The sequence below is a fragment of the Budorcas taxicolor genome, chromosome 21, assembly GCF_023091745.1.
Source record: "Budorcas taxicolor isolate Tak-1 chromosome 21, Takin1.1, whole genome shotgun sequence".
Taxonomy (NCBI): domain Eukaryota; kingdom Metazoa; phylum Chordata; class Mammalia; order Artiodactyla; family Bovidae; genus Budorcas; species Budorcas taxicolor.
Window position 1 is genome coordinate 61860079 of NC_068930.1, and position 61275 is coordinate 61921353.

A 61275-nucleotide genomic window follows, 5' to 3' on the forward strand; every position below is an offset into this window, starting at 1 on the left:
AGAGTACATCCTGAGAAATGCTGGGCTGGAGGAAGCACAAGCTGGAATCAAGATTGCCGGGAGAAATATCAATAACCTCAGATATGCAGATGACACCACCCTTATGGCAGAAAGTGAAGAGGAACTAAAAAGCCTCTTGTTGAAAGTGAAAGTGGAGAGTGAAAAAGTTGGCTTAAAGCTCAACATTCAGAAAACGAAGATCATGGCATCTGGTCCCATCACTTCAGGGGAAATAGATGGGGAAACAGTGGAAACAATGTCAGACTTTATTTTTTGGGGCTCCAAAATCACTGCAGATGGTGATTGTAGCCATGAAATTAAAAGATTCTTACTCCTTGGAAGGAAAGTTATGAGCAACCTAGATAGCATATTCAAAAGCAGAGACATTACTTTGCCAACAAAGGTCCATCTAGTCAAGGCTATGGTTTCTCCAGTGGTCATGTATGGATGTGAGAGTTGGACTGTGAAGAAAGCTGAGTGCTGAAGAATTGATGCTTTTGAACTGTGGTGTTGGAGAAGACTCTTGAGAGTCCCCTGTACTGCAAGGAGATCCAAACAGTCCATTCTAAAGGAGATCAGTCCTGGGTGTTCATTGGAAGGACTGATGCTAAAGCTGAAACTGCAATACTTTGGCCACCTGATGTGACGAGATGACTCATTTGAAAAGACCCTGATGCTGGGAGGGATTGGGGGCAGGAGGAGAAGGGGATGACAAAGGATGAGATGGCTGGATGGCATCACTGACTCGATGGACATGAGTTTGAGTGAACTCCAGGAGTTGGTGATGGACAGGGAGGCCTGGCATGCTGCGATTCATGGGGTCGCAAAGAGTTGGACATGACTAAGTGACTGAACTGAACTGAACTGAATTGAAGACTGCATGAAAAGTTCCCCAAATTAAAATCAGGGTACTATAACCAAAAAACATTGGGAAGGTAAGGGAGGCTAAAACAAGTTACTTAAACCTGAGATGACAGAAGTAAAATTAAAGATAAACTAATACCACTGACCATGAGAAAATAACTTTTGTCTGTGCAGGAACCAACGTAAAATGACATGACAAAATAGAGTCTAGAAATAGAGCCATCAGTAGATAGATACTTGATTACACAATGATGTCACTGCATAGTAGAGGATTAAGGATAGTTTTTTTCCCAATAAATTGTATGGACAAGTGGATATCCTAATACAATGTGAATGCTATGTAAATAGTTACCAGTGCATGGCAAATTCAAGTTTTGCTTTCTGGAATTAAAAAAGACAGGTCAGTGGTTGGTTGAATCCTTTGATGTGGAACCTGTGGGTATATAGAGGGCTGATGTGATGAATCTTTAGTCCATTGTTTTTTATGGAGATTATAATGACAGTGATCCCATATCAAAAAGCTAAGGGAGTGATTTGTTTCCCTTGTAGCCACAGGAAGTCTCTAACTATTTCATTTTCTGCTTCATTTCCATCACATGTTTCAGCGGTTCTTTAATACACATCTTTCTTGGATCAGGATTGAGTGTTTTATTTAAAACACTCATTGCATGAATAGCCACCCAAATCTCTTGGAATATATTGAGAACTTTGTGTTCATACCACCTATTACTCATATCCTTGAAGAAATGAAGCATTGCATTTTGGCTACTCTTTCATCACCAATGATAGGCTACAAAGGGTTTGGGATAAATTAAACCTCAGGACTGATATATGCTATGGGGACAATTTTTAAGATTAGGAAAGTTATAAAAAATATTGTGACAATTCCTTTAAAAGTTGATTTTGACTTTAGATTCTTACATGCATATATATATATATATATATATATATATATATATACACACTAAGTAAATTTTTGATAGTTTTCCATTCTTTCAAGATCATCTTGTATAAAAAGTAAGAAGGTAATCACCCTAAAGGTAGGTAATTATTGCAACCACTGGGGCTGAGAAGGGCAGCCCTCATTTAGAAATGAGAAGGGCAAGTATGAGGCTTTTATAATGTTGACAATGTTTCTTGACCTAGATGATGATTATACATGTGTTTGCTTATATAACAGTTCATTAAGCTGCACATTTATGATTTACATACTTTTCTGTATGTGCATTTTTTCACAATATAAATGGCCTTAACATGGGAGAAAATAATTGTAGTTTATGTGTTTTGTATGTTATCTTCTTAAAGACTACAAAATGTTAGAATGGCCCTCTAGACCTTCAGCAAATTTGATTTATTAGAATCAGTTTCATGAAGGGTAAAGAGGTAGAATGGCTAATATTTTTGAAAACAGGTAGATAATAAGTAGCACAGCAGCTTGTGGTTAGCTGTCTACATAGGGGATAGCAGAGAAAGTCTTTGATCGTCCAGAGAATGAGGAGTGGAATCTATTGCGTATAATAGGATTCAGTAAATGTTTCTTAAATTAACCCAGGACTCAGTCATTAAGTGTGGCTCTTTTCAGAAGCCGTTCCTTCATTAATATTTTATTGAGAATAAAGGTTATAGTTCTTCATAATTAACATAGGAAATAGGATTCTCTTCTTTATCAAAGTGAGCCAAATGACATAGGCTTATTTTCAAAATTTTTGGCTGATGAGTAATTTAGAGATAAAGACATTAAAGCATTACTTAAGTATCCTTGCTACTTTTCTAAGTGAAATTATATTTCTGGAGCAGTTACCTGAAATTTATATATATATATATGTATACACACATGCACACACACACACGCTTCTAGGTAGACTGGATAAACCTTTAATTTTTGTATTTTCCTTAAAAATTTTTTTTATAGAAACAGTTTTTGAAAGTCATGTTTTTATTAGAAATTCAAGAATTCTTTCTTTCCTGGTTGTGTGATTGGCTATTTTTACCGTAGAAAATATTTATATTTTGGCTGTCCTTTTCCCAATCTTCTACTTCCTTTAAAATTTTTTAAAAGTTTGTTTGTGTATTTATTCATCTGCATGAGGTCTTTGTAACTTCCCTGGTGGCTCAGCTGGTAAACCATCTGCCTGCAGTGCAAGAGATCCGGATTTGATCCCTGGGTTGGGAAGTTTCCCTGGAGAAGGGAATGGCAACCCACTCCAATATTCTTGCCTGGAGAATTCCATGGACATAGGAACCTGGTGGTCTTTAGTCCATGGGATCACAAAGAGCTGGACACAACTGAGTGACTAACAATCACAGTCACATCGGTCTTAGTTGTGGCTTGAGGGATCTTTGTTGCTGTGTAGGGTATCCTTTTAGCTGCAACATTCAAGATCTTTAGTTGCAGCATGTGGGATGTAGTTTCCTGACCAGGGATTGAACCTGGGCTGCCCGGCTTGGGAGCATGAAGTCTTAGCCACTGGACCACCATGGAAGTAGTTGTTCTGTTTAAAGTCTCAGTCCTTGGTCCTCTACTATTCTCTATGCATGTTATTCCATTTACGGAGCTACTGTTGTCCCTTTACATCAACCATTACTTTTATGATGATAATTTCCAGGCTTTATGTTCTATTCAAACGCCAGTCTAATTTTGGTAGGTTCCTTTAAGATTTTTGAATGTTTCAACCATTACTTAAAGCTAAACATCTTCTGACAGAATTCTTAGAACCTATGACTAACTTCTCTTAAACTCACAGTTTCTACCAGTAGTTAGTGCTACTGTATTTTAAGGGGGGAAATTAGTGTTATTTGACTGTGAAATCTATTATCCCACTGATTGGCTGTGAAGTCTACTATCCCATTTATCATCAGGTTTGTTTTGCCTTACCTGGCTAAATGGTTATCTCCACTGAAGTTTCACACACATTGCAATAATAATAATAATGACACTTCACATAATTAAGTACTTGGTTACAAAAAAATACATTTTTATTGTCTTTTATATTCAGCTATGTAATTGCCTTTTCAATGTTCTTTTGGATTTGAGTCCTTTCATTTCATTCTCAAGGACTCTCTTTAATATTTCTTTTAGGGATGTCTGCTAGTAATAAATTCTCTAGGTTTTTATATATCTGTGAGTGCCTTAATTTTACCTTCATTTTGAAGATACCTCTTCTGGATGTAGAGTTCTTGATTGACAGTTGTTTTTTTTTTTTCTTTCAGCACTTTGAATATATCATCCTACTGTTTCTGATATCCATGGTTTCTGATGAAAAATCAGCTGTTAACCTTGCTGAGTTTCAAATGTAAGAGACAAGTGGCTTCTCTCTTGCTACTTTCTTTTTTTGGGGGGAGGGGATTTTATTTATTTACTTTTTAAAATTTAAATGTATTTGTTCTAATTGAAGGCTAATTACCAATACAGTATACTAATGCTACTTTCTTTATTTTTGGTGTTTAACAGCTCGATTGTGATGTGTCTAGGTGTGGATCTTTTTGAATTTATTCCACTAGCAACCCGTTGAACTTCTTGAATATGTAGATTAATACTTTGCATCCTATATGGGAAGTTTTCAGACATTATTTCTTTTATATTTTTGTACCTTTCTCTCCTCTTCTGTTTTAGACTTCCATTACGCATATGTTGATATGCTTAATGATGTCTCTGAGGCTCTGTTCACTTAAAAAGAATTTTTTTTTGGTTGCTCAGACTGGACACTCAATTAACCTGTCTGCAAGCTCACTGATGTCTTTCTTCTGTCTGCTTGAACCTTCTGTTTAAGATCATCTACTGAATTTTTCATTTCAGTTGTCATTTTCAGCTCTAAATTTCTCTTTGGTTCTTAAATTAAAAAAAAATCTTTTAATTGCTATTTTCTAAATAGTGAGACATAGCTCTTGTACTTTCCTTTATCCTTTAGATATGGGTTCCTTTAGTTCTTTGAACATATTTAAAATAGCTGATTTGTCTTTCTCAAATAAGGAAGGCTCTCTTACTTTCCTTTTTTCTGGCTTTCTCATAGCCAGTTTCTCTTGGTTGCTTTTCTCCCTGTGTGTGTGTGTTGTGCTTTCTTAGATCACAATTTTTGTTGAAAACTGGACATTTAATTTAATATAATGTGGTAAGTCTGGAAATCAGATGTTTTGTCCTTCACTAGGATTCATTGTTTTCATTTTAATAGTTTGCTTGTTTAGTGAGTTTTTTAAAAATTAATTATATAAAGTCTATTCTCTCTTGTGTGTGGCCACAGAAGTCTGTGCTTGATTAGCTTAGTGGTCAGCTAATTATTGGATGGAGATTTTCTTAACTGTCTAGAAAAAATAAGTCTTTTGTCTTTGCAGAGAATCTGTGTGTGTGTGTGTGTCTGTGTGTGTGTTGAGGGTATGTATACAGCTCTCAGCTGAGCAGCGGACAACTCTGTCTTGGCCTTCACTTCCTATAGAATGTCTTAAGATCAGCCAGAGGTGAGAGCTTAGGGCCTTCTTTTTTTTTTTTCTCTTGAGAATGTGTATACCTCAGGCATGTGCACAGTCCAATGTGTGTGAATGGACTTCTAGGTTACTAGGAATATGTTGGAGCTTTTCAAAGCCCCTGCAGTATCTAATTCTTCATCTTTTTCTTTTAAGCTTTTTGGTTAGTTTACTGTTTGTCCCAACTGTTTTCCACTTGCTCAGATAGCTGTGATGCCTGCAATTTTTTTTGACCAATGCCTCAGGAAAAGCCTTTGCAAACTTGTACATGGGCAAGCTCTCCATCAGGTCAAATACAGACAATCTTGTAAGTAGTATCTTGTAGGAAGTCATCTGAGAGATCAAATAATGATAATCCACTGAGAACAAAACTTTGAAGGAGCCCCAGCCTGGTTCTGTCACATTCAGTTGCTGCCAGCTGCTAATTTTCACTGCAAATATAGTCTGTTAGTTTTTAAGGCCGCTTCAGAGAATGAGAGTAGGGGATGGGACCAGGGCAAATTAAAATGCTACAAAGCTCTCTGACCTTATTAAGGGTTTTTTTTTTTTTTTTTTTTTTTTCAGTTAATGTTGTTTGGGTGGCTGCAAGGCTTTAGTTAATGTCCAGAGTTTAGAAAAAGTTGATCCTGGTAATTTTTGCCAGTTTTCTCTTGCTTTTATGGAGAAGAATTTTCAGCAGTCCTTACTCTCCCCTTTCATTGTTATCTCAGTAACTGTTAGGAGCTTAGCTTCTTTGTTTTACATAATGTGGGTATATAGAAGCATAAAATAGAATTTTTTTTTTTTGCCACAAGAATCTTGTGATGTGACCCTATCTACAGGATCAGGGTAGGCCAGTCAGATGGGATGTTGTTCTGGGCACAGGACTGAATGTAACCAGAAGGGTTATAAGTAAAGGCAACTTGAGGTAAGGCTTCCAGGGTAGAGGAGTAGCAACATTATTGGGAAGATCCAAAGCTGGAACCTGGGTGATAATATTGCACATAAATTTGAAAGGGCACATAAAATTTGCACATAAACTTGAAATGTGGGTAGAAATAGAATAATGTATAATTTGTTTGTTTTGGTCTCTAAGTTGTGTCATACTCTTTAGTGACTACATGGACTGTAGCCCACCAGGCTCTTCTGTCCATGGGATTTCCCAGGCAAGAATACTGGAATGGGTTTCCATTTCCTTCTCCAGGGGATCTTTCCCATCCAGGGATCAAACCTGCACCTCCTTCATTGGCAGGCAGATTTTTTTACCATTGAGCCACCAGGGAAACCCATAGAGTAATTAGTAGAGCCAAATCATGGAAGCAGGTCCAAGTGATTAGATTCAAGATTGAGATTATAAGTAGCAGACTGGATCAGAGCTCTATGTATTTAATATCCATTGCTGAGCACTTTATACATTTGTTTCGTTGATTCTTCACATCTGAGATTTTGAGACCGTCATCACTAACCCCATTTTATACAGATAAGATATGTAGCATTTTAGCTGGATCTTTTTGTTTCTATGGAATCAAAATTTACCACATGTAGTAGAGGGTTTATTGTGAGGGCCACCCAAACATTAACTGGAGTCTTTCTTTGCAATAAAGATTTGGTTAAATTGGTCAAATCTCGTTTATACAGCTTTTCTTTGATATCACTAGTTCCTCTGACATATTTTATCATGTTTCTCTTGATCTCTACTCCTGCATCTCTGATATTACCTTGGTTTTACCTCATATCACCTTGGGCACAAAGTCCAGACTCTTCTTTCCACAAAATACCACACTTGTACCAAGACTTATCATTTAGATAACTTTATTGAACATGTAAAAGAGATCAGAGAAGAGTCAGGTCAAACACTGGAATAACTTCTGTCATTTTCCTGTCTCTATCTTTTTCTTCTCTTTTCCCTCTATTTATCAGGATAATTCTCTTTATCCTTGACAAAATGGGTCACTCCATATATAAATTTATAGGACCTTCTTTTCCCAAACACTTGTGGGGAATTTACCAGAGCTATATAAATTACCTCCCAAGAGGAATTCTAGCTCCAGGTTTTGAAATAAAATATAATGACGTATTATGCCCTAATATATTAACAATAGTATAGTGGTTTTTTTTTAAATTACACTATATGAATTGTGGTGCTGGACAAGACTCTTGAGAGTCCCTTGGACTGCAAGGAGATCAAACCAGTCAGTCCTAAAGGAAATCTACTCTGAATATTCATTGGAACGGCTGATGCTGAAGCCGAAGCTCCAATAATTTGGTGACCTGATGTGAAGAGCCAACTCATTGGAAAAAAACCCTGATGCTGGGAAAGATTGAAGGCAAGAAGAGAAGGGGATGATAGAGGATGAAATGGTTGGATGACTTCACTGATTCAATGGACATGAGTTTGAGCAAATTCCGGAAGATGGTGAAAGACAGGGAAGCCTGGCATGCTGTAGTCCATGGGGTCACAAAATGTTAGACACGAATTAGCGACTAGTGTATATGTTATTATGTAGTGTAATTTAATATTCACACATTTACATATTTGAAGATGTCCAAGATGATTATACAGTGGAAATGATGAGTAGATTCAAGGGATTATATCTGATAGAATGCCTGAAGAACCATAGATATATATATACTATTGTATAGGAGGTGATGATCAAAACCATCCCCAAGAAAAGAAAGGCAAAAAGACAAAATGGTTGTCTGAGGAGGCCTGACAAATAGCTGAGGAAAGAGGAGAAGTGAAAGGCAAAGAAGAAAACCATAACTTTGACTCTACGGACCTATGTTGGCAAAGCAACGTCTCTGCTTTTAATATGTTGTCTATGTTGGTCATAGCTTTTCTTCCAAGGAGCAAGCTTCTTTTAATTTCATGTCTGCAGTCACCATCCGCAGTGATTTTGGAGCCAAAAAAAAAAAAATTAAGTCTGTCACTGTTTCCATTGTTTCCCCATCTATTTGCCATGAAGTGATGGGACCGGATGCCATGATCTTAGCTTTTTAAATGCTGAGTTTTAAGCCAGCTTTTTTCACTCTCCTATTTCACCTTCATCAAGAGGTTCTTTAGTTCCTCTTTGCTTTCTGCCATAAGGGTGGTGTCATCTCCATATCTGAGGTTATTGATATTTCTCCCAGAAATCTTGATTCTGGCTTTTGCTTCAAGCAGCCCAGCATTTTGCATGATGTCTACTGCATATAAGTTAAATAAGCAGAGTGACTGTAACAGCTTTGACATACTTCTTTCCCAATTTGGAACCAGTCTATTGTTTCATGTAAGGTTCTAACTGTTACTTCTTGACTTGCATACAGGTTTCTTAGGAGGCAGGTAAGGTGGTCTGATATTTTTTAAAAATCTCTTAAAAATTTTTTCACAGTCTGTTGTGATCCACACAATCAAAGGCTTTAGTGTAGTCAATGAAGCAGTAGTAGATGTTTTTCTGGAATTCTTCTGCTTTTTCTATGATCCAAGGGATGTTGGCAATTTAATCTCTGGTTCCTCTGCCTTTTCTAAATCCATCTTGAACATCTGGAAGTTCTCAGTTCACATACTTTTAAAGCCTAGCACGGAGAATTTTTAGCATTACTTTGCTAGCATGTGAATTTAGTAAAATTGTGCAGTAGTTTGAGCATTCTATGGCACTGTCTGTTTTTGGGATTGGAATAAAAACCAATATTTTCCAGTTCTGTGGCCACTGCTGAGTTTTCCAAATTTGCTGGCATATTGAGTGAAGCACTTCCACAGCATCACCTTTTAGGTTTGGAGAATAACTCAGCTGGAATTCCATCACCTCCACTAGCTTTGTTTGACCTGATGCCTTCTAAGGCTCACTTGACTTCACACTCCAAGATGTCTGGCTCTAGGTGAGTGATGACACCATCATGGTTATCTGGGTCATTAAGATCTTTTTTTTTGTATAGTCCTTCTGTGTATTCTTGTCACCTCTTCTTAATATCTTCTGCTTCTATTAGGTACATAATGTTTCTGTCCTCAGTGTGCCCATCTTTGCATGAAATGTTCCTCTGGTATCTCTAATTTTCTTGACGAGATCACTAGTCTTTCCCATTCTGTTGTTTCCCTCTATTCCTTAGCACTGTTCACTTAGGAAAGTTTTCTTATCTCTCCTTGCTATTCTTTGGAACTTTGCATTCAGATAGGTATATCTTTATACCTATACTCAATGGACAAGAGTTTGAGCAAGCTCCAGGATATGGTGATGGACAGGGAAGCCTGGGATTCTGCAGTCCATGGGGTTGTAAAGAGTTGGACATGACTGAGTGACTGAACAACAATAAACTGTTATATTAAATAAAGGAAATATTGTGTGTGTGTGTGTGTGTGTGTGTGTGTGTGTGTAGGAAACAGGAACATTAGTAAAGCAGTTATCTTTAACAGTTATCTTGGAAAAGCTGAATTAGTAGCCCTCAGAATGGAAACCATTCTGACGGGCTGAAATAGAACTTGGAGTGAGAAGGTCCTTCATAGTTCTTGGCAGTTTTAGGAACATTAGAGCCAAATTCTGTGAATAGCTGTGTGGTTGTCTATCACTGACGTAAGTCAGGTAACCCTCCTTTCCTATTTATGTTTCTTTTCTGTATTTTATTTTTAAGTGGCTGATTCTTCTACTTTCTTATTTACATTTCTGTGGGGGAGATCTTTTGCGGAGTAACTTCTTGCATTCTTTCAGCAGAGGCTATTTGGGGTCAGTTTACTGGAGAAGAAACTGTGAGGGTATTAGGCACAATGGTTGACAGCTTAAAAACTTAGAGAAATTTAGTATGCCCAAGGTCAAGCAGTGGCAGAATCTGGATTTGAATGACAATTTATCTCAAAGTTTATATTCTTTATACTGTTCTTGTGGGCAAGACTTTGTTTTAGGCTTGATATGGCTATGTAAATGACCCCTGTTCACAAAGAGCTGACAGTAAGTAGATAAATGTGGTATAAGTTAGCAGATAAGTGCCATATGAATGGTACAGGCAGAGCATCCTGGGAGTCAGATGAAGGAAAAATTACTCTGAATAAATGCTGAGGATTTATGGCTGAAGTAGCAACTGAGCAGAAGAAAGGTAGATTTTTATAGGAAAGAATGTAGAGAAATGAATTCCAGGCAGAGGAAATGACATAAGTAGAGACTTAATGATGAGGAAGTTAAAAGGAGAAGTTTAACTATAGGAGAGGGTACTGGAATCGATGGTACATTCTACTTTAGGATGATTAATATGGCATAGATTAGAGTGGAGTGAGATTAACGCTAGGGGAACTACTCAGGGAGGAGTTTTAGTAATTCAGATGTGAGATCAAGAAGAGATAAATTAGTGTTATAGCAAAAAGTATGGAAAGAAAGAATTGAGTTCAAGGACAGGTCTGAAAGAGAAATGTTAAAATTTGAAACCTATATTAGTTTACTACTGCTATCAGTTCTCAGTGGCTTAAACAACAGGAATTTATTTCTTATAGTTCTAGAGGCTGGTAAGTCTATGATTAAGGTGCTGGCAGATTCATTTCCTTGGTGAGGGCTCCCATCTTTGGCTGCCTTCTCACCGTGTCCTTACATGGGGGAGAGGAAGGGAGTGTGAGAGCAAGACCAAGAGTGAGAGAGAGTATGAGCTCTGGTCTCTCTTCTTGTTCCTATAAGGACACTAATAATGCCATTATGTGAGCCTCAGCCTCATGGTTTCATTTAATCCCTTTTACTTCCCAAAGGCCCCACTTCCCAATACCATTATATCGAAGTTAGGGTTTTCACATATGCATTTAAGGAGGGAGGGGGACACAACACAGTCTGCAGCAAAGCTTGATTAGATCATATGGATGAGAGAATCAGTTCAGTTCGGTTCAGTTCAGTCGCTCAGTCATGTCCGACTCTTTGCGACCCCATGAGTCACAGCACGCCAGGCCTCGCTGTCCATCACCAGCTCCCAGAGTTCACTCAGACTCATGTCCATTGAGTCGGTGATGCCATCCAGCCATCTCATCCTCTGTCGTCCCTTTCTCCTCCTGCCCTCAACCCCTCCCAGCATCAGGGTCTTTTCCAATGAGTCAACTCTTCGCATGAGGTGGCCAAAGTATTGGAGTTTCAGCTTTAGCATCAGTCCTTCCAATGAACACCCAGGAGTGATCTCCTTTAGGATGAACTGGTTGGATCTCTTTGCAGTCCAAGGAACTCTCAAGAGTCTTCTCCAACACCACAGTTCAAAAGCATCAGTTCTTCGGCGCTCAGCTTTCTTCACAGTCCAACTCTCACATCCATACATGACCACTGGAAAAACCACAGCCTTGACTAGCCGGACCTTTGTTGGCAAAGTAACATCTCTACTTTTCAATATGCTGTCTAGGTTGATCATAACTTTCCTTCCAAGGAGTAAGTGTCTTTTAATTTCATGGCTGCAATCACCATCTGCAGTGATTTTGGAGCCCCCCAAAATAAAGTCTGACACTGTTTCCACTGTTTCCCCATCTATTTGCTATGAAGTGATGGGACCAGATGCCATGATCTTTGTTTTCTGAATATTGAACTTTAAGCCAACTTTTTCATTCTCCTCTTTCACTTTCATCAAGAGGCTTTTTAGTTCCTCTTCACTTTCTGCCATAAGGGTAGTGTCATCTGCATATCTGAGGTTATTGATATTTCTCCTAGCAATCTTGATTCCAGCCTGTGCTTCTTCCAGCCCAGCATTTCTCATGATGTACTCTGCATATAAGTTAAATAAGCAGGGTGACAATATACAGCCTTGATGTACTCCTTTCCCTATTTGGAGCCAGTCTGTGGATGAGAGAATACTGAAGAGTAAAAACTACTGAGATTTCAAGTCTGGATAACAGTGAGACTAATGACCTCAGAAAGAGGTGTTGATTGATGTAGGAAAAGAATGCATGATTGATGTATATTGAGTTTAAGGTATTAATTGTACAGTCAAAATACTATGTATCAAACAGTTAAAAATAAGAGCTTGAATCTTGGTAGATGAGTTGGGACACAAAATTTAGAGTTGAGAATCTTCAACATGTAAGTTGTAGTTGAAGCATGGGAATATCTAAATGGGATAGTATATCTAAAGAAGAACGATTTAGAGGGAAGATAAGAATTCCAAGGCTGAAGCTTTGAGAAACAACTCATATTTTGGGGAAGTGATTCAGAAGATGAAAGAAGGGTCAAATGAAATAGACAGATACTACTCATTCAAGATGGTAACATGTACATGCATTCGGCCTAAACTCATAGTAATGATAGATAGGACATGGCTGCGTTCAAAACAAGATAAAACTCAATTTGTATTGGAAAGTGAGTAGAAATGCAAATTTGTGAGTAGGGTTGATGTTAGAAACATGCTCTACTCCAGGCTGGAAGTAAGTAATGGTATTTTGAATTCAGCTCCTGTAGGGTAGTGGGGGTTAAAATGTTCCCTGTAGGACAGGAACTAGAACCACACAGCATACTAAAAAGCAGAGACATCACTTTGCCGACAAACATCCGTATAGTCAAAGCTGTGGTTTTTCCAGTACTCATGCACGGGTGTGAGATTTGGACCTTAAAGAAAGCTAAGCATCGATGAATGATGCTTGGATGCTTGTTGTCCAAGAGTCCCTTGGACAGTAAGGAGATCAAACCACTCAATTGTAAAGGAAATCAATCCTGAATATTCATTGGAAGGACTGATGCTAAAGCTGAAGCTCCAATAATTTGGCCACCTGATGCGAAGAGCTGACTCACTGGAAAAGACCCTGATGCTGGGAGAGAATGGGGGCAGGAGGAGAAGGGGACGACAGAGGATGAGATGGCTGGATGGCATCACTGACTCGATGGACATGAGTCTGAGTGAACTTCGGGAGTTGGTGATGGACATGGAGGCCTGGCAAGCTGCGATTCATGGGGTCACAAAGAGTCAGACATGACTGTGCGACTGAAGTGAACTGAATATACCATTTATTTTGCTTATTTAATTTTGGGGAGGATTGTCTTCCCCACTATGATACTGGCTCCATGAAAGCTGTGATTTGTGTCATACATGTTCATGACATTATCTCCAGTGCCTACAACAGTGTTTGGCATATGATAGGTACTCAGTAAGTATCTGCTGAATCAATAAGTGAACAGTATAAAAATATGAATGTTTGATTGACCACAAATTAGGTTAAGTTTTATGGGGGTTTCTAGTGAATCTAAAAAATTTTATTAAAAATAAAATATTAGCATAAATATGACAAATTAAGATTTGATGGCAGTGAAAGTGAAAGTCGCTCAGTCGTGTTCGACTCTGTGACCCCCATGGACTTTACAGTCCATGGAATTCTCCAGGCCAGAATACTGGAGTGGGTCTCCTGCATTTCAGCTAAGCCATTGATGGCAGTTGCTGCTGCTGCTAAGTTGCTTCAGTCATGTCCGATCTGTGCAACCCCGTAGACGGCAGCCCACCAGGCTCCCCTGTCCCTGGGATTCTCTAGGCAAGAATACTGGAGAGGGTTGCCATTTCCTTCTCCAATGCATGAAAGTGAAAAGTGAAAATGAAGTTGCTCAGTCGTGTCCAACTCTTAGCGACCCCATAGACTGCAGCCTACTAGGCTCCTCCGTCCATGGGATTTTTCCAGGCAAGAGTACTGGAGTGGGGTGCCATTGCCTTTCCTTGCTGGCAGTGGGCAGAGGCAGAATTAGTGTTTATGGCACTAATTTTCTTTATATTTCTTTGCTGAGAATACTTCATTAAACAATACCAGCACCAAAAAGCTTGGAGAAGATTTTTCAGAACATTATAGCATTGAAATTAAGGGAAAAAAGAGTTTAAAAAATGAGTAGGGAGATATTTGATATGTGGAATTAGTCACCAAGAGATAAGATACTTTTAATTGACTATTAGGAAATTATTAGTGACTACTGAAAGAACCTGTTTCAGCAAGGAGATTGATAATGGATTGGATGCTGATAAAATGGAGGCAGTGGGTGGGAAAATGGAGATCACTTATTCAGTGATGAGAAGTACACCGTTTCCAGGATGTAAAATTTATTCATGTCTGTGAGCACAATGGAACAATCCATTGAAAAAATATAGACTTAAAATGCTGGAAAGAGAGGATGATTAATGGCAGCATTTATAATTAGAGGTATAGATTAAGAAGAAAAGTGCACTTCAACTGGCAGTGTAGTGGGGCACTACCTCTGAAATAGAAGAACAGAGAGAGAGAAAGGTTAATATTCATCAGTGGAGACAAGGAAATATGAAGGAGTTCATATTTGTTTCTTTGAAGCAGTAAGTCAGGCCATCTGACTAAGGGATATGGTTCAGTTTAGTGAATTAGCCCAATGGACATGTTAGAGGCTGAACCTGTAAAAGCCTAGATTGATAATTAGGGTATCAGTAACATGGGTGATTAACTGAAGCAACGATACTAAGACAAGGTGATAAGAATACACAGAAGAACTATACAAAAAAAGATCTTAATGATCCAGATAACCATGATGGTGAGATCACTCACCTAGAGCCAGACATCCTGGAGTCTGAAGTCAGGGGGCCTTAGGGAGCATCACTACAAACAAAGCTAGTGGACATCATAGAATTCCAGCTGAGCTATTTTCCAAACCAAAAAGATGATGCTGTGAATGTGCTGCATGCAATATGCCAGCAAATTTGGAAAACTCAGCAGTGGCCTCAGGACTGGAAAAGGTCAGTTTTATTCCAATACTAAAGAAAGACAATGCCAAAGAATGTTTAAGCTACCACACAATTGCACTCAGCTCACATGCTAGCAAAGTAATGCTCAAAAATGTCCAAGTGAGGCTTCAACAGTACATGAACTGAAAATTTCCAGATGTTCAAGCTGGATTTAGAAAAGTCAGAGGAACCAGAGATCAAATTGCCAACATCTGCTGGATCACAGAAAAAACAAGCGAGTTCCAGAACAAGATCTACTTCTGCTTTATTGACTGTTTTATTGACTATGAACCTTTGACTTCATGGATCACAACAAACAGTGGAAAATTCTTAAAGAGATGGGAATACCAGACCACCTGACCTGCCTCTTGAGAAATCTGTATGCAGGTCAAGAAACAACAGTTAGAACTGGACATGGAACAACAGACTGGTTCCAAATTGGGAAAGGAGTACATCAAGGCTGTATGTTGTCACCGTGCTTATTTAACTTATATGCAGAGTACACCATGAGAAATGCTGGGCTGGATGAAGCACAAGCTGGAATCAAGATTGTTGGGAGAAATATCAATAACCTCAGATATGCAGATGACACCACCCTTATGGCAAAACGTGAAGAAGAGCTAAAGAACCTCTTGATGAAAGTGAAAGAGGAGAGTGAAAAAGTTGGCTGAAAACTCAGCATTCAGAAAGCTAAGATCATGGCATCCAGTCCCATGTCTTCGTGGCAAATAGATGGGGAAACAATGGAAACAGTGACAAACTTTATTTTTTTGGGCTCCCAAATCAGTGTAGATGGTGACTGCAGCCATGAAATTAAAAGACACTTGCTCCTTGGAAGAAAAGTTATGACCAACCTAGATAGCATATTGAAAATCAGAGACATTACTTTGCTGACAAAGGTCCATCTAGTCAAGGCTGTGGTCTTTCCAGTCGTCATGTATAGATGTGAGAGCTGGACCATAAAGAAGGCTGAGCATGGAACAATTGATGCTTTTGAACTGTGGTGTCAAAGAAGAGTCTTTAGAGTCCCTTGGACTGCAAGGGGATCCAACTAGTCCATCCTAAAGGAAATCAGTCCTGAATATTCTTTGGCCATCTGATATGGAGCAGACTCACTGGAAAATACCCTGATTCTGGGAAAGACTGAAGGCAGGAGGAGAAGGGGACAACAGAGGATGAGATGGTTGGATGGTATCACCGACTTGATGGACATGAGTTTGAGCAAGCTCCAGGAATTGGTTATGGACAACGAAGCCTGGCATGCTACAGTCCATGGGGTTGCAGAGAGTTGGACATGACTGAGTGACTGAACTGACTAAACATGGATGATTTAAGGCTTTGAGGGGTCTGAAACAGTTGAAACTAACCTTAACGAAATGATACACTTGAGTGGCTTGGACAGTAATGCAAAAAAAAAGCAAACACTCATATGTGCCAGTGACTCTTCTAGATTATCCTATATCATTTTTTTTATCCTATATCATTTAACAACAGGGATTGTTCTAGATCCTTTGTTTCAAAAATTCTATTGAAGTGTAGGTGATTTACAGTGTTGTGTTTAATTTCTGCTATACAGTAAAGTGATTCAGTTATATATTCTTTTCCATTATGGTTTATCACAGGATATTGAATAGAATTCCCTGTGCTATACAGTAGTAGGACCTTATGGTTTATTCATCCTACATATAACAGTTTGCATCTGTTAATCCCAAACTCCCAGTCCTTCCTTCTCCCACCCTCTTCCCCTTAGCGATCACAAGTCTATTCTCTATATCTAAGTCTGCTTTTGTTTTATAGATGTGTTCATCTGTGTCATATAGTCAATTCCACACATAAGTGATATCGTATGAAATTGTCTCTTTCTGACTTACTTCACTTAGTGTGACAATCTCTAGGTGCATCTGTGTTGCTGCAAATGGCATTATTTCATCCTTTCTTATGACTGAGTAATATTCCATTTTGTATGTATATATACCGCATCTTCTTTATCCATTCATTTGTCAGTGGACATTTAGGTTGTTTCCATGACTTGATTATTGTAAATAGTGTTGCTATGAACATAGGGGTGCATATATCTTTTTGAATTATAGTTTTCTCTATTCTGTGCATTCATTTAGTCTAAATGACAACCTTTGATGTAGCTCTGTTATCATGTGCATTTTGCAGGTAAGGAAATTGAGATATGGGGAAGTAACTTGTTCAAGGTCACACCCAGGCAGAGCTGGAATTCAAAATCAGGCTGCCTGACTCAACCTGTTCCCCTTAACAATATTATACTTTCTCAATGGGGCAGTAGAAACTTTAATAAAGAGATGGGGAAACGAGATCACCTTACCTGTCTCTTGAGAAACCTGTTTGTGGGTCAAGAAGCAACACTTAGAACTGGACATGGAACAATGGACTGTTTCCAAATTGGGAAATGAGTACATCAAAGCTGTATATTGTCACCCTGCTTATTTAACTTCTATGCAGAGTTGGACTTCCCTGGTGGCTCAGACGGTAAAGCGTCTGTCTACAATGTGGCAGACCTGGGTTCGATCCCTGGGTTGGGAAGATTCCCTGGAGAAGGAAACGGCAACCCACTCCAGTACTCTTGCCTAGAAAAACCCACGGACAGAGGAGCCTGATGTCCATGGGGTTGCAAAGAGTTGGACACGACTGAGCGACTTCACTCACTCATGCAGAGTACATCATGTGAAATGCTGGGCTGGATGAAGCACAAGCTGGAGTCAAGATTGCAGGGAGAAATATCAATAACCTCAGATATGCAGATGATACCACTCTAATGGCAGACAGTGAAGAGGAACTAAAGAGCCTCTTGATGAGGGTGAAACAGGAGAGTGAAAAGCTGGCTTAAAACAACATTCAAAAAACTAATATCATGGTCTCCAGTCCTATCACTTCATGGCAAATAGAAGGGGGAAAATTGGAAGCAGTGATAGATTTTATTTTCCTGGGTTCCAAAATCACTGTGGAGAGTGACTGCAGCCATGAAATTAAAATGCTTGCTCCTCAGAAGGAAAGCTATGACCAACCTAGACAGTATATCAGAGAAGGCAATGGCACCCCATTCCAGTACTCTTGCCTCGAGAATCCCATGGACGGAGGAGCCTGGTAGGCTACAGTCCATGGGGTCGCTAAGAGTCGGGCACGACTGAGCGATTTCACTTTCACTTTTCACTTTCATGCATTGGAGAAGGAAATGGCAACCCACTCCACTATTCTTGCCTGGAGAATCCCAGGGACAGAGGAGTCTGTTGGGCGGCTATCTATGGGGTCGCACAGATTGGGCATGACTGATGCGACTTAACAGCAGCAGCAGCAGACAGTATATTAAAAAGCAGAGTCATCACTTTGCCTATAAAGGTTCCCACAGTCAAAGGTATGGGTTTGTTCTCCATTATTAAGACTTTGGCTTTTACTCTGAATGAGATGGGAAGCTGCTGCAGGGTTCTCTGCTGAGAAACAGGATGTTCTGTCTTAGATTTTAATTGGACTACTTAGGAAACTATTGAAAATCATGGATGGGGGACTAGGGAGGATTTTGTACAATGAGCCAGGTGAAAGATTATGTTGGCTTGGGTCAGACCAGGAGTATACTTCAGGCCACTTGTGATTTAAAAAGCTCTAAACACACAGTAGCATGTGCTGAGTGGACAGTATCGGACCAAGTGTGGAATTATCTGGGCTGGAGGTAAACATAGGGAACTGTTACCAGGAAGATTGTGTTCAAATCCCAAAATATGTTTACTGAATGACTTAAGGTTGTTGAGGGAAGAGCTTTTTATTGAAAAATAAATGTGAATGGTAAAAAGTTAGAGCTTTTCAAGAAATGAGAATTCTCAGCCTAGGCAGAGAATGTAGAACCCTTGGAATATCACCCAACCAGGACCCTAGCCTGAAGGTAGATATTGCAGAGAGACGTGGCTATGGGATGAATGTTTCTCTGCCCCTGCCCCCCACAAAGTCATATATTGAAATCCTAGTCCCTGAGAAGGACGTGCACTTTTGGGAAATGGATTGGGATTGGCCCACAGAGCTCCCTTGCCCCTTCTGCCATGTGAAGTCACATCAAAAAGGCACGGGTTGTGAACCAGGAAGTGGGTTCCTTACCAGACACCACATCTGCTGGTGCCATGATCTTTAGTTTCTCTTAACTGTCAAGATTTCTTTTGAATATTTTGTCCATATCATACATAATTTAACACTCTTTTACCTAACTAAGAATTTTTGAGGTGGAAAAACATTGATTTAGTCACCATAGTGATCAGTATTAAAAATAATTGGTCAATTCTCTCAGTTCTGTTCTCAAAGCTTTAGCTAAACCAACTCAGCTAACACCAGCTATTGAAATTATTTGAATTAAGAATCGTCATAATGATTGGCACTTGTACAGTACTTTCATTTTAAAGGGACTTAGACATCCATTATAACATTTGACCCACCCACTAACTCTTTCAGTGACTGTAGGTTTTATTGTTCCCATTTTACAGAAGCAGCAACTGAGGCTCAGTGAGATTAGGATTAGTCCTAGAATGAGTAAGTGGTAGGGCTGAGTCTTGAATCTGATTCTTCCTGACTCCAAGTCCAGGCTCAGAGTGTCTTTCTACACTGTCCTTAAGTATTTTCCTATTAATATGCTTAATGCGTGTTTCCATAGCCTTCTTTTTCTATTGGCTTCGTTTGGTTTCCCAGCAGAGGGTCTTCCTAAGAGGAAGAGGGTGCCTGTCTCCCTCCTGGGTGGTTGCATGGGCGCACAGCTGCTTCCTCCTGTTTCCGATCTTGCATTTCCCTTTTCTGTGGTCCTTTCAGCTTCACTCACCATCGGAGGAAATCTCCTCCTTCCCTAGACTTGACTTCTAAATCTTCTCACAGCCCCTTGGCATTGGGACCTCCCATCTTAATCACCCGCAGGAGAGCCCATCTGAGAGGGGAGACAGAGGGCACGGACCGCAGCACGCCGGGAAGCCATGCTGAGGGTTACTTCTGCATTTCCTTCCTTGCGGTCCTCAGGAGCATCCTCGCCACCCTCCGGCCCCGGCTCTCTCCAGCCCGCCCCGGATCCGCCTCCCTCTCCTTCCTCTAGGAGGCTGAGACCAAGCGTGGGACGCACCTGTGTCCCTCTCCGGTCACCCCATTGAGGCATCGGGGGCTACTCCCGAAGCAGGATTTACAGGCCCGGAAAACGCCAATGGGAGATCCAAATGGTCGGGGACTCCGGCACTTTAAGAGGCTTTTCTCTGGGAAACACCCGTCCCCTCCGTGCGCCTTATGAATGGAAATACTCCTCCCCCGGTCGAGCCCATTTTCCCCATTTCACCAGGAGCCGCAGCTTGCTCTCTTCTTTCGGTCTCCCCGCCCACATCAACGCGGGCAGCTCCAGGAGGGGACGGACAGGAAGCCTTTGGCCGCCTATTAAATCCCACCCATTTCTCCGGGGGCGATTTCCTAACCTTCCGGGACCGAATTCTGCAATTTGATGTGCGTTTTGTCCGAATGGTAGCGACACGGGCCTAAGGGAGGGGGAAAGCGAGGGGGTGGGGGGTGGGGGGTATGCGCTCTTTTCCTCGCAACATCGCTGGCGGAGCGAGGGAGCTCACACGACACAGATTTTGGGGCAAAGCCTTTCCATCTGGACAGCACCATGTCCACCAAAGCGGAGCAGTGTAAGTAGCAGCCGGCCCGGCGTTCCGGCCCGGCCTCCGGCTGGGAGCTATTGCAGTTGCGGCGTTTGCGGCTGCTGGGAGACCTTGGCATCGTGCTGGTGCGGGGGTGGGGGCTGAGGTTGGGGCGGGTGGGGGGGTGGGGGGGTAAAGAGAAGGTGGGGGAGGGCGGACGTTAATGGGGACGCGGCGCTGTCCCCGGTGCTGAAAAATTATGCGGGCTTCCTCGGCTGGTGGTGGGGTTTCGCGAGACTGAAAGACCCTGCGAAATGAAATTAAAATGGGGTCATTCTTGAGGAAAAGAGGCCTCGTATCTTTCAGATAAACATTTCAGTATCTGTTGTTGGAGTGGGGGAAGGGGGGCAGCGGCAAATCAGGGGCGGGGAACTGTCAGTGCAACCAAAGCCTGCCTGGCCTTCTGAGCATGCCCAGTTCTCGATGCTGGAGCCATAGGGGAGTTTGAGTCTGCAGTTTCCACTTTGGGTTGGAGAGGCTAAAAGGCAGAGAAGGGGGAGGGAAACAAGAGCCAGGCAGAATTCTGGATTCAGTGTGAGGAAAAAATCAACAATATCAGCACTAATGCTGCAACTAACCCCAACCATAGGTTAAAGCAAGAGTCAGTGCTGGCAAGAAAGTGAAAGGGGCTCTGGGAAAATGATCAAATTATTTTTCCAAAGAGGTTTCTTTTGTAGGGCAGCTCACACAAACTATAACAAATAGCAGGGAGATTTTAGTTGTCCCAGTCATGACTGGCTGTGTGTTTGTTGGAAACAACCTGCTAACTCCTTGTGGACAGAAGAAGTTTCTAATCTGTTTCCTATAGCCTCTCTTATTGCAGTGCATGTTAGTAGGCCTTTGGCATGTACTTGGTAGGTTGATTATCATGTAACCTTTTCCTGAGTGCACTTGAAGGATTCAGGAACTTAAACTTCTATAAATAAAAGGTTTTTTTACTAACCAATGCTTCTGAATTTATAACAAATATACCAAAACCTGTTCATGGAATTGACTCTTGTTTCTTTCAAAGCAGTACACAGTTATGTTGCTAATGCTGTTACTGCTTAAAAGTCTTTTAAATTCTTCTTTGGAATGACTGTAAAATCATTTTGTGAAATGCTGAAAACAGTAGTCTCAGTATTTTGGGGAAGTAGCTTGTGTTTGATAAAATGCAGTGTGTCACTTATTCACCAGGTAGATTAAATTAACTGAAGACTCAAAGAATTCCCAGATCAATGGTTCATTAGAGATCCTTTATGTTCACGTACCATCTAGTGTGTGTACCTTTATATATATTTTTGTTTGTTTATTTTTGGAATCTGGACTACCTGAGTTTGGATCCTCATTCTGCTGTTTACTATTTGACCTTGGGCAAAATAATTGACTTCTTTTAATTTTATTTCCTCATCTGTAAACCTGGGGTAATAATGCCAATGGGATTGTTGTGATTATAAATGAGAGAATATATGTAAATGTTGAGTGGTGAGTCAAGCATATAGCAAGTACTCAATAAATGATAGTTATGATACTGGCAGCTATTCCCCACTTATTAGTCCATTTCTTCTAAATCATTAGGAAGTTCTTTTGTGATTTTTTTGGCCTATTTTAACAAGTTAAATCTAAACGTCAAAGGTAAATTTTGCTTCTACAGAGGTTTTTGAAAAAATTGGATGCATTATATCTTGAGTAATGGTAACATAGTTGGAATTGGTGCAGAACTTCCCACATGAGAATATGACTCCCTTGAAAATTTTATTTTAGTACCTGTCATTTGCTTTTATAGTTACATATTATATAAGTAATATCAAGTGAAAGCCAGTGAGTATTACTGTCTTCTTTCTTGTTATATTTTGAGATGCACTGGATTCTTTGTCTTGTCTCTTCCCTGGGCAGTTAATGCCAAGATGAATATAATCTATATTTGACTTGGTTGTGTAGTGCATATAGTATATAGTTTAGGTAATTTTGAATTTTTATAAAATCAGATTTTATTTTCATCAGTAGATGATGGTAAGGATGCCATGTTTAAAGTTAGAACATGTGGATTTGAATTTTTCATGCTCTTCTGATTAACTATGAGACACAATTAACTGGGCAATTAACATAGTTTTGTGCCTCAAAGTTTCCATCTGTGAAGTAAGGAGTAGGAGTAGCATCCATCTTTGTTAGCTGTTAGCATTTTGGAGGGCAAAGGAGGTAACATGACAGTAGGCTGTGAAAAGGATACAGATGCTTTGGGTGTTTTTAGGTATCTTTATTCAGGGTGAAGGGAAGTTAAGAATCTCTTTTGTCTCTCTTTTACATGTACTAACATGGATGAGTTGACACTCTAGTGCACATTATATACCTGAAAATAGAGCAGACACATGAAAGGCTGTGTGGTTGCTGTTTGCAAAGGGTGACTACTTTTTAACAAAGAGAAGTTGCAAATCTGTGATATTTTATTCTTGGACTCAGTAGGAGTATAGCTAGGAGGAAGGGGAAAGAGCAGGGAGGGGGGCTATGAGATTTTTCTCTCTGTTGGAAATGGAGACCACTGGAACGAGAATAAGTTCATTTCTTTTCTGCATTCAGAAGCATGCACATTACCACTTGCCTAAGGACCAAGGGGGAATGGAGGCTTAATGCAGTGTCAAAATATTATTTCTGTTATTTTTCTTCCTGTGGCCTCTTGATGTAGGTAGAGGTTTCTTTGGTACAGGAAGTGGACATAGTTTGGTTGAGCTGTCAAGAGGAAGTACTTGCATTTCAACCAAACAAATTACGTGACTTACCTTTGAAATGTAATGTATCCCAGATGTGTGAAAGATGATTTTATTTTTATGTAGTAGCATTTTCTTTCATAAAATAAGTAAATTATCAAAGAAAGGCTAGGTATAGTTAAGATATAGTTTGGGGCCTGTTTGTATACATTTAATCAGTTTCCTATGCTTTGTGCAGATTATCATAACAGAAGGTGAAAGCTGCCTAGCAATTTCCAGGCGATTGCACAGAGTTACAACTTTTTTACTTCAATTGCCGTGTGTTTTTTTTTTGTTGTTGTTGCTGTTCTTTGTTTGTTTTAAAGTGAAACTTCACTGTAGTGAAAATGTTTATGTGGCTGATATAGAATGATAAAAATAAGAATTTGTAGTTCTTTTATTTGGGATTCTAAAGAGGAGAAAGAAGAATCCACTTCTCTCTCCCACTTTTTTGCTGTTTTGGGTTTAAATCCTAATTCTGCTTCTTACATTCTCTGTGACCTTGGATAAGTTAACTCAACCTCTCTAAACCTCAACTGCATTATTCATAAAATGGGGATAGTCATAGTTGTTGTGAAGATTAAATGAGGTGATCCATGAAAAGTACAGCACCGAATCTTGACACACAATAAATTAGTAAATATTCGTGTTCATCGTCAGTTGCTCAGTTGTGTCCGACTCTTTGCAACCCATGGACTGTAGACTCTTTGTCCATGAGACTTTTCAGGCAAGAATACTGGAGTGGTTTGCCATTTCTTCCTCCAGGAGATCTTCCCAACCATAATAAATATTAGCTATTATTATTATTATCATCAAGTATAAAACCTTGTGTTTACTGCTAAAATAAGGATAATTATAATGTTTGGCTCTAGCCCCCCAGAGTGCAGCAGAAAAAAAGAATAGCCATTGTTTAAATGGTATGTAGCCTATTAACGATTTTTTATTCTCCTTTCTTTGTCTCCAAGTCTCTTCTATAGCAATCAACCTAATCCATTTTGAATGGGAGGGAATCTCTGCATGACAATTCCTTAACTTGATATATCTAGCAGAGAACTAACTGATCATCTATACAGAACATTTCTAAGGCATGAATTGCCTATCCATCACCTTTTGTATTATGATGACAGTTGTAGCATCTGGTTACATAAATCACATACATAAATATCCATCAAAACATTTGTTAAATTTGGAAATTAACCTGCTGATACTTTGTGTATAAACTTACTATAATAATTACAGAAATATGAATGTGTGCCATTTTTAATGTGTTTACCCTATTCAATGTATTTATCCTGATAACTAAAAATCTTTTGATTACATCAAAACAAACATTTTAAGAGTATAGCTAATTAGCACTATGATTTGAAGCTGAACTTGCCCCATCCCTTACATATTTAAGGGTTATGCTTGGAGAAATCAAAAGAGAGTTTTATTTATTTTTATTACATTATTTGATAATATGACTAAAATGTTAAAAGCACTTCTTTGAATAGCACTGCAACCTATAGCCATTTAGAAGTCTTTGCACAACATTGCTAACTTCTTATAGAGGGAACTCTAGTTTTATTCACATGTGTAAAAATTAGAGTTTGGCTATTAACCATGTATGTGGTCGCAAAAAGAGCACCCGGTTTTCAGCTCTGATTTCTCTTCATGGTTTGACACTAGCTTTTCTATTCCCTATTTAATCTCTCCATTTCTTCTTTCTTTGCTGACTGTTTCTATTCAGATTTTTTTTCTTACGGCTACCTTTCTTCTCCTTATCTTTTTTAAAAAAATATTTATTTATTTAGACAAATGGGCTTTCTCTAGTTGTAGTGTGCTGGCTTCTCATTGCAGTGGCTTCTCTTGTTGCGGAACATGGGCTCTAGGCACGCGGCTTTAGTAGTGGTGGCTCGCAGGGTCTAGAGCAAGGTCTAGTAGTTGCGGTGTGCAGGCTTAGTTGCCTGGCAGCACGTGGGATCTTCTCTGCCAAGGGATCCAGTCTGTGTCGCCTGCACTGGTGGGTGGATTCTTATCCACTGGACCATCAGGGAAGTCCTCTTTTCCCTATCTTTAAAAACAGGGTTCTGTCATTATTCTTGTTTTTCTTTTTCAAATCCCATGGATTCTTTCTCTCCTTCACTCTTGAGGTACCAACTCTCACTTCTATGTGGATGACATTCAAATTCAGTTTTCTAGTCTAAACATGTTTCTTGGCCTCTGTCCATATTCAAGCATCCTACAGGCAACTCAAACCCATATGCATTGTCTTTGGTCCTAAACTTGTAATTCTTTTTTATAGTACTCATTTTGGCGAATGGCACTATGATCTACACATTCACCTAAGTCAAAAAATTGGGAGTCTTCCTAAACTTCCACTGTGTGTGTGTATGTGGTCAGTCCGACTGTTTGCAACTCTATGGAGTGTAGTCCGCCAGGCTCCTCTGTCCATGGGATTTTCCAGGCAGGATTCCTTCTCCAGGGGATCATCCTGACCCAGGGATCGAACCCAATGTCTCTTGCATCTCCTGCATTGACAGGTGGATTCTTTACCACTAGCACCATGTAGATGGTATTATGTTCATATCTGTGTCTTAAGCATGTAAATCGTTGTCTAGGGCACAGGGTTGCACAAAAACTGTTTCTTGAATAAGTAAAAATGGTTGAAGGTGAAGTAAGTGTCTTCTACAAAGAAGGATTACAGGGACTTCCCTGGTGGTCCAGTGGCTAAGACTCTGTACTCCCAATGCAGGGGATCTGGGTTTGATCCCTGGTCAGGGAACGAGATCCCACATGTAGCAATTAAGAGTTCACATACTGCAACTAAGACGCAGTGCAGCCAAATAAATAAATATATTTTTTTTAGAAAAAAGGATTGAATAATTACATTTCTGGATAGCATTCATTTGAAGATTTCATATTTTCATTAATATGAGGTTCTATATTATATACAATTTTCACATGATTTTCAAATGGATTTATAAGCAATTAAAAATATAGTTATCAAAAGTACTTAAAACATATTTGCTCAATCAAATTTTATAGTATTTCATAACAACTGATACTTCTGAATGTTCATTGTATTTTTGGTTCTTTCTCCTAGCTAAAGTTTTCTCTTAATATATTTAGCTTAATAATTACGATTCCTAATTGGTAGGCTATCCTATCACACAGCAGCTTTTTTTTAAAGATAAAGTGACAATACATCTGAAGTCAGGGACTCTTCATGTTGTAACTTGGATCCTTTGATAACATATCTGTTCAAGTTTTATGTGTTGATTACTCAATTAATAAAAAGGCTTTAAGTTGGGATTTTCATCTTACAGTATTATTATGTTGGAAACTCCTGTGTATTTTTCATATTCTGAAAAGATATTAATAGCTCAGCATAAATGAACACATATGTTGGCTTAGGAATGAAACGTTCATTGCATCCAAAGCTACCTTAAGCAAAAATGTATACTTATCAATAAGCTCATTTCCTGTAGTATGGAAAGCTCAACCATTTCATTTAGAATATTTAACTTTTTTTTTCAATCTATACATTCCATTTCTGTCTGGTTTTTCTCTCCTTTGAGACGTTTCTTGAAAGGACAACACTTCTAAACAGCATAGAATTTATCATGTGTGTCTCATTTCCTGTTTAATGTGGGATTAAAATTGGAGGGAAATCAGCCTTTTAGAGTTTATTTCTTCATCAGTCTCAGAAGCTTGATCTGACACGAGGATAAAACCTAAAGGATGTGTGTATATGTTTGTAGACATAGGTACTTATGTATGTGTGTGTGTGTATACCTACACATTTATATATATAATGCTATTTGCATTTTAAGAAGAAATGAGCTTAACAGGGAGGCCTGGCGTGCTGCGGTTCATGGGGTCACAAAGAGTTGGACACGACTGAGTGACTGAACTGAACTGAACTGAGCTTGCCTCAGGAGTGACAACAGGTAACTCCTAATCATATAACCAATTTGTCTTGTCAGAGTTACATGTATTTGAATCTTATGATCTCTAGAAAGGAGAGTTTAGATGTCTATTGTTTGTGCCTAGTATGTATTAAGCACTTTGACATATATTAGTGTAATTCATTCTCACAGTAGTTTTGAGAGTCAAATATTATTGTATTAGTGCTCTGGTTTTATGTCTTAAATATCCCTCAGATCCCTCATTTCCTGTTAATTCTTACTGTCGCCATCATAATTACGGAATTCATCATTTCTCTATTATTACAGCCTTTGAATTTATCTCCCCTTGTCTGCTTTTGTCCTGATCAAATCTGTCCTCACATAGTTCCCTTAGTAATTCATCTGAAATATGGAAGCTTCCATGTCATTCTCATCATTCTTTCCTCTAAAACCCTTCAGTAGCTTCCTGTCATGTTTTACCCATGTTAGAGCCCCACCTCACTGGGAGTTGGGTGAGCTCTTCCTGGATGTTAGACTGTATACTGTATATGTAGAATTTTGGTTGTTCAGTTGTTAAGTCATGTCTGACTCTTTGCAACCCCATGGACTGCAGCACACTAGGTTCTTCTGTCCTTCTCTGTCTCCTGGAGTTTTCTCAAACTCATGTCCGTTGAGTCAGTGATGTTATCCAGCCATCTCATCCTCTGCCACCCTCTTCTCCTTTTGCCTTCAATCTTTCCCAGCATCAGGGTCTTTTCCAATAAGTTGACTTTTTGCATCAAGTGGCCAAAGTATATGTAGAATGATTGCTCAATAAGATTGGGTGATAACATGACTTAAATTTGAGGCACTTGTTACATTACATTCTAGATGCTTCTTATTTCCTCCTTTAAACGTGACATCTGAAACAGACTCAATACCTTATATATACCTTCGCTAGCGCAGAGCTGTTGTTCAGTCACTCAGTCATGTTGGACTCCTTGCAGCCCTATGGACTGCTGTACCCCAGGCTTCCCTATTCTTCACCATCTCCTGGATTTTGCTCAAACTTATGTCCACTGAGTCAGTGAAGCCATCCAATGATTTATTCTCTGTCCTCCCCTTCTCTTCCTGCCTTCAATCTTTCCCAGCATCAGGGTCTTTTCCAATGAGTTGGTTCTTAGCATCAGGTGGCCAAAGTATTGGAGCTTCAGCTTCAGCATCAGTCTTTCCAATGAATATTCAGGGTTGATTTCCTTTAAGATTGACTGCTGATCTTCTTGCTGTCCAAGGGACTTTCGAGAGTCTTCTCCAGCACCACAGTTTGAAGGCATCAATTCTTTGGTGGTCAGCCTTTCTTATTGTCCAGCTTTTACATCCATACATGACTACTGAAAAAAATCATAGCTTTGAATGTATGGATCTTTGCTGGCAAAGTAATGTCTCTACTTTTTAATATACTGTCTAGGTTTGTCACTGCTTTTCTTCCAAGGGGCTAGATTTCAAAATGTAAGGATCTCTTTAGCTTTATGTATTATAATGTCGAGCCTCTGGTCTGCTGAAACTGCCAGATCTTTGCCATAAGAATACCTGTTAAGCCTGTTTTCCTTCATTCTCCATGTGCAGTAGGAAGATACAGAACTTGGCTTAACCCTGTATTAGTTTCCTAGGGCTACTATAACAAATTACCACACACTGGGTGGATTTAAATAAGGCTAATTTATTTTCTCACAGTTCTGGAGGCAGTTGCTAAATTGTGTCCAACTCTTTGTGACCCCATGGACTGCAGTACTCCAGGCTTCCCTGTCCTTCACTGTTTTCTAGAGTTTGCTCAAACTCAAGTCGGTTGAGTCAGTGATGCCATCCCACCATCTCATCCTCTGTCGTCCCCTTCTCCTCCTGCCTTCAATCTTTCTCAGTATCAGGGTCTTTTCCAATGAGTCAGCTCTTCGCATCAGGTGGCCAAAGCATTGCAGCTTCAGCACCAGTCCTTCCAATGAATATTCAGAGTTAATCTCCTTGAGGATCGACTGGTTTGAACTCCTTGCTGTCCAAGGGACTCGCCAGAGTCTTTGCCAGTTTGAAAGCATCAATTTGTTGGCACTCAGCCTTCTTTATGGTCCAACTCTCACATCTTTACATGATTACTGGGCTGAAAGTCCAAAGTAAAGGTGCTGGCAAAGCCGTGTTTCCTCTACTGGCCTTCCTTGCCTCTCTTCAACCTTCTGGTGATTGCTGGGGATCCTTGGTATTCCTTGGCTTGTGCTATATCACTCTAATCTCTGCCTCTGTCTTCACGTGGCCCTGTGATCTCTGTGTCTCTGTACCCAGTCTTCTTCTCTTTTCTCTTATATATGCCCCATTCATTTGATTTATTTCAGTTCGGTTCAGTCACTCAGTTGTGTTCAACTGTTTGAGACCCCATGTACTGCAGCACACCAGGCTTCCCTGTCCATCATCAAACCCCGGAACTTGCTCAAACTTATGTACATCGAGTGAGTGATGCCATTCAACCATTGCATCCTCTGTTATTGCCTTCTCCTACTGCCTTCAATCTTTCCCAGCATCAGGGTCTTTTCAAATGAGTCAGTTCTTCGCATCAGGTGGCCAAAGTATTGGAGTTTCATCTTCTACATCAGTCCTTCCAATGAATATTCAGGACTGATTTCCTTGAGGATGGACTGGTTGGATCTCCTTGCAGTCCAAGGGACTCTCAAGAGTCTTCTCCAATACCACAATTTAAAAGCATCAATTCTTTGGCACTCAGCTTTCTTTATGGTCCAATTCTCACATCCATACATGACTACTGAAAAACCCATAGCTTTGACTAGATAGACCTTTGTTGGCAAAGTAATGTCTCTACTTTTTAATATGCTGTCTAGATTTGTCATAGCTTTTCTTCCAAGGAGCAGGTGTCTTTTAATTTTGTGGCTGCAGTCACCATCTGCAGTGATTTTGGAGCGCCCCCCCCCCCCCAAATTGTCTGTCACTGTTTCCACTGTTCCCCATCTATTTGCCATGAAGTGATGGGACTGGATGCCATGATCTTACTTTTCTGAATGTTGAGTTTTAAGCCAACTTTTTCACTCTCCTCTTTCACTTTCATCAAGAGGCTCTTTACTTCTTCTTTGCTTTCTGCCATAAGGGTGGTGTCATCTGCATATCTGAGGCTATTGATGTTTCTCCCGGCAATCTTGATTCCAGCTTGTGCTTCATCCAGCCCGGCCTTTCTCATGATGTTCTCTGCATATAAGTTAAATAAGCAGGGTGACAATATACAGCCTTGATGTACTCCTTTCCCAATTTGGAACCAGTCTGTTGTTCCATGTACGGTTCTAATTGTTGCTTCCTGACCTGCATACAGATTTCTCAAGAGGCAGGTCAGGTGGTCTGGTATTCCCATCTCTTGAAGAAATTTCCACAGTTCATTGTGATCCACACAGTCAAAGGCTTTATGTGGTCTATGAATCAGAAGTAAATGTTGTTCTGGAACTCTCTTGCTTTTTCTATGTTCCAGTGGATGTTGGCAATTTGATCTCTGATTTCTCTGACTTTTCTAAATCCAGCTTGAACATCTGAAAGTTCTAACTTCACATATGTACTGTTGAAACCTTGCTTGGAGAACTCTGAGCATTACTTTGCTAGTGTGTGGGCTTCCCTTGTAGCTCAGATGGTAAAGAGTCTGCCCGCAGTGTGGGAGACCTGGGTTCGATCCCTGGGTGGTAAGATCCCCTGGAGAAGAAAACAGCTACCCACTCCAGTATTTTTGCCAGGAAAATCCATGGATAGAGGAGCCTGGCAGGCTACAGTCCATGGGATTGCAGAGAGTCAGACATGACTGAGCGACTTCACTTGCTAGTGTGTGAGATGAGTCCAACTGTGTGGTAGTTTGAACATTCTTTGGCATTGCCTTTTTGGGACTGAAACGAAAACTGACCTTTTCCAGTCCTGTGGCCACTGCTGAGTTTTCCAAATTTGCTGGCATGTTGAGTGCAGCACTTTAACAGCATCGTCTTTTAGGATTTCAGATAGCTCAACTGGAATTTCATCACCTCCACTAGCTTTGTTTGTAGTGATGCTTCCTAAGGCTCACTTGACCACATTCCAGGATGTCTGGCTGTAGGTGAGTGATCAAACAGTTGTGGTTATCTGGGTCATGAAGATCTTTTTCGTATAGTTCTTCTGTGTATTCTTACCACTTCTTCTTTATATCTTCTGTTCTTTTAGGTCCATACCATTTCTGTCCTTTATTGTGCCCATCTTTGCATGAAATGTTCCCTTGGTATCTCTAATTTTCTTGAAGAGATATCTAGTCTTTCCTGTTCTATTATTTCCCTCTATTTCTTTGCTTTGATTGCTGAAGAAGGCTTTCTTATCTCTCCCTGCTATTCTTTTGAACTCTACATTCAGATGGGTATCTTTCCATTTCTCCTTTGCCTTTAGCTGCTCTTCTTTTCTCAGCTATTTGTAAGGCCTCCTCAGACAATCATTTTGCTGCTTTGGATTTCTTTTTCTTTGCAATGGTCTTGATCACTGCCTCCTGTACAATGTCACGGTTTGGTTAGTTTTCTGTGATTGTGTTTTTTATTCTTTCTGCCCACTCATGGATAAGATGATTGGATTTAGGGCCCAGCTTAAACCAGTTTGACCTCATTTTAATCTGTTTACATCTACAAAGACCTTATTTTCAAATAAGTTTACAGTTATGGGTATCAGGGTTTAAGACTTGAACATAGTACTTTTGGGGACACAGTTCAACCCACTATTGAATTTCATCTTTTTAGTATCATCTCATTGGTGTGCCTGATTTTATCATTCAACACAATAACCATTCCTTCATTAGTTTTGCATCAGTTACCAAAGTGACATGCTTCCCTATATAAAATACCTCCCCCCCAATGTTGGTTGAGAGAAAAGAAGTAAAAAAAAATCATGTGATATATCATTAAATAGCTTAATTTGAGTTACTTTTGCACCCGTAATCAATATATCTTAAATAAGACAGTTTCATCAACTACAAATGCATTCTATTGTGGTACTACCCAATCATATTTCTTCAAGTTGTCCGTTTTCTCTCTCTTTCTCTCTTTTTTGGCAAGGCCTAGAGACATGAAGGATTTTAGTTCCATCCAGGGATAGAACTAGTACCCCTTGCACTGGGCACTTGGAGTTTTAACCACTGGACCACCAGGGAGGTCCCAGCTTGTCTATTCTCCTATTCAAAAAATATTTTTTGAGTGTCTGCAATGTGTCAGGCTCTGTACCAGGCTCTAGAGGAGCTTACAGTTTGAGTTCACTTTCAGTTCAGTTCAATAGCTCAGACATGTCTGACTCTTTGTGACCCTACAGCACGCCAGGCTCCCCTGTCCATCACCAACTCCTGGAGCTTGCTCAAACTCATGTTCATTGAGTCGGTGATGCCATCCAGCCATCTCATCCTCTGTCATCCCCTTTTCCTCCTGCCTTCAATCTTTCCCAGCATCAGGGTCTTTTCAAATGAGTCCATTCTTCACATCAGGTGGCCAAAGTATTGGAGTTTCAACTTGAGCAATCAGTCCTTCCAATGAATATTCAGGACTGATTTTTTTTTTTTTCTTTTAGGGTTGATTGGCTTGATCTCCTTGCAGTCCAAGGAACTCTCAAGAGTCTTCTTCAATACCATATTTCAAAAGCATCGATTCTTTGGTGTTCAGCTTTCTTTATAGTCCAACTCTCACATCCATATATGACTACTGGACAAACCATAGCTTTGACTAGATGGACCTTTATGGGCAAAGTGATGTCTCTGCTTTTTAATATGCTGTTTAGGTTGCTATAGCTTTTCTTCCAAGGAGCAAACATCTTTTAATTTCATAGCTGCAGTCACCATCTGCAGTGATTTTGGACCCCCAAAAAATTAAGTCTGTCACTGTTTCCCCATCTATTTGCCATGAGTGATGGGACTGGATGCCATGATCTTAGTTTTCTGGATGTTGAGTTTTAAGCCAACTTTTTCACTTTCTTCTTTCACTTTCATCAAGAGGCTCTTTAGTTCTTCTTTGCTTTCTGCCATAAGGGTGGTGTCATCTGCATATCTGAAGTTATTGATATTTCTTCCAGCAATCTTGATTCCAGCCCAATCGTATGCTTCCTCCATTCCAGAATTTCTGCATAGAAGCTAAATAAGCAGGGTGATAATATACAGCCTTGACATACTCATTTCCTAATTTGGAGCCAGTCCATTGTTCCATGTCCAGTTCTAACAGTTGCTTCTTGAGCTGCATACAGATTTCTCAGGAGGCAGATAGGTGGTCTGGTATTTCTGTCTCTTGAAGTATTTTCCACACTTTGTTGTGAACCACACAGTCAAAGGCTTTGGCATAGTCAGTGAAGTTGAAGTAGATGTTTTTCTGGAACTATCTTGTTTTTCTATGATCCAGGAGATGTTGGCAATTTGATCCCTGGTTCCTCTGCCTTTTCTAAATCCAGCTTTACGTACTGTTGAAGCCTGGCTTGGAGAGTTTTGAGCATTACTTTGCTAGCATGTGAGGTGAATACAATTGTGCAGTAGTTAGAGTGTTTTTTGGCATTGCCTTTCCAGTCGTTGGCCTCTGCTGACTTTCCAAATTTGCTGGCATATTGAGTGCAGCACTTTTACAGCATTATCTTTTAGGATTTGAAATAGCTCAACTGCTCAACTGGAATTCCATCTCCTCCACTAGCTTTGTTCATAGTGTTGCTTCCTAAGGCCCCTTGACTTCACATTCCAGGATATCTGGCTCTAGGTGATCACACCATTGTGGTTATGTGGGTCATGAAGATGTTTTTTGTATAGTTCTGTGTATTCTTGCCACCTCTTCTTAATATCTTTGGTTTCTCTTAGGTCCATACCATTTCTGTCCTTTATTGTGAGTTCACTTTTCTGAGACGTATGTATTCTACCTTTAGCTTTCCTTTGTTACTCTGTCCAGATTCCCCCAAAGAAATAAGACACTGAAGTGAACTTGGCATGACTTATTCATAGGGAGCCAATCCTTGTCTTTTATTATCCTTGTTGTATTCTCTCTCTTTTTTAGACTGTAGGCTAAATTTTATTTTAGAGTATTGTACTCGAATCTCTTTTCCCTGATTCAACATTATTTTTATTTTCCAAATTTTTCTGGCTATTATTTTTTATTCTTTCAAACTAATGTGATAATCAAATTGGATAGCTCCAGAAAAGAGCTTGATGGTATTTTTGAGTATTACTTTAAATTTATAAAATCACTTAGGAAAAACTGACATCTTCAGATTATTGAATTTTACTGTCTAGGAACATGGTATGTCTTCCTATTTGTTTTCAAGTTTTTTTCTTGGCTTTCCTAAAGGTGCTTTTAGAAAGGGTGTTTTTTATAATTTCTTGTTAAGCTTATGCTTAGCATTTTTTGATAGATATTTTTTCTATCATAATTGAGGTTTGTCTTCTATATTTTTGTGTTTGTACATGAATGGTATTATTTTTTGTATGCCAATTTTATAACCCTACTTTACCAAATTATTTTAATTTTGTACTTGTTTTTCCATCTATTCTTCAGGTTTTCAAAATATAAATAATTATATAATCTAGAAATAGAAAATAATTTTACTCTTTTCTATCCAATTTTTTATCTCTAATTATGTTCTCTTTTATAATTGCATTGGCAAATATTTCCAACACTACTTTAAATATAGCATAGAGAGTGAGTATTGTGTCATTTTGAATCTTAGTAGGAAAGCCACTAATTTCTCTATTAAAATTTTTGCGGGTGTCGAGGTAACATGTTAAGGTATTAAGGAAGTGTCCATCAATTTTTATTTTATTGAGTTAAAAAAAACTTGAGTGGTGTTGAATTTTGTTAAGTTCATTTTCTTTATCTATGGAGACCATATGACTTCTATTCATTAATATGCTGGATTGGAGTTTATCATGTTTTATTTAATAATTTTTGCATTGATATTTGTAAGTTAGATTGGTCCATTGTTTTTTGGAGGGATAGGGTGGGGAGTGATTCTAGTCAGTTTCTGGGAACAGTGTTATACTCACTATGTGAAATGGGTTTGGAAGATTTCCTTTTTTTCTCCTATGCTCTGGAATAATTAAAGTAACACTGGAAGTTTTCTGATCTTTCAGAGTTTGTTAGGGTTCCCTTGTGAAATCATCTGGCCTATTGTTTTTTTTTAATAGTGAAACTTTTTAACTTCTTCTTTTATTTTCTCTATGATCTTTGTTCTATTTAGACTTTCTGTTTCTACTGGGGTCAATTTTGGTAAGTTTTATTTCTCTAAAATTTTTTCCATTTCATCTAAGTTTTCAAATTTGTTTGCATAGAGGAGGAAGGGGGATTCAGGATGGGGAACACGTGTATACCTGTGGTGGATTCATGTTGATGTATGGCAAAACCAATACAATATTGTAAAGTAAAAGAAAAAAGAAAAATTTTAATTTCCCCTGTTCTGATGTTTTATTTTCTCATTGTTATTTCTGATGTTGTGTACTTAGTGTTGTGCATTTTGTTTTTTCTCTCCCAAATCCCCACCACCTTTTCCCCCCTATATATTTAGTTAGCAGTTTGTCTATTTTGTTAATTTTTTTCTGAGGAACCAGTTTTGAAATTATTTATTATTTCTGCTGCTTTTTTAAAGTTTACGTTCTCATTTTATTAAATCTCTTTTCCACAAACATCTTTTTTTTTCCTAGCTTTTTGTGTTAGGTGTTTAATTTTTTTCATATAGGCATTTCATGCCATATGTTTTCTTTTACATTTCGTTTAGGTGTAGCCTACAGATTCTGTTAATATCAGGTTTTTATTATTACTTTCACAAAGTTCTGCAGGTTAATTTTGTATTTTTGCCTTTGACTCAAATGTCGTTTAAAAGTGTGCTTGTAAATTTCCATGTGGAAGGGCATATTTGTTTTTTATTTCGTATGTATGCTCCTGTTTCTTTTTAAAATCGAGGTTATAATTAAAATGTAACATTAGTTTAAGTTGTGCAACATAATTCAGTATTTGTATATAGAAACTTTCCTGGCAGACCAGTGATTAGGACCCTATGCTTCCAATGCAGGGGGTGCAGGTTTGATACCTGGTCAAGGAATTAAGATTCTGCATGTTGTGCAGTGTGGCCAAAAAATAAATAAATAAATAAATAAATAAATTTAAGAAAATATTTGTGCATATTGCAAATGATTACTGTAGTAAGTCTAGTTAACATCTTTTTATTTTGGTATTGATTTTGAATTTTATTGGATTATAGTGTCAGGATGGTGTTTGCATTATTTCTAATCTTTGAAAATTATTGAGCTTTTCTTTGTGGCATAAGATTATCAGTTTTCGTGAATGTTCCACGTGTACTTGAAAAGAAATTGTAATCACTATTATTGGGGTTCAAAATTTGATATATATCTTAAAGATCCACCTGACCTATGTTGCCCTCATTAATTTTTAGTCAGCTCAATTTTGGATTTTGAGATGTATGTTAAATCTCCTAACATTAGTGTGTTTCTGCCTATTTCTCTTTGAATTTCCTGTAGGTTTCAGCTTAATGAAAGTTATTGCTGTGTTATTGGATGCATAAATATTAATAACTGTAATATCCTCATTGTGAATCGTAGCCTTAAGCATTATGCAGTGGCCTTTTTAATACATTGTAATGGTTTTTGGTCTCACTTCCACCTTGTCGGGTATCAAGATTAAGGCCCCTGTTTTCTTTTTATTTGTGTTTGCCCGATACATCTTTCTCCATCCTTTTATTTTTAACTCTTTTGAATCTCTTTGTTTTAGGTGTTATCTCTTGTATTCTGCATAGTGCTGGATTTTGATTCATTAGCCTTTTCTTTCAATAGGGGAGTTAAGCCCATTTCCATCTACTGATATGATTAATGTGTTTGACATCAGTTCTATCATATTGGTTTTTTTTTTTTTTTTGTCTTTTGTATCTATGCTTTTTCATTATGCAGTCAGTTTTATCTGTTTGTTTGTCCTATTGGTTAACTGTATATTTAATACTAATACCTTTATATAATACCATTAATATACTTTCTTTTGGGCTTATTGGTTCCCTGCATTGAACAATATTGAAATTATCTTGTAAGCTCTTCTCCCTTACTCCTTCTATTCCAGTATCTGATCTAAAGCAATATCCTATTATTTCCAGTTAATGTCTAATGGACAGTCATATCTACATGCACTCCTTATTCTCTTTTCCCCAGTTTTTGATCATTTATGCTTGTCTACCAGCTTCCCTGGTGACTCAGATGGTATCTGCCTGCAACACTGAGACCTGGGTTCAATCCCTGTGTTGTGAAGACCCGCTGGAGAAGGGAATGGCAATCCACTCCAATATTCTTGCTTGGAAAATTCCATGGACAGGGGAGCCTGGCAGGCTATATCCATGGGGTTGCAAAGAGCTGGACATGACTGAGCGACTAACACACACACACACACACACATACTTGTCTATTATATTCTCTCTTTTGTGACCATGGGTTAACTTTGTTCTATACGAATATTTATATTTAGTGCTCACCAATCATTCTTACGTTATTGTCTGTCAGTCTTTGGTTGTCTGAATATTTTTTTTTCTACTATTAACACATTCTTTAGCAAGGGTTCACAGGATCAATGCACTTTGAGTTTCAGTAAGTTTATAATTGTTTGCTGCTTTGTACTTGGAGGCCAGTTTGGGTAGATGTAAAATCCATGGTTCATATTTCTCTTCCTTTCATATCTTAAATTTGTCACATCATGTTCTTTGTTCATCTAACTCAATGAAACTGTGAGCCATGACATGTAGGGCCACCGAAGATGGATGGGTCACGGTAGAGAGTTCTGACAAAACATGGCCCACTGGAGAAGGGAATGGCAAACCACTTCAGTATTCTTGCCTTGAGAACTCCAGAAACAGTATGAAAAGGCAAAAAGATAGAACACTGAAAGATGAACTCCCCAGGTCAGTAGTTGCCCAGTATGCTACTGGAGATCAGTGGAGGAGTAACCCCAGCAAGAATGAAGAGACGGAGCCAAGGCAAAAACAACACCCAGTTGTGGATGTGATGGGTGATGGAAGTAAAGTCCGATGCTATAAAGAGCAATATTGCATAGGAACCTGGAATGTTAGGTCCATGAGTCAAGGCAAATTGGAAGTGGTCAAACAGGAGATGGCAAGAGTGAACATCAACATTTTAGGAATCAGCAAGCTAAAATGGATTGGAATGGGTGAATTTAACTCAGATGACAACTATATCTACTACTGTGGGCAAGAATCCCTTAGAAGAAATGGAGTAGCCATCATAGTCAATGAAAGAGTCTGAAATGCAGTACTTGGATGCAATCTCAAAATGACAGAATGATCTTTGTTTGTTTCCAAGGCAAACCATTCAATATCACAGTAATCCAAGTCTATGTGCTCACCATGATGCTGAAGAAGCTGAAGTTGTATGGTTCTATGAAGACCTACAAGACCTTCTAGAACTAACACACAAAAAAGATGTCCTCTTCATTATAGGGGGCTGGAATGCAGAAGTAGGAAGTCAAGAGCTACCTGGAGTAACAGGCAAATGTGGTCTTAGAGTACAAAGTGAAGCAGGTCAAAGGCTAACAGAGTTTTGCCAAAGAACACATTGGTCATAGCAAACACCCTCTTCAAGCAACACAAGAGAAGACTCTACACATGGACATCACCAGATGGTCAATACCAAAATCAGATTGATTATAATTATTGCAGCCAAAAATGAAGAAGCTCTATACAGTCAGCAAAAACAAGACCGAGAGCTGACTATGGCTCAGATCATCAACTCCTTATTGCCAAATTCAGACTTAAACTGAAGAAGTAGTAGAGAACCACTAGACCATTCAGGCATGACTTAGATCAAATCCCTATGCTTATGCAGTGGAAGTGACAAATAGACTCAAGGGATTAGATCTGATAGACAGAATGCCTGAAGAACTATGGACGGAGGTTCACGACATTGTACAGGAGGCAGTGATCAAGACCATCCCCAAGAAAAAGAAATGCAAAAAGGTAAAATGGTTGACCAAGGAGGCCTTACAAAAAAGACTCAAAAGGCAAAGGAGAAAAGGAAAGATATACCCATTTGGATGCAGAGTTCCAAAGGATAGCAAGGAGAGATAAGAAAGCCTTCCTCAGTGATCAGTGTAAAGAAAGAGAGGAAAACAATAGAATGGGAAAGACTAGAGATCTCTTCAAGAAAATTAGAGATACCAAAGGAACATTTCATGCAAAGATGGGCACAATAAAGGACAGAAACATAATAGACCTTACAGAACAGAAGATATTAAGACAAGGTGGCAAGAATACACAGAACTATACAAGAAACATCTTCATGACCCACATAACCATAATGGTGTGATCACTCACCTAGAGCCAGACATCCTGGAATATGAAGTCAAGTGGGCCTTAGGAAGCAACACTAGGAACAAAGCTAGTAAAGGTGATGGGATTCCAGCTGAGCTATTTCAAAGCCTAAAAGATGATGCTGTGAAAGTGCTGGACTCAATATGCCAGCAAATTTGGAAGTCAACAGTGGCCACAGGACTGGAAGAGGGCAGTTTTCATTCCAATCCCAAAGAAAGGCAATGACAAAGAATGTTCAAACTATCACACAATTTCATTCAGCTCACATGCTAGCAAAGTAATGCTCAAAATTCTCCAAGCCAGGATTCAACAGTACATGAACCGTGAACTTCCAGATGTTCAAGCTGGATTTAGAGAAGGGAGAAGAACCAGAGATCAAATTGCCAACATCCACTGGATCATCAAAAAAGCAAGAGAGTTCCAGAAAGCATCTACTTCTGCTTTATTGACTACGCCAAAGCCTTTGACTGTGTGGATCACAACAAAGTGTGGAAAATTCTTCAAGAGAAGGGAATACCACACCACCTTACTTGCCTCTGGAGAAATTTGTATGCAGGTCAGGAAGCAACAGTTACAACTGGACGTGGAACAATGGACTGGTTCCAAATAGGAAAAGGAGTACATCAAGGCTGTATATTGTCATCGTGCTTATTTAACTTATATGCAGAGTACACCATGAGAAATGCTGGGCTGGAGGAAGCACAAGCTGGAATCAAGATCACTGGGAGAAATATCATTAACCTCAGATATGCAAATGACGCCACCCTTATGGCAGAAAGTGAAGAAGAACTAAAGAGCCCCTTGATGAAGGTGAAAGAGGAGAGTGAAAAAGTTGGCTTAAAGCTAATCATTCAGAAAACTAAGATCATGGCATCTGGTCCCTTCACTTCATGGCAAATAGATGGGGAAACAGTGGAAACAGTGACAGACTTAATTTTGGGGGGCTCCAAAATCACTGCAGATGGTGACTGCAGCCATGAAAGTAAAAGATGCTTGCTCCTTGGAAGATAAGTTGTGACCAACCTAGACAGCATGTTAAAAAGCAGAGACATCATTTTATCAACAAATGTCTGTAGCCAAAGCTGTGGTTTTTCCAGTAGTCATGTATGGTTGTGAGAGTTGGACTATAAAGAAAGCTGAGTGCCGAAGAATTGATGCTTTTGAACTGTGGTGTTGGAGAAGACTCTTGAGAATCCCCTGGACTGCACAGAGATCAAACCAGTCCATCCTAAAGGAAATCAGTCCTGAATATTCATTGGAAGGAGTGATGCTGAAGCCAAAAGTGCAGTACTTTGGCCACCTGATGGGAAGAACTGACTCATTGGGAAAGACCCTGATACTGGGAAAGATTGAAGGCAGGAGGAGAAGGGGACAACAGAGGATGAGATAGTTGGATGGCATCATTGACTCACTGGACTTGAGTTTGAGTAAGTTCCAGGAGTTGGTGATGGACAAGGAAGCCTGCTTTGCTGCAGTCCATGTGGTCACAAAGAGAGGGACACAAGTAGCGACTGAACTAATGTTCTTTGGGTATTAGGAATTGGTTGAAAAGTCAGGGGACAATCTTGTTTTCTTTCTCTTATTGGTGTCTTAGCCTTTTTGCATGGTTATCTAAATGATGTTTTATTTTCTTTTTAAAGTAATTTAAACTATAATATGATTCAGTGTTGGTCATGCTGAAATGATTGTGCTGAAACATGATATATAAATTTGAGATTTTTTTCCTTAATTTTAGGAAAGTGTTCTGAAATTATAGAGTATAATTTAATATTTATTTTGGCTTATCATTTGACATTCTTTGTGATTCTGTCATATGTACACTGAGTCTTTTTTGCTTATCTTCTGTATGGATCACTTTCGATTGGAAGTTTTAAAAATGTCTCTCTGCATTTCTTTTGTGGTTTTAGAGAGTCATCCATGCAGTATATCTTTGTTAGTCTTTATATGAACTAACCTATTCATGTTGATTCCACATGCATATATATTCATTTAGCTGTTAAGTTGAAATGTCAAATATGAATAAAATTGACAGTATTTAGTTGAATATTATTACCTTACTTTTCATAAATCCAAGCTTATTCACTATAAGTAAGTACAAGTGGCTACATCATTCTGTCTTCTAATGTAGCATGCCCAAGTATCTCCATATTCTAGTATGTGTTATTTTATCCTCTTTTTGTTTATTATGGAAATAGTTACATATAACAAAATTTTGTTTTCAGGAAAAAAAAAAACTGTTTTCAAAGCACAGTTCAATGACTTTTATTAAGCAGATAGAATTGTGTAAGCATCACCTTAAACAGTATATTGAGTAGTTCTCTTACCTGAAGAATATTCCTTGTGCCCCTTTGCTCTTGATCTCCTTCTACTCCTGACTCCAGGCAGCCATTCTTCTGCTTTCCATCACTATAGTTTGCCTTTTCTAGAATTTCATATAAATGAAATCATTCAGTACATAGTCTTTCAATTTGACTACTTTTGTTTAGCATAATATTTTTGAGATTCACTAATGCTGTTGTGTGTATTTATATATATATACATATATATTTGCTCTATAGTGTTCTATGATATGTATATATTATTTGGGTTGTTTTCAGGTTTTGGCCATAATGAAAAATGCTGCTAAAATTTCTGCAGACACATTTTCAAAGGGACATATGTTTTTATTTGTCTAGGGTGAATACCTAGCAATGGAATTGCTTGACCATTGTATTTAGTGTTATAAGGTATTGCCATATTGTTCTGCAAAGTGGTTGTAACATCTTGCATTTCCACCAGCAATGTAGGAGATAGTTCCAGCTGCCACATCTTCCACTGTCACCAACACTTGGTATTGACAGTGTTTTTTATTTTAGTCATTCTAGCGTGTGTGCAGTTGCACTTCACTGTAGTCTTAATTAGCATTTCTCCAAGGACTAGCAATGTTAAACATATTTCCATGTGCTTATTGGCATTTGTATATCTTTTGGGAAATGTTTGTTCCAATGTTTTGTTCATTTTTATATTAGCTTTTTTTGTTGTTGTTGTCTTATTGAGTTATGAGTTCTTTATGTATTCTGAATAGCAGGTTTTTGCTATTCAGAAAATTTTGCTTCTGCTATGTGTATTACCTTTGTGTTTTCTTAGTAATCACTTTTGAGAAGAGAAACTTTTAAACCATGAAGTCCATTTTACTATTTTTCTCTTTTATTATTTGTGTTTTTGGTCTCCTATTTAAACAATGTTTGCCTAACTCAACAACGTAAAGATTTACTTCTAGAAATGTAACAGTTTTATCTCTAACATTTAGGTCAGTGAACATTAAAAAAAATTTTATTTGGCTGTGCCAGGTCTTAGTTGTGACATGTGGATCTTTAGTTTTGGCAAATAAACTCTTAGTTGCAACATGCAGGATCTAGTCCTTGAACAGGGCTTGAACCCAGGCCCCCTGGATTGAGAGTAAGGAGTCTTAGCCTCTGGATCACCAGGGAAGACCCTCAAAGAACATTTTTGAGTCACTTTTTATGTATGGTATGAGGAATTCTCCAAGCAAGGCTTCAGCAATATGTGAACCATGAACTTCCAGATGTTCAAGATGTTTTAGAAAAGGCAGAGGAACCAGAGATCAAATTGCCAACATCTGATGGATCATTGAAAAAGCAAGAGAGTTTCAGAAAAACATCTATTTCTGCTTTTTTGACTATGCCAAAGCCTTTGACTGTGTGGATCACAATAAACTGTGGAAAATTCTGAAGGAGATGGGAATACCAGATCACCTGACCTGCCTCTTGAGAAACCTCTATGCAGGTCAGGAAGCAACAGTCAGAACTGGACATGGAACAACAGACTGGTTCCAAATAGGAAAGAAGTACGTCAAGGCTGTCTATTGCCACCCTGCTTATTTAACTTATATGCAGAGTACATCCTGAGAAACACTGGCCTGGATGAAGCACAAGCTGGAATCAAGATTGCCGGGAGAAATATCAATAACCTCAGATATGCAGATGACACCACCCTTATGGAAGAAAGTGAAGAGGAGCTAAAAAGCCCTCTTGATGAAAGTGAAAAAGGAGAGTGAAAAAGTTGGCTTAAAGCTAAACATTCAGAAAACGAAGATCATGGCATCCGGTCCCATCGCTTCATGGGAAATAGATGGGGAAACAATGGAAACAGTGACAGACTATATTTTCTCGGGCTCCAAAATCACTGTAGATGGTGACTGCAACCATGAAATTAAACGACGCTTACTCCTTGGAAGGAAAGTTATGACCAACCTAGACAGCATATTAAAAAGCAGAGACATTACTTTGTCAACAAAGGTCCATCTAGTTAAGGCTATGGTTTTTCCAGTAGTCATGTATGATGTGAGAGTTGGACTGTGAAGAAGGCTGAGTGCTGAAGAATTGATGCTTTTGAACTGTGGTGTTGAAGAAGACTCTTGAGAGTCCCTTGGACTGCAAGGAGATCCAACCAGTTCATCCTAAAGGAAATCAGTCCTGAATATTCATTGGAAGGACTGATGCTGAAACTGAAACTCCAATACTTTGGCCACCTGACGGGAAGAACTGACTCATTGGAAAAGACCCTGATGCTGAGAAAGATTGAAGGTGGGAGGAAAAGGCGACAACAGAGGATGAGATGGTTGGTTGGCATCACTGACTCAGTGGACATGGGTTTGGGTAGACTGTGGCAGTTGGTGATGGACAGGGAGGCCTGGTATGCTGCAGTTCATGGGGTCGCAAAGAGTCGGACATGACTGAGCGACTGAACTGATCTAAACTGAAGGCTTGAAGTTCATTATTTCCATGTATAATATCCAGTTGTTTCCTCACATTTCTTACAAAACCTATCTTGTCTCCATTGAATTACTTTGGTACCTTTGTTGAAGATCAATTGATCATATATATGTCTAGCTATCTCTGGACTCTATTCTGTTTATCCATCTGTATGTCTGTCTTTATGCCAGTGACATACTCTTTTTATTTTGTAAGTTTATAGTAAGTGTTGAAATCAAGTAGTGTAAGTCTTCCAACTTTGTTCTTATTTTTAAAAATCATTTTAGCTATTTTAGGTTATTTTTTTAATATAAAATTTTAAGGTTAACTTGTCACTTTATTCAGAATAGGCTTATATGGATTTTGGTCTATAGATTAATTTGAGGAGGATTACTATCTTAACAACACAGAGTCTTCACTGATCCTTGCAATAAGTATGTGTATACTTATTTAGATATTGTTTATTTCCCCTTTGTAATAGCTTGTAGTTGTCACAGCATTCATTAAACTTATTCCTAAACTTATTTCCTCATTCATTTTTGTGAATGAAGTTGTTTTTCAAATTTCATTTTCTTATTATTTTGTGTTAGTATAGAGAAATTGGCTTCCCTGGTGGCTCAGATGGTAGAGAAAGAATATGCCTGCAATGCAGGAGACACTGGTTTGATCCCTAGGTTGGGAAGATCCCCTGGAGTAGGGAATGGTTACCCACTCCAGTATTCTTGCCTGGCAAATCTCACGGACAGAGGAGCCTCATGGGCTATGGTCCGTAGGATCACAAAGAGTTGAACGTGACTTAGTGACACTTTCAGTATAGAGACATACAATAGATTTTTGTATGTTGACCCCATATTCTGCACTCTTGCAATGTTTACTTATTAATTTAGTCTAATTCTTAGGGATTATTTAAAGTTTTCAGCACACCATCATGTCATGGTTCTTGGTCTTACATAGAAAGCCTGAGCTTTCAAAATATTAAACCAACCCTGCATCCTTTGAAATAAACTACATGTATATCCTTTTAATATTTTAATATTTTGTTGGATTCTATTTGCTATTTTTTTTTTTTTTTGCTTGCGGTGCACAGCTTTGGGATCTCAGTTTCCTAATCAAAGATTAAACCCAGGCCATGACTATGAAAGCAAAAAATCCTCACCACTAGATCACCAGGAAACTACTTGTTTGCTAATATTTTGTTAAGGATTTTTGTGTCTGTGCTCATGAGAGATGTTGGTCTGCAGTTTTATTTTCTTGTAATATCTTTGTCTGGTTTTTGGATCAGGGTAAAATTGACCTCATAAAATGAGTTAGGAAGTATTCCTTTTTTCTACATCTTCTGAGTTTGTATAGAGTTGATATTCATTTTTCCTTAAATTTTTGATAAAATTGACCTTTGAAGATTTCTTTTTCTTTTTTTAAAAAAAGTTTAAAATTTGAATTGTATTTATCTAATTGATATAGAACTCTTTGAGTTTTTTTTGTTATTGTTATTGCTTTAATTTATTCTTAGTCACTTTTGTTATTTTAACTTTTGAGAATTTGTCCATTTTGACCACTTGCCAAATTTGTTCAGTTATGCATTTATTGTCATAAGTTTGTTTGTAATAATCCCTTGTTATCCTTTTTTGTATCTGTATAATCTATTTCTATGTCTCTCTTTTATTTCTGATATTGATATTTTATGTCCCTTTATTTTTTCCTTGATCTGTCTGATAAGAGGTTTATCAGTTTTATTGATCTTCTCAATGACCTAACATTTGATTTTGATTATTTTCTGTTTTCTATTTATTGATTTCTGCTGCTATCTGTACTGTTTCCCTCCTTTGGTTTGCTTTAGATTTATTTGCTCTTCTTTTTCTATCTTCTTAGAGTGAAAGTTTATTGATTTGAGACCTTTCTTGTGTTTGAATATTGGCACAAGGCCATAAATTTCCATGTAAGCCCTATTTTAGCTGCACTCCATAAATTTTGATAGGTTCTATTTTTGTTATAGTTCAGTTCAAAATATTCTCTAATTTATATTGTAAGTTTTTTCACTGACCCAAAGTTTCTTTAGAAGTGTGTTATTTCCAAATATTTGGATCATTGTATTTATTATTTTTGATTTCTAACTTAATTCAACTTTTGTCAGAGAACATTATCTGTATGCTTCAATATTTTGACATTAATTGAGATTTGTTTTGTGGCCCAGAATATGACCTTGACTGATAAACTTTCCATGAGCACTTGGAAGAATGTATATTCTGCAGTTGTTTGATGAAGTGTTCAAATTTTCCACGTCCTTGCTGTTTTTTTGTCTCTTTTTCTGTCAGTTGCTGATAAACGCATTTTATCAGCTGATAAAAGTTGCAGTTTCTAACTGACTATGATTATGGAACTCTCTATTTTTCCCTACAAAACTGTCATATTTTGCTTCTTGTGTTTTGAAATTCTGATACTTGGGTCCTACTCAATTATGATTGTTGTGTTTCACTGTTGAATCATCCATTTTAACATGATGAAGTGTTTTTTTCTATCCTTGTTAATATAGGATCGATTTGTTTTGGAATCTATTTTATCTAATATTAATGCTATTCCAGCCTGCTTTTGTTTACTGTTTGTGTGGCATATATTTTCTATCCATTTCCTTCAAATCTTTTATAATTTCCTATTGACTTCCTAGCAACTGTAATGTACATCTTTAATTTCCACAGTTACTTTATAGTTAATAACATACTATTTTATTTAAAATACAGAAATCTTGCAACCTTGTACTCTCATATCTTGATTTTATAAAGATGTTGTATGTTACATACAACACAAGACACTGTTATGACTTTTAAAGTTGTATGATTAATAAGGAAATTAAGAGCAAAAAGAAAATATAGTTTTTTATATTTGCCAAGAGTTGCCATTTCTGATGCTCTTCATTCTTTCCTGAGGATCCAAGTTTCTATCTGATATCTTTTATCTTCAGCCCCAAAACTGCAATTGCAGAGCTGCTTATGGCCAAATTTCTTAGATTTCTTTGATCTGAAAGTGTCTTTGTTTTGCTTTTATTTTTGACTAATATTTTTTCTGAATATAGAATTCTGATTTGACAACTTTTCTTTTTCTTTCAGTACCTTAAATTTATTAGTCGATCTGGCCTTCATGGTTTCAGAGGGGAATTCAGCCATGGGTTGTATTATGCCCATAATATGTATATAATATATTGTTTTTCTTGCTGCTTTCAGGATATACCGTTTATCTTTGATTCCAATAGTTTGATTATCATATGGGCTTCTACTGGCATAGGCTACTAGATTTTATTTTCCTTGATGTTTGCTTATCTCTCTGTGTTTGAAAATTTCTGTCTTTTATCAAATTTGGATATCTTTGGCCATTATTTCTTTAAATATTTTTTTTGCTCCATTCTTTCCCTTCTCTTTTTCTGATATTCCAATTGTTGTTTAGTCGCTAAACAAGAAGATGTTTGCTTCTTGGCAGGAGAGCTATAACAAATCTAGACAGTGTGTTGAAAAGCAGAGACATTACTCTGTTGACAAAGGTCCATATAGTCAAGGCTATAGTCTTTCCAGTGGTCACGTACTGTTGTGAGAGCTGTACCATAAAGAAGGTGGAGTGCTGAAGAATTGATGCCTTCAAACTGTGGTACTGAAGAAATCTTGAGAGTCCCTTGGATAGCAAGGAGATCAAACCAGTCAATCCTAAAGGAAATCAATCCTGAATATTCATTGGAAGGACTGATGCTGAAGCTCCAGGATTTTGTTCATCTGATGTGAACAGTTGACTCATTGGAAAAGTCCCTGCTGCTGGGAAATATTGAGGGTAGAAGGAGAAGAGGGCGCAGAGGATGAGATCACTGGATAGCATCACTGATGCAGTGGACATGAACTTGGGGTGCTGCAGTTCATGGGGTTGCAAACAGTTGGACACAACTGGACAACTGAACAGCAAGTTGCTGAATTGTGTCCAACTGTTCTGTGACCCCATGGATTGTAGCCTGCCAGGCTGCTTTGTCCATGGAATTTCCCAGGCAAGTATACTGGAGTCATTTGCCATTTCTTTCTTCAGGGGATTTTTTTGACCCAGGGGTTGAACCTTCATCACCTTCTTTGGCAGGCAGATTTTTTGCTACTGAGCTACTAGGGAAGCCCGATATTCCAATTGTTGTTTAGTTGCTAAGTTGTGACCAACTCTTTGTGACCTCAAGGACTATAGCCTGCCAGGCTCCTCTATCTATGAGATTTCCCAGGCAAGAATGCTGGAGTGGGTTGCCACTTCCTTCTCCAAGGTACCTTCCCAACCCAGGGATCAAACCCACGTCTTCTGCCTTGCCATGAGGATTCTTTACCATTGAGCTACCAGGGAAGCCCATCCCAGTTCAGTTCAGTTGCTCAGTCGTGTCCGACTCTTTGCGACCCCATGAATCGCAGCACGCCAGGCCTACCTGTCCATCACCAACTCCTGGAGTTCACTCAGACTCATGTTCATCGAGTCAGTGATGCCATCCAACCATCTCATCCTCTGTCGTCCCCTTCTCCTCCTGCCCCCAATCCCTTCCAGCATCAGAATCTTTTCCAATGAGTCAACTCTTTGCATGAGGTGGCCATAGTACTGGAGTTTCAGCTTTAGCATCATTCCTTCCAAAGAAATCCCAGGGCTGATCTCCTTCAGAAAGGACTGGTTGGATCTCCTTGCAGTCCAAGGGACTCTCAAGAGTCTTCTCCAACACCACAGTTCAAAAGCATCAGTTCTTCGTCGCTCAGCCTTCTTCACAGTCCAACTCTCACATCCATACATGACCAGAGGAAAAACCGTAGCCTTGACTAGACGGACATTTGTTGAGAAAGTAATGTCTCTGCTTTTGAATATGCTATCTAGGTTGGTCATAACTTTTCTTCCAAGGAGTAAGTGCCTTTTAGTTTCATGGCTGCAATCACCATCTGCAGTGATTTTGGAGCCCCCCAAATAAAGTCTGACACTGTTTCCACTGTTTCCCCATCTATTTACCATGAAGTGATGGGACTGGATGCCATGATCTTCATTTTCTGAATGTTGAGCTTTAAGCCAACTTTTCACTCTTCACTTTCACTTTCATCAAGAGGCTTTTTAGTTCCTCTTCACTTAATTTTATTGTTTGATGTTATCTAACAGGTTTGTTGGAGAAGGCAATGGCACCCCACTCCAGTACTCTTGCCTGGAAAAATCCCATGGACGGAGGAGCCTGCATTCCATGGGGTCACGAAGAGTCAGACATGACTGAGTGACTTCACTTTTACTTTTCACTTTCACGCTTTGGAGAAGGAAATGGCAACCCACTCCAGTGTTCTTGCCTGGAGAATCCCAGGGATGGGGGAGCCTGGTGGGCTGCCATCTATGGGGTCGCACAGAGTAGGACACGATTGAAGTGACTTAGCAGCAGCAGCAGCAATAGGTTTGTAGGCTCAGTTCATTTTGTTATTACAGTCTTTTCTTTCCTCTGTTCTTTTCCTTCGATACTTTCTATTGCCTGGTGGGCTGCCATCTATGGGGTCGCAGAGTCAGACACGACTGAAGTGACTTAGCAGCAGCAGCATTATCAAGTTAACGTACTCTTCCTTCTGTCATGTCCATTTGGCTGTTAAGTCCATCAGGTGAATTTCTTTCTTTATTTTTGGCCATGCCACATGGCATACGGGATCTTATTTCCTCGACCAGGGATTGAACCCATGCTGCTTGCAGTGGAAGCACAGTCTTAACCACTGGACTGCCAAGGAAGTCTCTGAGTGAATTTATTTCAGAAATTATATTTTTCAGTTCTAAAATTTCTATCTTTTTCTTTTTACTATTTTAATTTTTCTGCTGCGACTTCTTATTTCTCTGATGAGAGCTTCATGAATTGAAAGTATGTTTTGTTTTACTTCATTAAGGGTAGTTATAGTAGCTGCATGGACCTTGTCTCTTTTTCCAACCTCTGTTTCACTTAGTGATCAAACTAGACTAATCTTTTCCTCCGAGAATGTGTTTTATTTTCTTGGTTCTTCATGAATGTGAAAGTCACTCAGTTGTGTCCGACTCTTTGTGACCCCATCATGAAATTCTCCAGGCCAGAATACTGCAGTGGGTAGCCTTTCCCTTCTCCAGGGGATCTTCCCAACCCAGGGATTGAACCCAGGTCTCCCTGCATTGTGGGCAGATTCTTTACCAGCTGAGCCACAAGGGAAGCCCAAGATTACTGGAGTGGGTAGTCTATCTTTCTCCAGGGGATCTTCCGGACCCAGGAATTGAACCAGGGTCTCCTGCATTGCAGGTGGATTCTTTACCAACGAAGCTATCAGGGAAGCCCTATGGTTCTTCATATGTTGGGTAATTTTTTATTGTATCCTGGACATTATGAATGTTAAGTTGTGAAGACTTTGGATTCTGTTATTTCCCACTGGCAAATAGTTTTTCCTGTGTTTTAGTGAGTCATTTTCTTGGCAGGGCTTGAACTGTAAAACTCTGTTGCTTATGCAGTAACTCCTTACTCTGTTCAGATCTTTTGCCTTTCACAGGATGACTTTGAGTCTGTTTTGTACTCGTGTGGTTCAGGGTTTAGTCAGGGAGGTTCATTCCCCTACTCTCTTTAAACATTCATGGTTTGCCAGCTTTTCTTTTCTGTTTCCCCAGGCCAGAAAGCTTGTGTAGTTTTCTATGTGCGGCTCTCACCACTATGCACATTTCATGGGCAGCAGTTAGCCCCAGGCCCATGGAGATGGAAACTTGCTGGCATAGCTGTCTGTCTTCCATCTTCCTTAGTAGCTGTAATGTCCCCATTGGAGTCCATCTGCTTCTGTTCACTCTTCTGTAGCTTCAGGTGGTTGCTTTCTCATTATGTCCAATTTTCCTATTTGTTTTCTGTGAGAGGAAGAGGGATTGATGGTAGAGGTTTATTTTATCACAATGCAAAGTCTCTTCATTTCTTTTTAATTTTTAAGAGTTCCCTCTTCCTATGTTTTTTTATTTACTCCTAGGTTTCTACTGATTTAGTCTTCATTAAAAAAATATTTTGTTTTTCTCTCAAGTTCTTTTACCTGGTTCTTCACAATCTCTTTTTTCTCTCATCACCTGATTTTAGTGTGTTAATAACACAGTTTTGATCATTTTCTTTGTTCAAAAAAATTTTTTTTAATTGGAGTATAGTTGATTTACAATGTTGTGTTACTTTCTGCTGTACAACAAACTGAATCAGTTTCACAAATACATACATCATAATTTTCTTAATTTCTTTTAGCTTGCTTGGAAATATTGGGTTACAGTTTCATCTGCTTAGTGAATGTGCATCTGCTTCTTTTTCTCTTGTGATAAATTCATATAGAATTTTCTGTGGCTCATTTTTAAAGAAAAATAGTTTTTCTATTGATACAGTTTTAAAGACCGGGGTGGTTCGGGATAGCTTTAGGGCTCCCCTTCTATTTTTATTTTTTATTTTCTGATTAAAGTGATAAAAAATATACCTGTGTACTTTTTGAGATCTATTTCCTTCGGTTTTCTTTCCCATTTTAATTTGGACTCTTTTCCTCCTTTGTGTCTAATATTCTGACACGGTTCAACTGGGATTCTATTCCCAGCAGTTTCTTCTGAGCACAGAGCTTTATCTTGAGGGTAGGCTTGGTGTGTTAGCTTTTAGAATTGAGAGTCTGCTCCATCACTCTCAGATCTTATCCTCTGAAGAACTCCTTCCTTGCTTTACTTCTGTTTTCAGATTGGGACATCACAGTTTTCAGTGAGTGCCTATGGATGGTTCGGGAGTTTTCCAGACCAGAGGACCATCAGAGGCCCAACTGTCTTCCCTGTGTATCTTCCATCATGAATGCTGATACTGTGATGTGTAGCTTCCAGATGATTGTTCACTCATAACTGGTTTACTGGGCTGCCTTGTCACTGATTTTGTTGTAGATTTGTAGATATTGTTAGCCTGTCTTTGGGCTTGTCACCCTCATTGACCTGTCTGTTTTTATTGGAGGGGCTTTGGATGATTTGAAACCTATGCTGTTGCCACTAGCCTCTTTCTGGAATCCTCCTCATTTTGCATATTTAACCTGACTCTTTTAAAAACCCTGTTCTCTGGTATTTAAGATCCATTTCTTGAATAAATGGCTGCTGCCTTTAGAACCAGGCTTGTGATTGCTCACTCACTCTCTACATCTGTGTCAAGGTGAAGTCACGGTAGACAGCAGTCCCTTTAGTCCTTTCTTCTTTTATTTTTTCTGTTACCATTAAGAGGAGATGACCAAAACAGATACCAAGGGAGCATTTCATGCAAAGATGGGCACAATAAAGGACAGAAATGATATGGACCTAACAGAAGCAGAAGATATTAAGAAGAGGTGGCAAGAATACAAGAAGAACTATGTAAAAATGATCTTCATGACCCAGATAATCACAATGGTATGATCACTCACCTAGAGCCAGACATCCTGGAATATGAAGTCAAGTGGGCCTTAGGAAGCATCACTACAAACCAGGCTAGTGGAGGTGATGGAATTCCAGTTGAGCTATTTTAAATCCTAAAAGATGATGCTGTGAAAGTACTGCATTCATGCCAGCAAATTTGGAAAAATGAGCAGTGCCCACAGGACTGGAAAAGGTCAGTTTTCATTCCAATCCCAAAGAAAGGCAATGCCAGAGAATGCTCAAACTACTGTACAATTGCACTCATCTCACTGACTAGTAAAGTAATGCTCCAAATTCTCCAAGCCAGGCTTCAACAGTACATGAACCGTGAACTTCCAGATGTTCAAGCTGGATTTAGAAAAGGCAGAGAAACCAGAGATCAAATTGCCAACATCTGTTGGATCATCAAAACAGCAAGAGAGTTCCAGAAAAACATCTATTTCTGCTTCGTTGACTATGCCAAAGCCTTTGACTGTGTGGGTCACAACAAAGTGTGGAAAATTCTTCAAGAGAAGGGAATACCAGACCACCTGACTTGCCTCTTGAGAAATTTGTATGCAGGTCAGGAAGCAACAGTTAGAACTGGACATGGAACAACATATTGGTTCCAAATTGGGAAAGGAGTATGTCAAGGCTGTGTATTGTCACCCTGCTTATTTAACTTCTATGCAGAGTACATCATGAGAAACGCTGGGCTGGATGAAGCACAAGCTGGAATCAAGATTGCCGGGAGAAATATCAATAACCTCAGATATGCAGATGACACCACCCTTATGGCAGAAAGCAAAGAAGTAAAGAGCCTCTTGATGAAAGTGAAAGAGGAGAGTGAAAAAGTTGGCTTAAAACTCAACATTCAGAAAAGTAAGATCATGGCATCCAGTCCCATCACTTCATGGCAAATAGATGGGGAACAGTAGAAACAGTGACAGACTTAATTTTTTTTGGGTCCAAAATCACTGCAGATGGTGACTACAGCCATGAAATTAAAAGATGCTTGCTCCTTGGAAGATAAGTTGTGACCAACCTAGACAGCATATTAAAAAGCAGACATTGCTTTGCCCATAAAGGTCCATCTAGTCAAGGCTATGGTTTTTCCAGTAGTCATGCATGGATGTGAGAGTTGGACCATAAAGAAAGCTGAGCACTGAAGAATTGATGCTTTTGAACTGTGGTGTTGGAGAAGACTCTTGAGAGTCCCTTGGATTGTAAGAAGATCCATCCAGTCGATCCTAAAGGAAATCAGTCCTGAATATTCATTGGAAGAGTTATGCTGAATCTGAAACTCCAATACTTTGGCCACCTGATGTGAAGAACTGACTCATTTGAAAAGACCTGGATGTTGGGAAAGATTGAAGGTGGGAGGAGAAGGGGATGACAGAGTATGAGATGGTTGGATGGCATCACTGACTCAATGGACATGAGTTTGAGTAAACTCTGGGATTTGGTGATGGACAGGGAAGCTTGGCATGCTGCAGTCCATGGGGTTGCAAAGAGTCAGACATGACTGAGTGACTGAACCAAACTGAACTGAACTGACGAAAATCTGTAAATATGGGGGCCTCCTGATCAGTGGCAATATTGAACTTTCTTTATCCTACTAGGCTTAGGTTTGCTGTTCAGTGTTGTGAAATGAAAAAAACTATGTTTATATACACTGTACACATGCTCAGGGGATGAAACTATAAAGAAATGCAAAGGAATGATTCAGAAAAGTTAAAAAAGTATTTACCTTCATGGTGAGTGAGAGGGATAAAAATAGAGATAGATAGCTGTAAGATTTAGGAAATGTTCTTTTAATCTGGGTGGTGGGTACATGAGTGTGCATTTATTGTTATTTTAAAATCTGTATATATAAATTTATGTCCACTTTCATAACATCAGGATAAGCTACATAGAATCTCTGGAAAACAGTCTGAATTCAATATCTTTCTACCCCTATTCAGAATTTCTTTTGGGGACATCACTGAGCAAGGTTAGGAGTGAGTCCAGAAAAAGAAGTGTTCACCAGAGTTGAGGATTTTGTTGGATGCAGAAATGTGAACCAGGTACTGGACCTCTGTCAAAAATATGATTGGTGAGGGAGTAACTGTATTTTCTGCTTAAATTCAACATGACCAATACCTAGCTCTTAGATGTAGGTCAAAGAACCCTTCTTTGGTAGCAAAAACAGTGTTTTTAGCTGTTCTAGGAGATTGTGGAAGAGTAGGCTCTTAGCTGGGTCAAAAACAAAGAAGAATCTGGGGCACAGTCACACAGGCCTTCTGGCTTGGGTTGAAACCAGTACAAAAGGTGAGGGGCTCTTTGTGATGACAGACTTCAACACTCTGTGTTGGACCACAGTGCTCTGGCCTGGTTGTTCTGGATGCCTGATGTATAGTTGGGTCTTTCCAGGAGAAAGGATGAATGGGAAATAAATCTTTTGAAACTCTGAATTGGAAGGACTGAAGTTGAAGCTGAAACTCCAATACTTTGGCCACCTGATGTGAAGAACTGACTCATTGGAAAAGACCCTGATGCTGGGAAAGATTGAAGGCAGGAGGAGAAGGGGACAACAGAGGATGAGATGGTTGGATGGCATCACCAACTTGATGGACATGAGTTTGAGCAACTCCAGGAGTTGGCGATGGACAGGGAAGCCTGGCATGCTGCAGTCCATGGGGCTGCAGAGAGTTGGACACTACTGAGTGACTGAACTGAACTGAAGCATGTCTTTATTTTTGATTTATAGTCGACCTGAATATTTAATAATTTATTGAGAATAATTTCTTTCTCAGAGTTTTAAAGGCATTGCTTCATTACTGTCTTGATTCAAATGTTGCTTTTGAGAAGTCCAAAATTCCTGATCTTTCCTAGGTGATATAACTTAAAAAAATCTCTAGAGGCATGTGGAACTTTGTTTGTCCTCAGTTTCTGACATTTCATAAAAAGACGTGCTTTATTCTATGCCGATTTTTATTCACTTTGATGTATGTTTTTAATCAGGCATTTTCTAAATTTTTAAAAATTAATTTTGTTAATTTTTTAGCCCTTCTGGTTTTGCTATTTTTTTTTTCAAGTTCCCTTTATTTTCATGTTGGATCTCTGGATTGATCATTTCTCTCTTACTTTGTCTCTTTTTGCTGAACTTTGGGAAATTTCCTCAACTGCGTCTAGCCCCCATATTGAGTACTGATTATTTATTTCTGGGATCATGTTTTTAATTTGTAAGAGCTCTTTTCTGTTTTCTTTTTTTTCTCTGTATATTGCTTTTTTTTACAGCACCTCAATATTCATCTGTGGTAGAGTCTCTCATATTCTGATATTAATAACAGGTTTTTAGAAGAGGTTTTCTTCTCTTACATAGATTCTTTTTCTCCAATTTGACTTTTCTGTTTCTTCAGTTTGTCTTCCATGCCAGAGGCTTTCTTTCTGATGGCTGGCCATCCTTTGCTATCTATTCATTGATTACAGGTTGGGACTGAGGAGCTGACCTGAGCATGTCAATGGGCATTTTATTGGGGAAACCCTTTTTGTCACTGTCTGTCTTTAGTTCTTTCCTCTTTGACTGGTCAGAGTCACAGAAGGAAGGAGTGAGAAAGAGGCTTCTAATCTCCAGCTTGAAGAGTAAGGGTCTAGCTGCTAGCTGTGTGTGGGGAGAGGGGGCAGAGGTTAGCTTATTCACTGCTCAGTATTCATACTTCATATAAGCACCAGTTCCTCTTGTTTAAGTGAGTTACCCTGGTCTTCAACTGTGTTTGGTTTCTTCCATTTCTGAGACCCTCTGGTATATGTTTTCTTTAGGCAATAAACTTACAAAGATCTGCTAAGCTGGCGAGAGGTAGGGAGAGAATTTAGGGATCTAACTGTTTTGTAAACAGCTTTCAACCAATTCCTCCTTTTTTTTTTTTTCCTTTTCTGCTGTGTATGCAGCATGCGGGATCCTAACACCCCAACCAGGTATAAAACCCATGCCCCCTGTATTGGGAACTCAGAGTCTTAACCACTGGACCGTCAGGGAAACCCCTTACTCCCCACCTTTTAAAGTTCCTATTCCTGTACTCCCCTACCCCTCCACTCCCAGTTCCAGAGCTAACTAGAGCTGACAGTTCCATGACTTTTGAGAATCCTGAAACGCACATTGTTGTTTCTCAGCTTTCCTCACTGCCGGCCTGGGATTTGATTTTTTTTGATCTGCCAAGTCAATGGCTGCTTGTCTATTGGTTTTCAAGCTTCCAAAATTATGTTGCGGTGTGTCTTCTTACCTCTGTCCCTTTATTCATGTGTTAAAACAATGCTTCTACTGTAGTTTGGTAGCATTTCAGATGTGCCTGATTTAGGTGTTTGTGTTCACTTTTGTCGTCTTTTTTTTTTTGTTTCAATGCACCACAAGGCATGCAGGATCTTATTTCCTCCACTAGGGATTGAACCTTACCCCAGCACCAGAAATGCAGAGTCTTAACCACTGGACCATCAAGGAAATGCTTCACTTTTGTAATCTTAGCCTAGAAGCTTTCTCCCACTTTTTCATGTCAATTGTCTTCTCATTCTTTACGTCTTAAATATAATCTCTTCTGAGAGGTCTTCCGAAACTACTAGGGGGGCATTCCTTACCCTTTTCTTTTTTCTCTGTTTTAGCTCCCATCTCTTTATATACCTTTAAAGAAATTTTTTATACTTTCTGTTCATCTTTCACTCTTTACCATAAGCAACATCAAGGGCTGTAGCTTTAATTTTTATTTTTTAGCTTTTTCATACACTGTTACATACTCAGTATTTGGCACATAGTTCAGGAAGAGAAGGGGACCACAGAGGATGAGATGGTTGGTTGGCATCACCGACTCAATGGACATAGGTTTGGGTAGACTCCGGCAGTTAGAGATGGACAGGGAGGCCTGACGTGCTGCAGTTCATGGGGGTCACAAAGAGTCGGACACGACTGAGCGACTGAACTGAACTGAAATATCTGCTGAATGAGTGAAAGGACAAGGTATACATAGGCAAGAATTTTTAAACTTGATAGCAATGCTCTCAGTTTTTACATATGCAGGAAAAGAGCAGGGAAATAAAATAGCTCGTACCTCATTGGATTGTTGTGAGGCTTACAAATATTAAGAGGGGAAAGTGCTTAGAACAGTGCCTTGCACATAGAAAATACTACAGAAATGTTGTATTTTTAAGAGTCTTAAAAAAAAGAGTCTCTAAAGAGTTATCAGTTTATATTTAAATATTGTTTTATGATGGATTGAATTATTCTTTTCTTTAAGGTATTTTTAAACATTTATTTTAATCGGAGGGTAATCGCTTTACCGTGTGGTGTTGGTTTCTGCCATACAACAATGTGAATCAGCCATGTGTTCCCTCTCTATTGATGAATTATTCTTGAATATTGTGTAGTATGTTCTGAGTCATAGCACATCTGAATTTTAACTCCAGGTCGATCATGAATCTCAGTTTGGACTGTAACACTATCAGGAAAGAGAATGGACTTTGCCATGAAGGTAGGAGCCCAGGTGTTTTCGAGTTTGTCCATGTAGCCAGACACTTGAAGGGCAGGACACTGCTGTCTATACTTCAGGTTCTTGTTTAGGCACTTCCGGGATATCTGTGTCTTCTAAAGGAGTGTAATATATTTTTGATACAATCACTTTTTAAAAAATAGAGCCACATTGATTGGATAGGTGGTTGATAATTCACTTTGATTGAAAAACTTAAAGAATGATTCATTGTCATCAACTGCAGCATATCTCTGAAATTATTTAATTTCTACCCAATAACTCCTTAGTTCCAGAAAAATTTGTAATTATAAAGAGCTCAGCACAATTTAGCAATGAGAGTTAAAATATTCTTTGGTTTTCTTCTGCTAAATCCGTATGTCTAGATTTATACTTCCTTGAAAAAATCAGTAACACTCTTGCTCCCCTCTGTCCTTGCAGTTTCAAGTACAGTACTCAGATGTCTCATCACATCAGAAAGAAATTACAGGCTTATGAGTCACTCTGTGGTTTGGGTGGGAAGTGCTTAAAATTTGGCCTCTTGATTCTTCAGTTTCAAAATCTTAATCTGAGGAAGTTACCCAGTAAGCTTCTAAAAAACAAGTTTCTGTCACCTAACCTGATTGTATTAAAATAAAATAGAGATTCATATTCCATTTCACATGTTACTAATATCCAGCAAGCACTCAACTTCAAGAAGATCTGCCACCTTTGTCACTTTTTCCATCACAATGTGAAATAAATGACTTCCACTGTTCCTAGCACAAGCTCTCCTGATCAACAGTGCAATAGGAACCAAACAGCAATCAATCTTCTTTTTCCACTTGAATAAATTATTTCCCCCCTTTTCTTTATTTCCAGTGCCCCATTTCTGACAAATGAATTGTTTCCATGTTAAGGTGTTTTCCAGTTGGCAAGTGGTCAGGTCCTACTAATTCATGCCCCAAAACCTTGGATGATTTTATGTACCTATGTGGGTTTTTAAAAATATGCTAAACAATGTATGGTGGGCCGCAACTTTTTCAACTGTTTCTCTTTGTAGGTGACATGTAAGTGCTCTATTGTTTACCTCCTCTGTGACCTTGGGCAAGTTATTTAACCTCTCTAAGCCTTGGTTTTCTCACTGGTAGTATGGGAATAATAATGATAACAAAAGAACTGTTATTTTCATATTTACTGGCACAAAGTAAACAATCAGAATTTAGAATTATTATTGTGACTGTGACCCAGAGGATGAAGATTACATCTTTTTAAATCACTGATTTACCCACGTCACAAGGTGCCTGGCACACAGTGTGTGTTCAGTCAACAATATCTGCTGCTGCTGCTAAGTCGCTTCAGTCGTGTCTGACTCTGTGCGACCCCATAGACGGCAGCCCACCAGGCTCACTTGTGCGTGGGATTTTCCAGGCAAGAGTACTGGAGCGGGGTGCCATTGCCTTCTCTGAATAATATCTGATAAATGACTAAAACCACTAGTATCTTTCCCTTCACCTTTGCTGCTTAATGTCTAAAATTCCTTAGAACACCTTTTCACAAGTTAACTGCTCAAAAAAAATGTAACAAATAATGCATGTGGAAATGCTTTGCAAAATGTAAATGGCTAAGCAAATGTGATTGATGATGATGATGATAGGATGATGATGGTGGTGGTGCTGGTGGTGCTGGAATCACCTGCCTGAGAATGGGAGTGTTTGCTGACCTCTCCTGTCTGCTGAAAGTGCCAGATAAAGTTTGCCTCCCGGAACTAAAACTGACTGAAGATTATACATGTAAGTATAAGAATATCTGGAAGAATTAACAATGAGATTTGTGATATGTGACATCCTTTTGCTTTTGAGGAGAGAGTTGACTGTTTTGGCTCTCAAAATATGTGTGTCCTTTCCTGTCGCCCTTTATTTGTTTCTTTTATGAAGTTTTGGCTTCAGTTCAAGAGGATGACCTTCCTCAAAGAAGGAGGATCATTCTTTGATCATGGATTTGCAAAGAACTCTGGTTCCTCGTTAGAACTCCCAAGCCAAGTGCATTGTTCTCCCCACATCTCTATTTCTGAAAATGTTTCTTATTAGCTGTATATATTTTTTAAAAAGGATGAGTTTCTGGATATAGAACCTGATTTCAGTACCAACTGCAGATACTATATTGTCTGTGTATGTGGATGTGTGTGGATGTGTATAGGGGATTATGCTTGATTTTGATGAAAGATCACTGCTGTATTGTCCTTACTGTATAGATCATTCTGTTTGGAGAGACAGAGTATTGGCTTGGGAAGGGGGATGGAGAAGGATCTCACATGTAACTGCTAATTTTAGTAGCAATTTACTATCTTCTATGTGCTAGTCATTGTGCTAAGTAGTTTATATATATAATATTTAAAAATCTTATATCAACCCTGTGAGAGCGATCATTATCCCCATTTTATAGGTTACAAAATTGAGGCTCAGAGTCTTAGAGGAGGCAGTGAGTTAGTAATTATAGCATTTAGTAATGAGTGCTATCACAGAAGGAAGCCCTGTGTGCTGTGAAAGTGCTGATAAGATCATTTAATGCAGCTTGTGGTAGGGAGGGTTAGTTATCTACAGCAGAAGTGGTTATAGTTGATATTTGGAATTCTTGGGAGGTGGTCAGTCAGGGAAGCATGGGTTGCATTTCTGTAGAGAGAATAGCATGTGAAAACCCATGACAGGGTGAGAGCATCGTGAGTTGGAGTTTTTGCACATCAGTATGGCTGAAGTATGGTACATAGAGAAGAGACAGGAGATGAAGCTTGACAGATGAGTAGGAATCGATTCACTCTGGACTCTGTGCTAAGTTAATTACCTGGATTTCGACTAGCAGGAAATGAGGAAGATTTTGCATGTTGGAAATCACTCTGTCATGTTAAAAAAGGATCAGAAAAGAATCAGTCTAGATACGATGGCAATAATCTAAGAAAGAAATATTCAGGCTTGAATTCAGGTGATGTAAGTGTAGACGGAGAAGAGAGTTGATTTTAGAGATTATTTCTAGATAGAACCAATTGGGTCAAGCAGTTGAATCTATTGGACCCAAGAAACACCTTGAGA

At 38.9% G+C, this 61275-nt stretch overlaps 1 non-coding gene across 1 annotated transcript; it reads left to right on the forward strand.

The window, feature by feature from the left end:
• The first annotated feature begins 26035 nt into the window (after positions 1-26035).
• Positions 26036-26108, forward strand: TRNAG-CCC (transfer RNA glycine (anticodon CCC)). Its single transcript has one exon. It is a non-coding gene; the product is annotated as a tRNA-Gly (tRNA).
• The last annotated feature ends 35167 nt before the right edge of the window (positions 26109-61275 follow it).